Below are 72,089 nucleotides of genomic sequence, written 5' to 3' on the forward strand. Positions count from 1 at the left end.
TTTATTTAAAGTAAGTTCAACAGGATAAATTTCTTTAGTATACATACTGAAGTCGTCATTATTGAGAGTCAAAATATCATCCAAATATCTAAATGTTTTATTTAATTTGTGTATCAGATGTTGTTTCGATGGGTCTTTGCTGATTTTTGTCATAAATTGTAACTCATAGCAATACAAAAAAAAGGTCCGCAATAAGTGGTGCACAGTTAGTCCCCATTGGAATTCCGATAACCTGACGATATACGGAATCTCCAAAGCGAACAAAAATGTTATCTAGTAAAAATTCAAGGGCATATATAGTATCAAAGCATGTCCAATTGACATAGTTTTTTGTTTATTGCTACTAAAAAATGACCTAAAAGAGTTTGAACATATATATTCACATTCTGACTTTTTAAATGCCCATTTAATTAGGTGTGTGAATTTTTTCTTAATGAGAATGTGAGGCAATGTGGTATATAGGGTAGAAAAATCAAAACTTTGAACAGATTCAAAATCACCAATATATGCATGCAATTTATCAAGTACTTCCAACGAGTTCTTGACACTCCAAAAGTAATTAATTCCACTATTTTCGAAGGCCTTATTTGAACAATTTCTTATCAGGTTTTTGATTGTACCAAGTGTACTGGTAAGAAGAATAGACAATTTAGTAGTGGAATAATGGCTTGAAGAAGAAATGAATCTATATTTGTAAGGTGTTTTGTGTAGCTTAGGAGGCCAAAACATAGTTGGGACTTTCATTGTATTTGGTTCTGCTTGTAGAGCGGTAGCTAAAAGTTTATGTTTGTTACAGATGTCGTTTTCTGAAAATGGAGTCAGTTGGAATGTTGGTGAATTGGTGATTTCTTTTTTCAGAACCTCAATGTAAAATTTACGTCAAACAATAATAATACTATTAGCAGCTTTATCGGCCGGGACAAAAACAAAAGGACTACTAGCTGTTACTGACATGCCAGCTCCAAACCTCAATTAAACTGATTGAAAGATAATGTCTTCATCATATGAAAATCAAGTACAATCCCTTACTTTAGGGGTTTAGTTTCATACCATCATAAAATATATGAGAAGAACATAACCCGTATAATGCCAACAACTGGTTTTAGAATAAATGTGTTTATTTCCGATGCAAAGTCCCTATGAGTGAATCAATATTAATACCAAAATATGCAATCCTTAATGACTTGACAACAATATCGTAACTATATCCTTTCCGAATAAGTCTGTTTAAAGGTTTGGTTAGTTTTTGAGGTGAATGTCGACATTTTTGTGCTTTGTAAAGAATATTACAATAAAATATTGGATGTGAAATTCCTGAACGTGTATGATATCTGCATGTTGATTTATATTTACGAATGATGTCCTTGTATCGATGATCAAATTTATTAAATGTTTTGACTAGTTTGTGATATCGAAAACCCTGGTTTAATAATTTTTCAGTAATACAGAGATTTCTTTCGTTGAAATCAAATACGTTGTTACATACACGAGCGAATCGAACAAGTTGAGATATATAAACACCATAAGATGGCGACAAGGGAACGTCACCATCTAAAAATGGATAATTCACAATAGGAAATGAAAAATCATCTCTTTTATTATAAATTTTGGTATTAAGTTTCCTGTTAAAGATAAAGATATCAAGATCCAGGAAAGGGCAGTGTTCATTGTTAGTATTAGCTTTATGTAAAGTCAGTTCGGCCGGATAAATCTCTTTAGTCGACATACAGAAGTCGTCAGTATTGAGAGCCAATATATCATCTAAATATCTAAAAGTGTTATTACATTTTTGAATCAGATGTTGTTTCGGTGGGTCTTTTCTGATTTTAGTCATAATTTGTAATTTATAACAATACAGAAACAGGTCCGCAATAAGTGGTGCACAGTTAGTCCCCATGGAAATTCCGATAACCTGACGATATACGGAATCTCCATAGCGAACAAAAATGTTATCTAGTAAAAATTGAAGGGCATTTATAGAATCAAAGAAGATCCAATTGACATAGTTCTTTTGTTTGTTGTTACTAAAAAATGACCTAAAAAAGTTTGAACATATATATTCGCATTCCGACTTTTTAAATGCCCATTCAATCAGGTGTGCGAATTTTTTCTTAATACGATTATGAGGCAACTTGGTATATAGAGTAGAAAAAACTTTGAACAGATTCAAAATCACCAATATAAGCATGTAATTTATCAAGTACTTCCAACGAATTTTTGACACTCCAAAAGTAGTTAATTCCACTCTTTTGAAAGGCCTTATTTGAACAATGTATTACCAGGTTTTTGATTGTACCAAGTGTACTTGTAAGTAGAATAGATAGTTTGGTAGTTGAACAATGGCTTGAAGACGAAATAAATCTTTATTTGTAAGGTGTTTTATGCAGCTTCGGAAGCCAGTACATTGTTGGAACTTTCATTGTATTTGGTTCTGCTTGTAGAGAGGTAGCTAAAAGTTTATGTTTATTACAGATGTCATTTTCCGAAAATGGAGTCAGTTGGACTCCACTTTATTTGGACTCTCAGAGATAGTTGTCGCATTGGCAATCATACCACATCTTCTCATTTTATATTACTTTGGAATCATTTTTCTTCACGATGATGTCATGTTTCAACGACCCTTGTCATAGAAAACAATCTTTCCTTTGTGTTATGCTGAACACAGATGAACACGGATATGTTACAATTGACATTAACCAAGTAACACAGGTAACACTGTCTTTTTATCTCGTTTTTGTACTTCACTGAATGTATACTTACCATGAGTAGCAATACAAGTAACATTATTGGAGAGATCTTTGCTCACCCTTTAGAAGCACCTAAAATCACCACCAGTGTTTTTATGGGGTTTGTATTGCACAGTCTTTGGTTATCTATGTAGTAGTTTGTGTACTTGTTTGTCTTTTCGTAGTCTTACTTTTTTGCCATGGTGTTCTTAGTATTTCTCGACTTCTGAGTTTTGATTGTTCTTTAGGTATCCTCCGCTTCTTTTGAGTTACAATACAAAGTTAGGTTTGTTCCATTTTTGAGAAATAATATAATGAAGTGATGTAAGTAATCATTGTTTTTTTCTGGTTCCCATTTCATATATATATACATATACATATATAACATGGTTAATATATACTGCCGAGAACATCGGATAAGCCTTATTTTGTTATTCTTGTTTTAAATCTTAATTTAAAAAAAAAAAAACGAATTGGTGATAAAATAGAGGCAGCAGAAGTTTATCGATGTTCATATTTCATAAAAAATCAAGTCAGAAAATACAAATCAAGGTACGACATGCAACTGAAAGAATCACATGAACTCCCAGAAGATCAAGTCCGGTTGCGTCAACAGGGTATACGTCTTCTAACATGCATGAACCCCCTTCCATGGAAATACACAATCAGCCAAAATGTCAGAATAGATAATAGGACACAATCCATAAATTTACAGACTAGACGATCAGTTTTGTATCAAAAGATTTATGACCGCGAAAACATGTAGCTATTGAGTGGAGAGGCAAACACATCGTATCGGTCAACAATTAATGTTTGTGATCTTCCAATTATTGAGTGTCAATTTGAATCGGTATGTATCTCTGTTGGATCATATAACTTTTTATATTCATGGGCGTAATGTATCAATTAACATATGTTTACGTTACGACATACAATAGGCCATTAGCTTTGTTTCTGTTGAGAAATGGGAAGTTAACAATTGAAAAGCTATCACGGTTGTCACATATTCTAGTTTTGAATGGTCCATGTGACGAGTGTACATATCAATAAAAACCTCAATATACAAACCAGATCTTCTTGTTTCAACGGTGTCCATCAGTTTTAGTTCACTGAGATATATGAGATGCAAACAGTTACAAAAATAACTTTAATAAGACTGCTTTCACTGGGCTGGTGATACAATCGGGGATTAACATTCAATGTGCAACGAGGTTATAACATAAACAGCGCAAATTGTACTGAATCAGATTCCCATTTCGATAACTAATGTCTTTTCAGTAAACCAGAGGCATTCTTTTCTTCGCGGTAAATGTTAAAAAGCGAAAATAAAACTTCCCCGAATATGTCAATGAAAACCAATTCAAAGAATGAATACCATACAGGATCGTATACCAATATGATGTATAACAGACGACCGATCTATATCAGATATATAATATTGTTATGAGATTGTAATTATTATGATTATTTGTCTTGTCCTAACTTGTTTTGTGTGGCCTTATAAGATGTTTACATAATTGGATTGTGGCCTATGTATAGTTGTTTACAAAATAATGTTAAGCAATCACTGGAACAAATATAGATACTGGTGGAATTATTAGAACTTTCTATTTGACTTGCATAATAATTCCAGAATAATCATAATCCACGATGCGTAATTTAACTTCTATAGTGTTCTCGAAGTTTCCCTTTTACAGTTTTCTAGAAGGTTCATTTTTACAGTGTTCTAGAAGTTGCTCATGGTGACTATATATACAGATACCAAAATTTGTCTGATTCAGAAATATGCAAGTATTCTGATAGAATCTCTCGACTTGTCTTTTGATAAATTATACAACATCATACAAGTTTGTGAACTTATTGGACATAATATTCCGTTTGGATTCCGCAACAGTTAAGAGAAGAATTCCGGATAAAAAAAAGACTAGGATCGGACATTCAGATATTTTAACAGTTAAGTTGACATTTCAATTTGTATAATATTTCTTATAAAAATGTATAATAAATCTTGTTGAATCTATTATTGATTTTTGCCTTTTTTTGGCTACAATTAAAAGGTAATTTCTGGCCGTAACAATATTTATTTCTAGATGAAAGGCAGTATTAGAAATATAAAAAATGGGCTCATAACAGTCGAATTAAAATGATAAAAATCTCAAACAAACGGAAGTTATTGATATTGTTGTACAAACAACACTAGTGACAGGTGGGGAAAATAAGACCTGTCAAAATTTTCAAATATTAACCTCAATGAATCTGTTACACAGATTATTATTATCAAAGATTGATTAATTAACCGTTGTCTTCGCAGCTTCTTGTTCGTAAGTATTATGCAACTTTTCTCTGTTCTTTGTTTCTGTGTTTTAACAAGCAAACATTAATGTAGCGGATTAAATCAATAGGAAATGAATTTTAGTCATAAATAATGAACGACGAATTGATTGGTGTAAAGAAAGCAACCGTGCTAGTTTTAAAGCTATATCCGTTGGAAGTTTAATCTTTAGCGGAAAAATTTTTAAAAATCCGCGATATTGTTGATGTTTACATTGACGTCGCCGTGCACTACAATGTATATATAACACTACAAACCAGTAAAAGTTTGAAATGGCCTATATCTGTACTCGACTGTACTGATTTTTACTCGATCAATCTGAATTGGTCTGAAATTTACTTGATTTTACTCGACTGTAGTCTGAACCATAATTAACAGTCTGAACCTATACTCAACCTTTACTCGACCAGTACTTAACCTACGTATACTTCGCCGTAATATAAGTAAAACAACTTTGAATCTATATGTGTATTAATGAACTGACGATAACTCCCGGGGGGGGGGGGGGGGGGGGGGGGAGGATAATTTCTATATTTTTAGTGGTTCGAGTGTGCCGCAAAACAGGGTTGCTTTTTCATGCCCTGCTGATTGGAACAGGGTCCCTTTTTCATGTCCTGCTGGTTAGAACAGGGTCGTTTTTTCATGCCCTGCTGGTGAGAATAGGATCTTTTCTTAAACAAAGTATTTGTCTAGAACAGGATCGCTTATTTAACTGTTTAAGATACAGTCTAGAACCCGGGTCTAGAACAGCATCTATTTTATACGCTCTAGAACATGATCATTCCCGGTGCATATTTTAGCAACTGTCATCTTTAACAGTTTAACAATATGCCAAACTATCGTATTTCTTTTTTGTTTTAACTTGTACCAGGGAAATTCTATACTAACGTTAGTATAGACTGTCCCTGCTTGAACTGGTCGGGACCAGCAGCCATGCCGATTCAGATTGTTCCAATCGGAACTTCTCGGTCTTTCTGGTTGCACGAAAAATAAGTTATTGTACTGCGTAGCGAGAATGGCCGAATAGTTACGATTGATCGTCTGTCATATCAATATTACAATTAAAGACGAAGGTAATCTCCAGTTGTGCCCAAATGAACATAATGAAATTATGCGACTCATATCACGGAATATTTCTCATACTAAGAAAAGGAGGACTCCCGATGAAGATAGTCTCACTTCTGTTAACACCAATGATCATGATGATCATGATGAAATTAAAACAGTAGTTAGACCATCTCCGTCAGACGATGGTATCAGAAGATCACAACGTGTAAGAACTGTTAAATGGTTTTTATATCTTGAAACAGGCTGAACTGGATCGATGAATAATTTTTCAATTGATATTTTCCAGTTTTTAAATTTGTTTATACATTTGTCTTATTATACCCCAGCGTTATAAGGATTATCCTGTTGTTTATATATCTGTCCGTCAGTCCGGCCGTCTATTCAATAAATAGTTCGTTGCTTTTTTCTCATTGACTACATAACAAGGCTTCTGAAAAGTGGTATAAAGGTTTAAATGAGTAAGCTAATTTTTACGGTTTACAGTATTAGGGATATTGGTCAACTAGTTTTTAACGTTAACGTATATTTACACATCCATGTCTTTCAAATGTTTAAGTTTGAGGGATCTGGATGAAAGTAAATCCAGTAAAGCGTATCTTACGCACGACATTTATAAAGTGTTTTTTTTTTCAATAAAGAACACACACAACCAAAAACAACCAAAAGTAAAACCGAACCCGAACAAGGAATCAGAGTTTTCCATGAGGTCGATACATTCCTTAAGTAAAAGTCATTTCGAAAATGTTATGAAAAAAATGAAAACGACACGTTATACCCACGAGTATTTCCGGTACCAATTGTACTGCCTCATATTCATACAATTCATGTTTCTTTGGTAATCCTCGGAATAAAAAACTTATAATCCTCAAACATAATACAAACGGCTGACAAATTAAAAAAAAGAACAAAACGTAACGCAAACCATGAATTCAGAGCTATATATGAGAGAGAGATACATTCCTTAATTTAAAATGAATCCAAAATTTCATCAAAGCAAACTTCGATAAAACAAAATTTTAAAGTGTGTAGGCTATTTGGTAACATGACATTTGATTAATAAATAATATTATATGACAGAGAAATTCTTTCCACTATACCCCAGAAATCCGCCAATGTTTTTGATAAGCCATCTTCGATGTATTTGTTGTAGCAATGGGTGTGGATCTTCACACAGTAAGATTTTTTCTTTAACTTAAGCAAGGTGTGAACATCTACGATCCTCCTTTTTGTAGAAAAACACTGTTTAATAAAAAGATGTAGTCGATCTTTTAATTTAGGATGGGTAATACTAGTGCAGAGCGTAGAAATTTGTCCATACTATAGCAACATTTAAGTGATTGTGATTGGAAATTTTTGGAATAGATCAATGTAATGTGATCCGCATCTGATTATCCCGCTGATTGAATATACCACAATCAGAATATTTTGAAGCAAGAACGATAGTAAATCTTTTAGAAGGATGCTTAGTCGAGCCGTCCGTACATAGTGTTCTTCATGAGGATTTTTGTGAAGTTAAGGTATCCTTGTTTTGGGACGAAAGAAAATTTTTAATAGGTTTTCTTGCTACTTCAATTTCTTTTTTATTTGTTTCTTAATCTATCATGCATTACACACATATTTTGTTTTTCATATGACATGATTATATTCAAAATCGTCTTTTTATCATTATTTGTCTCATTAAGTTTAAAATGTTAGCTAGTCTTGTAAGTTTAATTAAAAAAATGTGAGCGGTTGGAACTGATGTACATATCGTCTTGTTATATGAAAACACAGTTTGTAAGCAACTTTATTACACTGTGAATCTGTATATTTATGTTATGAGATTCAACAGCAGAATAAAATTGAGAATGGAAATGGGGAATGTGTCAAAGAGACAACTACCCGACCATAGAGCAGACAACAGCCGAAGGCCACCAATGGGTCTTCAATGCAGCGAGAAACTCCCGCACCTGGAGGCGTCCTTCAGCTGGCCCCTAAACAAATATGTATACTAGTTCAGTGAAAATGGACGTCATACTAAACTCCAAATTATACACAAAAAACTAAAATTAAAAATGATACAAGACTAACAAAGGCCAGAGGCTCCTGACTTGGGACAGGCGCAAAAATGCGGCGGGGTTAAACATGTTTTTTGAGATCTCAACCCTCCCCCTATACCTCTAGCCAATGTAGAAAAAAACAAACGTACAACAGTACGCACAGTAAAACTTAGTTTAAGAGAAGTCCGAGTCCGATGTCAGAATAGGAAACAAAAGAAAATAAACAAAATGACAATAATACATAAATAACAACAGACTACTAGCAGTTACTGACATGCCAGCTCCAGACCTCAATTAAACTGATTGAAAGATTATGTCTTCATCATATGATATCACAATCCTTCCTGTTAGGGGTTTAGTATTATACCATCATAAAATATACGAGAAGAACATAACCCGTGTCATGCCAACAACTGGTTTTAGAATAAATATGTTCAATTCCGAAGCATTATTTTTAGTTCGTTGGTATCATGCAGATCGAGTCCTTCCAAATGCAAGTAACTGATTGCATTTTGCCGACGATTTTAGTACTAGGTCATGTTGGAATTTCAACATGACTTCAAAACATCAATAAGATCGATTTCGAAAGAAAAAAAAACATATTTCTACTGTATATAGCTCGTATATTCCTTTTCCCAATTTAATTTCATTGACAACAATCGGTGTGTTTGCGAAATATTCAAAAATCAAATGATCCATATTTGCAAATGGTGGTATTTTGCAACTGTAAAAGCTTCCAGAGAAAATTGTTTTTGTAACAGAATACAATGATAGCAGTTTAAAATGATAAAACAAATTTCTTTACTTATAAAAGCTAGACATAATATTATTTTTTTGTATTTAGATGTTGATCCGGTGTATGTTTGGAACAATGAAGCGCAATGATCTATAAGTTTTGCGCGGTTAACATCTTAATTTGCATTTGAATAAAAATTAATGTTTTCTTCTCTATAAGATTTATATTTTTTTTTAGTAAAAGAATATCATGCAAGAAGCATTTGAAAGGGTATTTTGTTTAATTCTAGCAAACTTAAGACCTGCTCATACCTTACCTTTGATCTTGAACGACAATTGCACCGTTTGAATGATGTACAACCGGGCAAAACAGGAAGTTCAGATAATAACCTATCGAATGATATAAACTATAGCTGTGTCTTAGGTGGGTGCATAGTAGCTAGCAAATAGTAGTTTTGAAAATGTCGTGAGTAAGTTTATTCTCCATTGATTTTTTCTTTTAATTAAAGCTAGCATTTTCATTCCATACATTTTATGCTATGAAGATCAGGTCAATGTGGATTCATACAACAATCTATATTCATTAAACTTCCATTCTTTTGAGAATTTTCATACCACCAATAGTCAAAATATTTTACGTAATACTTGCGAGAAACACAATAAAATAAGGTGTAATAACATAAACGATACAAATTTTACTGCACCAGCTGCGCATTTCGACAATAAAAGTCTCTTCGGTGATCCTCGAGGCCAAAATAATAGAAAATCCAAACCTTCTTCAAAAATGAAGAGGTAATAAAAGCCACCAAAAAACGACAAAAAGTAGAGCTAAAGCCGGGCAATGAGATATATTCCTTAATTTGAAATAATTTCCTAAATTTTATAACAGTAAATTGAGAATATTCAGCGAACGCATACAGACGCATTTGCTGATTCTTTAGTTATAGCTCACAGTTTAACTGGTGTGTTTTCAAATAAATGCCTATAGTATTACAGAATTATAATAGATTCATTGCAAACAAAACTGTGAAACACAAAACTTGTTCAACTCACTAGCGAAATGTTTTCGCTGTCTAACATATTTAGAACCCAGAAATGTCGTTGATCTGTAAATATACACATTGTGACATTTTGACTGATTGTGGATTCCCATGGCAGTTAATGTACGATTACTGTGTCAACAAACCCGATCTCGAGCCTTTTAGTGTTTACACGATTTCCACAGAATTATTTATTTTGACCATCATTTGTATCTTCATATATACCTTTTGTTTTTTATATGGTGTCGACCGTGCTCTTAATAGAGAAATCAGTTTATGACTTATCTCACATACTAAAATGCATTTGTTTTATTTTAATTTTTATCAAATGTATGTTTTGGTTTAGAAGGATTTTTTACAAGTAAAATGAAATAATCCAATTTGAACTATTTCAGAAATCGCCAATAACAATCGTGTTGTTTATGTATGAAAATTGTCATTTCTGCTGAAGACTGAATAAGAAGAAAAAACACATTTTATGTATAATATATAATATATGATATAATGTTTAATACTGTATGGAACGAAAAATGTCCTTCTTCTTACATAAAATTGGGTAAAAAGGGTATTGATTAAGGCTTATTATATCATGTATATATAAATTGAATATATCAATAATTACTTTTTCCATCAGTGGTTTTGTTAATATGTCGTACCTCGGCACCGTAGCACAATTATAATATTTGAATGGAATAAATTCAACCAAACTGAATTTTGACACATCAAAATCGACGAGGTTTTGACATACAATGTAGACATATGGTAAGATCAAACTACTTTTGAGAGCAATCAATCTTTTATAACAGTCAAGTAGCAACAGCTTCATAATATGAACGTGAAATAAAAACAAGACAGAAATCGGATGTTATCCTTTTGTTTCCTTTTTAAATCGTCCCACATCAGACTAATTATTTTTCGCTATAAAAGTAACTCGAGATATTTAATTTCAATATTAATAATAATAAACGAGCCTTCGATGAGTTTATCATTATTATTTAATTTAGATAACGAGAGTTGATATCAAGCGTTATCCAATTCTTGAAAATTTCTCTTATGGTCAACACTCTTATTGTGTTAAATAAAAAAAATCCGCGAAACATATGTTTTGTATACTATTGAAGAAATCACATATGCCCGTTGTCATGGACGAAATATACATCGCCTTAACCTTTGAAAGTTATAAGTAACCTAACGAATAGCCAATGGAAATTTCGTAATATCATCTCATGATACTGGATAAACCAAATCAAATTAACGAAGTTTTCGAAACACTTTTTCGTGTCATACTCCACGTAGTGTGATACGAGAAATATCTATTCATGCAAAAAATAGAAAAAACCACAACCATAAGATAATGTATATTAATATATAAGGTTTCTTGGCTTATGTTTGCTATTTCATGTCCTCAATTGCATATGCTTTCAACAGAAAAAGAATCAGATTATGGATTTTGTTTTGTTATGATCAAATCCATGAACTTCCACATTCGTCTTGAACACAACACCAAGGCCAGAGCTCAGATTTATAAATCTATGTTATAGCTTTCGCTGATTTTGCCTCAAAATCTTTAGTTTTAAATTCGTTACTAGTATTTGAAGGAAGAAATACATTGAACATTTTGAATCGTAAGAAATACGGATAATGTTATATTATCTTATCTTAAACAGACATGTCAACAATGTACAACTTTACACACCATTCACTTTACGCTTATATTGAAGCTATCTTATTGACAAACTAGACGTTATTACCTAAGAAGAACAATATCTTATTGACAAACTATACGTTATTACCTAAGAAGAACAATATCTTATTGACAAACTATACGTTATTACCTAAGAAGAACAATATCTTATTGACAAACTAGACGTTATTACCTGAGAAGAACAGTAATGATGGGTAAGTTATTTGACAACATCCTGTTACAATATCAGACTGGTCGTTTCTGGTTTACATATTCTATTTCTGTTATTTTCAGATTGTAATACAAATTATGGCCTTTGTATGAGGTCGATACAATGATATATTGACCTGAAAGAAGTATATTGACTGAGGACGAAGTCTCGATATATCCTTTATTGACCTCATACAAAGGCTATAATTGTTATATAATAAATTTCTTACCATAATTGTATCAAAATCGTCAGTGCATTATATTCTCTTTTTTCGATCATTTAATTTTGTTTGAATTTTATAGATATCAGATTGTCTCTTTGACAATAACAACACATTAGTTGTTATTTCAATTATTTTTATGTTTTTTTGTGTACATCTTATGTATTTGAAGATTTTTTTCCCAAATAATCGATCATAACTATACACTTTTTAACAATATCATGAAATTCATTTGATGACGTCATTAGTATATCGGTTTTTTAGATATTCTAAAAATAACCGTGCAATATCACTTACTATCCGCCGTTTTCGACCGACCTTTGAAAATATAGTTTAACATGTGACTATTCCTAAACGAATGAAATAAGTCAAAATATATAATAATATTACAAATTATGGTTTAGTTCAAAAAATATTAAGCTGTTTCATTGGCAATCATACTTCATCTCCTTATGTTATATTATACTTTGTGTAAGAACTTTGTTTTTATATCTAACATTCCTTTTTTTTTATATTTAACATTCTTTGTTGCGGTTATTAAATACAGTTAGGGAAATACAAGAAAAGCGTCTCGATTATTGTTTAAGGTCCTTAAGTCGTCAATTATCGTCTTATTTAAAAAAAAAATACTGACTGTTAAACACGTCCATGTATAAATATAGCTTCAGTGAAGATAAAACTGAAAGGAATTTGTTTACATCTAAATTTTTCAAGCCTTTATGTTGTAAACAAAATATTATTTTGGTATTACTGAAGTATTGTGGTAAATTAAAAGAAAAATCATAATTTTCTACATTATTTTTCCTTCTTTGATATTTCAATGAAAGTTTCTTTTTTCGTAAGCTCAAAGTGACTTAGAAATTGAATGTAACTCAGTAACTGTAGTTTAATTTTATAAAATTTTGTACCCGAATTGTCATATTTATATATGCAAACGTATTGATATGCATCATGTATTGTTGCAGAAAATCATCTATCCCGATGTCTTTGTTTATTTGGAATGATAATACTGCAGTCAATGCTTTCCGATGAGTTTTCAGGAATCAATAATAAATAAGTGTGTTTATAAACTTATCTTATCATTAACTTATCTCAATCAGTATTACCATTGCAGTATGTTGTTCAAGAGAGATGGAATATACCATACAAATATTCACAAGCCATTCTTTTTTTTTTATATCAAACTGCGACATAATATACATGCAGAAGTTCTCTTAAAATATATCTCGACCATTTCTAATATGACATTCATCAAACGCTTTGAGTTCACCTCCGTGGTAAAATACAACTATATTTATACGTCAGCTGATCGGCAACGTCATGATTTGTTTGAGCTCTTCCAGTTTTACTCCCACGTCGTAATGCTTTCTATGAATGAGTAACGTAAACCGAAGTCAGACGGTGTAAATGACGTCACTGAACGAAAACAATTCCGTGAATCGTTGATCTAGTCTTTTGCACCTACCAGTATTATGTCATATGTCATGTTCCGGTGTAACGTTAACATCAGACAAAACAAATATTGTTGTGTATATTATTGTAGAAATCACATATTCCGTTACCATGGACGAAATGTACATCGTCTTAACCTTTGAAAACATCAATGATCTAACGAATAGCCAATGGAAATGTCGTTATATCGTCTCATGATACTGAATAAGCCAATCAAATTAACTCAGTTTTCGTATCACTGTTTCACACTCCGTGAAGTGTGATACGAGAAATGTCTCTTCACGTCAATATTAAAAGTGTGTTCAACAGACAATATTTCCTTCACATATAGCGCTTCGATCCAAAAGAATTGGCGTCTTTATCCTATTAGATAGGAAATATTTCAGTGGGCTTTAATCTATATTGACTTTACCATGGATTGACCTATCGCTGTCACTCGAAGTAAACTGTTTCGAATAAAAAGCAATTCCGTGGCAAAATCAATATTAATTCAAGGCCCATGAATTCTTTCTCAAATACACGATTAGACAAAGATGTATTGCAAAAAACAATGAAACTTAGTCTTAAAAAAACACAAGAACACCCGTTTTCAAATACAATTAAAATAAGTTTCTTTTAACAAAACACCATTACTTTCACTTGAACATGATTTTTTCACGTACATTTATAATGCAATTCTTGAATTTGTAGATGCAGGACAACAGTGTTTATCGTGTAGTAATATAGAAACTGTACAGGATTGCCAACATTACATCTTGTGTGACGATACTGAGGTATAAACGTAACTGAATGGTTTACAAAATATTCAGTTTAAAGCTTGTTTTCTGTTTTATAGTTATGTTAAACGCGTCAAAATCATAATTAAAAGAATGTTAAAATAGTGATGTCAGCAAAATATACTTACCAAAATATGTAGATTAAAAATCTACTAACCACAACTGACGAAGAAAAATCAATTTTATCAATGACTGGTCAACTGTAAGAACATTTAAAATGTAAATGAATTGAGCCTACGTGAAAAATAAAATTAGATTTGATATGTTTTTGTATATCTTTTTTAATAAGTTAGTTTTATACACAACTAGAATTCTGTAAAATCTTAATGTGAATAGCTGATGATTACCCATAGATCTTAACTTGTTTGCAGGTGTGTTACAAACAAAAATTTGCCACTGAATCTGGAGGGACAAGTTATGATTTTGGATGTTCACAGCCAAAGGTTATTTCATTGTAAAATCAAGTAAATATTGGGATAACCGTCACTGAGAAAGACAACCAACTCCAAACAAAAAATTTACAAAAAAACAAAAAAACAAAAAAACAAAAAAACAAAAAAAAAACAAATAACATGTGATATTTAGAGATAGATTAATAGTATTCAACTATAGACATTTTTGTAAAGCACACGAACAGAGATCTGCGATCAACAAAACAAAACGTTTTTTAAGGATAAAACAAAATAATTTCGTTCGTTACCTTTATTAGGAATATGTAAAAAATTTGCTATTAAGTTCAGGGTAATACTATTGCTCCATTTAAGTTATTGATTATTGATCATCCAGTAGCATATATTTCATAAATAGGTCATGAATAAATAGGCAATGCATCTAATAAGTACGTTCATGCTAAATCGATGGGAGATAAATACCGGCGAGAACTTTTGATTTTCACAGCTGAATACTGAGGATGTATTAGTGGCACTTACATACATCTAAATAGTTGTTGAAATGGTTCCTGGACGTGCATAGGAGAGCAAAAAATCTCCTAATACGAGGCATAAGAATTTCGACTAGACTTGACTGCGTATTTATAAATTCCTCACCATAACATTTGCCTCATTAACGCATCCGTGTATCTTAATGTCGAATGAGGGAAGTCATCTTTTTATATATCTCAAGTAAATTGCATTTGTTTTGAAGAACATTGAGACAATACAAAGAGAACTTTACTCTATAAATTCACTTTGGACCTACATTCTGATAAAATGTTCTAATACATATTGTCGATAGCATTGGATATATAATAATCAGCTTTCTCAACGACTAAAAATTGAATTGTTTATAAATGAAATAAAAACATATAAGACGTATCATATGTTACAACGGTTTCTAACTTTCAAGACCTTTAAATTTAAACCGACAATTTTTCAGACATGTAATCATCTGATTGGATCTATTTTTGGAAAAAGGTCAGAAGGTCATCACATTACATGCTCTGGCTGCTGTAATAATACTAGATTGTGCAATCAGGATATTTCTTGTTCAAATGTAAAACCAAATAGTAAGTATGCTGTTTCATATTTAAATAATTCGACTGTAATGTTTTGTAAAGTCTTTAGAGACCTTGCTTCTGATTTAAAAAGCAAACAAGTTGCGTGCACTAATATCGTACAGATTGTGTAGTTTTTAATAGCTTTCGAACTTAAACCCTGTTGCATGACTTCTTAGTTTTCATTTAGCAAACAGGCAAATTGTCAAATATCTTAGCACGGTTATTATGGTGATATGCTACAACACCCTCCCCTCCTCCCGAAACAAACAAATAAAAATTAATGAAATTGGGAGTTTGAAAATGATCTAAATAAAAAGTTCAAAAAGTGAAATAGTTTTATTTATTTTCGAAACCATTAATTGTCCATATGGAAATGACAATGAAAACAAATTATGCATTTACATTAATATGCTTTTTATATCCGATTGAAATTTTTAATGAAACTAATGATGAGATAAATCTGTATATTCTAATTTGTAAGCAATAACAAAATGATGTTGTATCGACAGCAGAGTGTTTGTCTTCTAAAACTTCCTATGCCGTTATCCATATACCCGTAGTGTAATGCTTTCAACTGAGGCTTTACGTATACTCATGTTTTCAAATTAACCTGTAGTAACCAAAATTAATACATAACATTCACACAGAATGCATGATTAACCTGTAATTTTAGAATTGACTTAAATCTCTGCTCGTACGCATGTCAAATAGCATGGTGCTCTAACATGGTGTTGAGATATTCACGTGCTAAGGGTTTTGGCTCTGTATTTTGTTTTCGAGTTATCCGCAATATCTCGTAATTATGCACTGAATATAATAAATGCTATGTTAATATGTCCATTTAATCGGTAAGATATTTCATACTTTTTATTTAATGCATGTTTAACTCGATATTTACAATTGTTATGGTAGAATCCGAAAATTTGTAAGGAATTTGCGCACTGCACACCAGACTCAAGCTATGATATTGATGGAACATCAATGGATATGTAGAATAGCACCAGTACTGGAAATTTTGTTCTTTACGTGTGCTTCAACAATTGCATGAAGGTTTTAATCAATCGATGTTAGTTTTAGTTAACAATTTCCAGTGATGCTGAATAGAAAGTTAAGCTCCTCTTGCAACTATTTATAGTTTGAATATATAAATAAAGTTTGTCATTTTTCAACAAATCCTTGATGAGTGATTTTAGTTTTAAATTACACTATGTAATTTTATTTTGGAATCAATATCTCCGTTACAGACACCAGAGTTCCAAAGGAGTGTTCAGACATAAACATTAAAAACCAAACAGATGGTATATATACTATTTATCCTGACGGTCAACGGGCGACTCCTGTATATTGTGATATGACTACTAAAAATTTAAGTTGGACAGTGAGTATCATTCGTTTGTTGCATGTCTCTATTTGTCATGCTCTATATTGTCTCACTTCTCAAATCAATCTTTAGTTTGTGATTAAATTTAAGAAAATGAAGAAAAACTATCGTAAAGATCGAGCATTTAAGTATACACCATATTTCCACAGTAGATATTCTTACTATGGGTAAAACATTACTCACTATTATAAAACCATGTACTGCAGCAAATCCGGGTCCCCGTAATTTTTAAATCAGAAACAAGCTGTTTAAAATCTACTTTGATTTATAAGTCGAAAGAACGAAAAATATCAATTGCAATAAATTATCTGGACTTTAATATATTAATGTTACATAAATATCATCGAGTACTTAATAACATACTAACAAATTTTTCCGTTTAACAAAAAGAAAAAAACTAAAATCTAATTGAATAAAAAAGATGAATAATATACAAAATTTCCTACTTTTGTGTATAGTTGTTTCATTGGCAATCATACAACATCTCCTTATATTTACAAGTACAATCGAACTGAGTCGAATAAAACAGACAATACATTGTATGTAGGCAAAAAGAGTAATAAGGAAAACACAACCAGCCAAATAAACACTACACTGAAAAATACAGATTTAAAACCACATACAAACCGGATTGCAACTCTGATTCTCACAAAGGGCCGACGGTAACTGTTCTACGTGTGACATCCGCCGTTTTGAAAATAGCATTTATTGATATTTTGTGGTAAACATTACATTGCAACAATAATTATGAACCTACATTTCAATGTCCCTTAAAAATAGGTTATACAGAAAAGAATTAACGGCTTTGTTGATTTCTACCGTGGATGGACAGCTTACAAAGAAGGTTTTGGTAATGTTAGCGGTGAATATTGGTTAGGTAGGTATTACTAATACCACAGGGCAACATTTATGCTAGTGTGATATCAAGCACACATGCTAAGAATCTCACCCATCTACATTAAATTTATTGGTATTATAATAACATAAAGGGTACCAATTTTACTGCACCAGATGCGAATTTCGACAATTAATGTCTCTTCAGTGATGCTCGAGGCCTATATATTTGAAAATCTAGAACATAGTACAAACGTTCGAGAGCTGATCAAAACAAAACAATTACCTAAAATATAGCCCAATCCGGCCAAGGAATCAGTGCTTTCAAAAAATATCACTTGCTCATGCAATAAAATAAGAATTTTCAAAATAAAGGTCAAGAATATTCTTTTGTAGGAAACGATAATATCCATGAGATAACTTCCCATGGCAACCATGATCTTCGAATCGAATTACAAGATTTTGATGGAAACAAAACCTATGCAGAATATTCCATTTTTAATGTTGCTGATGAAGGGAACGGCTATCGTTTGCTTGTGTATAATTACTCTGGAAATGCTGGTATGTTGTAAATTATGTGGAATCGTCGTTTTTATTTTTGGTCAAACTGTTGTCTGTTTTTATTTGGCTTATGTTTTCTCTCTCTCATTCAAAACAACTATTGTACGTGAACCCAGCCATGTATTTCAACAATTCTATATGTACATTTGTATCTATAACAACATGGCTATACAGAACACTGAGGGAAAAAACGACTGTTCTTTTTCAGAAGGGATATAGTAACGATACTGTTGTCAGGTCATTGAAGATGGCATATTTTGGAATTAATATTGATTCACTCATAGGAACTTTGCATTGGAAATAAACACATAAAACCAGTTGTTTACATGATACGGGTTATGTTATTCTTATATATTTTATGAGGGTATAATACTAAATCCCTTATGGGAGGGTATGTACTTGATTTTCATATGATGAAGATATAATCTTTCAATCAGTTTAATTGAGGTCTGGAGCTGGCATGTCAGTAACTGCTAGTAGTCATTTCATATTTAATTAAAAAAGGAAAGTATGCTAGATACACTTACCGGCAATGTGAAGATATGATTAAAGCTTTAAATTTTCTCCTGGACAACATATATGTACGTTTCGGCAATAAAGTGTAACTGTTAGTAGGTATTTTTATGGGCACTAATTGCGCCCCTTTAATAGCAGATTTATTCCTATATTGCTATTAATCACAGTTTATGACCAAAATCAATAAAGACACGTCATTGTTACATTTAGTTGACACATTCAACAATACCTACCGTTATCTTGATGATATTTTTTTTCATTAGATAATCCAGAATTCTCTAAATATACTACCGAAATTTACTCAAAGGAACTAACTATACATAAATCTAACATAAACAGCAGTAGTTGTCCTTTTCTAGATTTAACATTTCAATTTCTAAAGGGAAACTCCATACAAAAATTTACAACAAAAGAGACGATTTTTTATTCCCTATTGTTAATTTTCCTTTTTTAGACGGCGATGTTCCTTTGGCTCCATCATACGGTGTTTATATGTCCCAACTCGTTCGTAATGCCCGTGTGTGTAGTGATGTCATAGATTTTAACGAACGTAATCAATGTATCACTGGTAAATTATTAAGTCAGGGATTTCGTTACCATATATTACTTAAAACATTTACAAAATTCTTTCATAGATACAAAGATTTGATTGGTAAATTTGGCTGTACCTGTAGAAAACTTATTAAAAATGGTATTTCACATCCTAAATTTTACGGTAATATTGTACTAAACGCGCGGAAATCACTCTGATCCGTGTAAATTTATCGAACCTTTTAAACAAACTTATAAATAAAGGTTATCTTATAAATGTTGAAATAAGATCTTTGAATATTGTTTTCTTTGGCCCTAACATCGATTTTGTCATCAACAAATTAAAACATAACTAAATTTGTAATCTTATCAAATGATTTGTTTGGGATGTATATATACACATTTACGTTTATTTTCTATTTAGAAATTGTTTTATCTATACATAGCATCATACATATTCATTGTAAGGTTAAATTCTAACTATCCTACTGCCTGTCGTTACTTTTATTTTGGCATTGCACAAGTCATGTCTTCTTTGACTGTCCATGGCGTAAATACACTAAATCCCTGCTTGGGATGTGTTTTAATTGATTTTACTTTCTGATGCATGATTTTTATTCACTATTTATTGTTTTTGGCTTTAAACTAGCTTTCAGTAACTGCGAGTACTCTCAAATCGTACTGTTAATTTGACCTGTTGACACAATTTGTAATGCATTTCTATTATTCAATGTTTACTTATTTTGTGTTATATCTCGTCTTACTATTTTTTATGTACCACCTTTGATAAGTATTTATTATAACGAAAAAATTTTCACTTCTGTACTCGTACTATGAATAACACATTTATTTTGTAAAAAATGTTTCTGTACTCCTAACAACAAAATTATTGTAGTTAAATTTACCTGTGTACGTTACTTTATTTAACGCCATTTTGTCCTAGGTTAAAGTTGTTTTTTTGACATTGAAACATCTTTTTTATTTATATTATGTCATAGATCAAACTTATTCGTTCAGTGTATATTTACTTGTTTTTATGTATTGTCTTTTTGATTGCGTTTAGCCATTTCAATTGATATTTTATTGTGTGTCTTTTTATGTTATAATGTTATACCACTGTTCTAGGTAAGGATGAAGGTTGACGCCTGTTACAACGCTTAAACCCGCTGCATTTTCATACACCTGTCCTAAGTTAGCCTGTTGTTGAGTGGTTGTCGTTTGTTGGTGTGGTTCATAAGTGTTTCTCGTTTCTCGTTTTTTATATAGATTAGAGCCCCCAAGGGTGACTGGGGAATAGAAGTATGGTCACCATTGGTCTTCCTCCGACCGGCAGTAAAACCCTTGCTAAAGTGGAGCGTCCGTTTGGCTGTGCGGGATGTACAAATTTGCAGCCACGGCCGGTCAGAATTGGGACGTTAAATCCGATGCCTTGTGTATAGAGAGTACCACGCTCTTTGCACGTTAAGAACCCTTGCAACAACTCTTTGAGGGGTCCGTAGGTGACCTTTTGCAAGGCTAAATTTCTGTCCCTATCCAATATACCCTCATTTCCCGTGGCAGTCTAAATTTCTCCTACCTTAATCCCGGACGCCCCTATTACAGAACCTACCTATTGTATTTATTGTTAATGTGTTCTCGTCCTGAATATGCATGAAATATTTGCCACTGGACGTTAAGCAATCAACAATCAATCAATCAATATATAGATTAGACCGTTGGTTTTCCTGTTTGAATTATTTTACACTTGTCTTTTTGGGGCCCTTTATAGCCTGGTAAAACGTTTAAACCTGCTGCATTTTTATACACCTGTCCTAAGTCAGGAGCCTGTTGTTCAGTGGTTGTCGTTTGCTGGTGTGGTTCATAAGTGTTTCTCGTTTTTTATATAGATTAGACCGTTGGTTTTCCTGTTTGAATTGTTTTACACTAGTCTTTTTGAAGCCATTTATAGTCTGCTGTTCGGTGTGAGCCAAGGCTTCGTGTTGAAGGCCGTACTTTGACCTATAATTGTTTACTTTTAAACCGTGTGACTTGAATAGATAGTTGTCTCATTGGCACTCATACCACATCTTCTTATTTATCTTTGTATCATACTCGGACTTCTTTTTAACTGATTTTCACTGTGCGTATTGATGTGTGTTTGTTCATTCTACATTGGCTAGAGGTATGAGGGGAGGGTTGAGATCTCGAAAAACATGTTTAACCCCGACGCATTTTTGAGCCTGTATCAAGTCAGGAGCCTCTGGCCTTAGTTAGTCTTGTATGTTTTTTTTTTTAATCTTAGTTCATTTATATGTTTCGGGGTTTAGTGTGACGTCCATTTTCACTGAACTAGTACACACTTTTATTTACGGGGCCAACTGAAGCCCGCCTCCAGGTGCGGGATTTTATCGCTGTGTTGAAGACCTATTGGTGGCCTTGGACTGTTTTCTGCTCTTTGGTCGGGTTGTTGTCTCTTTGACACATTCCCGATTTCCATTCTCAATTTTATCATGTATTTGGACGGCAATCCTAAGATTGTGTAACATAAACCCATGGACACCGGTGGTCCAAAAGGGTTTATGTATTGTTCAGGAAACAGCTGCGAATGTTAATCAATGTGTGACTTAGAGATTGAGAACATCAATAAAAGCGCTGTTACTTTGCTTTATGTGCTTATTGCTGTTCATGTACTTTGTGTCATGGATATCCAATATCCTTTCTTTTCTATTTTGTTTCCATTTTCACTTTTTGTTTAAGGGGCCAACTGAAGCCCGCCTCCAGGTGCGGGATTTCCTCGCTGTGTTGAAGACCTATTGGTGGCCTTGGACTGTTTACTGCTCTTTGGTCGGGTTGTTGTCTCTTTGACACATTCCCCATTTCCATTCTCAATTGTGTCATGTATTTGGACGGCAAACCTAAGATTGAGGCACATAAACCCATGGACACCGGTGGTCCAAAAGGGTTTATAAATAAAGGCAACAGTAGTATACCGCTATTCGAAATTCATAAATCGATTAAGAAACAAACAAATCCGGATTACAAACTAAAACTGAGGGAAAAACATCAAATATAAGAAGAGAACAACGACACAACAGAAACACAACACTAAAATGCAACATACACAGAAACGAACTATTATATAACAATGGCCATTTTCCTGACTTGGTACAGGACATTATTTTAAGAAAAAATGGTAGGTTGAACCTGGTTTTGTGGCTAGCCAAACCTCCCGCATTTATGGCAATGTTAAATAATTATAAAATTAAAGTGACAAGATTACATGACAGGACTACAATACAAATAAATGGGAAAACATACAGGACAGAGACACACACAAATAATAGCTATCAAAAGGTACCAGGCTTATAATTTAATACGCCAGACGCGCGTTTCGTGTACATAAGACCCATCAGTGACGCTCAGATAAAAAAAAGTTCGAAAGCCAAAACAAGTAAAAGGTTGAAGAGCATTGAGGACCAAAAGTTCCAAAACGTTGTGCCAAATACGGCTAAGGTTATATGCCTGGGATAAGAAAATCCTTAGTATTTAGAATAATTCATATTTTTGCAAACAGTAAATATAAAAATGACTATATAATAGATGTACATATTAACATCGAAGTGGTGACTAACTACAGAATAAAAACGAATACGTGAAACAACCTAAATCAGCGCATAAAAAAGGCACAGCCGAACAACGTATTATATGTTAGTTGAAGAGATCGACGCACAATGTGACGTCACATAAATTTCTATAAATTTCAAAACAATAGGATAGAGTTCAAGATTTGGTTTGTAATACTGATATAACATGTATTAATTACAATGAAAATTACAATACTTATTAATATACAATTGTGGTAGTAATTAGATAATTAATTTTATTATCAAGCTATGTCGGTATTTCTTCTAAATCAAACTGTAAACCAAATACATCGTATAAATTTAGTTGACCCAAACTAAAATCTTATAAATGAACTGGGAGATTAATTATCTTTACCGTAACACACGAATAGAACAGAAAAAACTTAGATTTACAACTACAAACGTATTGTTTTGTTCAGGAAATAGCTGCGAATGTTCAGGAAATAGCTGCGAATGTTAATCAATGTGTGAATTAGAGATTGAGAACAGTAATAAAGGCGCTGTTATTTTGCTTTATGTGCTTTTTGCTATTCATGTACTTTGTGTCATGGATGAATATCCAATATCCTTTCTTTTCTATTTTGTTTCTTTATAATGACTATTCATTCTCAAAGTTTTTACATATACAAAGTATTTTGTTAATGATATTGCTTCAAAGCAACTAATCAAGGATATATTTAACACATGATTCTAAAGAAAACTATTAATTTTGAGATTGCTTTACTATACATATAACATATAAAAATACTAACTTATAATGTACGTGTTAACAAACTTATAGAAAATTAATTTACTTGTATTTATTTTAAATTCGTACATTTGCTCCGTCTTGACACCATTAAAAAAACACATGCATATATATAGCAACATAATGAACATACAGTTAACAGCATCACAATAAATAAATATGCTTCTTTACAAAATATATATTTTGGAGATGTCATCTCTTTAACTCATCAAAATCAGTTCTGGATTTACGCTTATTTGAAATGAGTTTCATTATTTTTACTCAGGTGACTCCTTAACTCATCATAATGGTATGAAGTTTTCTACATTTGATAAAGACAATGACCAATCCGGATCAAACTGTGCAGTTAGTTTCAAAGGAGCATGGTGGTACAGAGATTGTCATTTTTCAAATTTAAATGGTAAATATCTGGCAGGATATCACCTATCAAGTGCTGACGGTATTAATTGGTTTCACTGGAGAGGTCATCACTATTCACTCAAGTCAACCAAGATGATGATTCGAAAATATTGATAATAAAGAATTAGTTCCTAAGTTTATTCATACTAAGCTTATATTGCAAACTCCATTTTTCACGATCATGACAAGTTTCAACAACCCTTACGATGTTATAGAATTCAAAGTAACTCAATGTCATATACATAAAGTTATTTTATATTGAAGCTTATGCTAAGCATGCTGAATAGAGGAGCAATCAAGTTTTTGTCTTACAATTTAAGTCCAATTGAGAAGAAAAATTAAAATTGTATGAGAAACTTTTTACTACAGAAGGAAGCATAGGAATGCGACAGAAAGCATTTAAAACATTTAAATTAATCGTTGGGTGAAGAAGAAGTACTTGTGAGAGTGGTATTTCATTTGAAGGACTCACTAAAGCAGTGAAAATATTAAAACCAGGAGGAGATCATATAGTTAGCAATTTTTTTCCAAATTTACTGGTATCTAATTGGGAAGAATTTTGTCTCAGTGAATAAAGAAATTTTAGATCAAAATTTACTATGTGATTCACAGTACAGGGGAATCATAAATTATTGTTTAAATCAGGGGAAAGAGAAGATATGAAAAAAAAAGACCAATCACTCCTCTGAATACAGATTACACAATTGTATCTAAAGTATTGGCAGAAAGGCTTAAATTTGTATTATCGCATATTATCAATACAGATCAAAAAGTGTTTGTTAAGGGGAGTAATTCATTTCAAGGAATAGATTAATTGAAGACATTATGGATTTTACGGAATTGGAGGATGCGGAAGGGGCAATTACTTTTCTTGGTCAACAAAAAGCATTTGACAGGGCGGAATGGGAGTAGATTGACCTGTGTTTTGAAAAATACATTAAGAGGGTGGGTTCAAATGTTATTCAAGAATGCCAAAACTTGTATTTAAACAAACGGTTTGACTCCCAAGTTTGTGCGTATAACTCGCTCAATCCGTCAAGGGTACCCAATCGCTCCAATACTGTACATTGTGCAAGCGGAGCTTTTTGCGGCATCTATAAGAGGTAACAAAAACATGGAATCAGACTTCCATGCAGAACTGTTTCTTCTTTGGAAGCTAAGTTAAACAGGTTTACAAATGATACACAATCAATACCTTAATAAAGATGAGGATTCTATTGAAGAAACTTTTAAATTTTTTTAATTTATTTTGTTTATCTTTTCAAGCCAAATTTGGTCTAAATTGACCCCAAATCCACGTTGAACACCAAGTGCCTTAGTCGGTTGTTAATTCCATCTAATGTTATTGAACCGGGGTTTTTTTGTGACGCCATTTGCCAAGAAACATACCAACGGGCTTTTTCATGTTCGTTTCTCCTCCTGAAGCTTTCTTGTGTCTATCATTTTGACGAAAATTGTTTGTAAACATTAAATATATATCTGCGATTAATTTAATGATAGTATTTAGTATGCTGATAGATACTAATAAATGGTAAATAAAAAAATGCATTTATTTTCGAAAAAATGTAATTTTTCTATTATATGCATGTATTAAATTGTGATCGATACACAGATATCTGACATTTGCTTTATAACAGACAGTTATAATATAGAGGTGATTAAATAGTAAAACGAAGTTGGACTGTATGAAATCCTCAGCTTTCCTAAATCATCGATGTCCACTTTTACGCAAAAATGAGTTGCTTTTATCCATAAAACGGATAACATAACGTGAATGTAAACTGGTCTAATTTTTTTTTACCTTACAGACTGATATTCAGTTGAAATTAAACAAAAGCAATGGAAATCTTTTTAGAGAAGGTTAAAATGGCCAAGTTGGTAAATTTGAATTGTTAACACCTGTTTCTATATGTGTTAAATTACAGTTTGGTGCTTCGAGATATTTGTAAACTTTTACATTTAAGACATTTTTCACAAAACAGTCGATTATGGTAGGTAGAAATTAATCTTTTTTGTTCATAAGCATAAATTACACCGAAAAAAAATCCACAGAAAGATAAAAGATTTATCTTCTTAAAGCATATTTTTGCATCTTTGCCCCCGGCAACAGCTTTTGGGAAAACAACCTAATAATGGGCATTAATTCAAAAGAGAAAATCGAGTAATCCTTTTTATATTTAGTCGTGTATGAGTTGACTATTTTGTCTTAAAAACTATTTAATAGATCGTATCGCTTCGGATTCTATTATTCTTATATGTTAGGGCTACAGGTTGATAACATTTCATTAAAAATTCACAGTACCAAAAAAAAATATATATGGGTCAAGTGAAATACCTTTCTTATGAGTCTAAATAACACAGTAGGTGTGTTTGAATAACAATTGTTTGCTAAAAGCACTTGGCGACAGGCGTTACTTGTCGATCTTTTTTGTCCAAAACTTCGAAAAAATAAAATTTTTTGTGTTGTGTTTTTTACCTAGGGTAATTAGTCTCAACCTCTGAAAATTTTAAGTGTGCCCTTCAACACAATATTTAATTAGAACTTTTCTAGTGATTTTTGGAAAATTCGAAAATTCCCCCTGACAACCAATCAGCCAATAGTTTTAAGTTAACCAAAGGCAAACAAGTACATTAAACAATGTTTCATAGCTATTAGATACATTTATCTTTTATAATACTACTGTCATATATAAGGATCGTAATGATGGTATGTGGATTTCAATATCAAAATTGACAGCGCGTCATCCTTACAAGGCTATCGTTTTTAAGATAGAAAAAAGGTGGTGTAATGGGGAGATATTTTTGACGAATTGAATCCTGATTGCTTAATAAGGGTAGAAGTTAATCTATAAGTTCCACAGAAGCAAATTTATTACGCAAGCATGACTTTTAGTATTTCACGAAGGTGAATTATTATTAAAGTTTTTGCACATTTTCATTATGGGATTTGCCTTTCTTTAACGAGAAAAAAAATTGAAAAGGTATCCTCGTCTCATGGGTTTTCGTGCTATTTAGAATGTATTGTGACGTCGCAATTTCCATTGTAAACGCATGCATAGAACGAATTCATATAACATACGAAAACATATGATCTGACCATACTCTAAGGTCGGAAGTCTGCACAGTGCAAAATCAGTCATATCATGTTGCACCATGTCCATTCTATGAAATAAAATAAATAAAAAAAAATAGGAATAGTATATTATTTATAAGTTTTTCATCAAAACTACATTGTAGTTATCGTTTCAACGCTCTTTTTGTCTTAAGACTGAAGTACCAAACAAAATGCAACAATAAAAGTAACTCATTTAACACTGAAATATCTTACTTGACTTTTGTATTTTCACATGTATTGAACCATTGTGTTTTTTTTTTTTTTTTTTTTATTTTCCAGTGTCACAGAATTTTGAAAACAACAATTGCAGAAACGACGTTTGAAAAAGAAAACCCTTATTTTTTATTATCTAGTATATTCCTCTTCTAATAGATTATCAGACAATCTGGTCTCTCCTTCTCGCTTTGTCCTAAGGTAAAATCAGCTGCCCTTGAATTATGTTTACAGACACTTTTTCTCCATAAAAATACTAAAACACACAATTGAGAACAATTAATCCACGATCAACGCAAACTTGTGAACGAAAATATACGAGCACGAGTGTATGTGAAACATTCTAATAAACGAAATTAAATTTATAAATTCATAAGTTTTCTTTATAAACGCAGTAAAAATGGTATTGGTCCACTTGTAGAACTATGTGCATATCCGTCCTTTCGACGAAATGTGCTTCTTACTGTTTCCGGATTTATTTTCAACTTAATAAACTATTTCTGGTTGCGGTTTTGGTAGCGGTAGCGGTTTTGGTATCGTCTTATAAAGAAGATGTCTATTGATATTAAACGTGCTCTTGAGAAATGTCATGTTGTGAAAACAATCCGTGTGTCAGTTTGAAAGTTTAAAAAGAAATATAAATTTACATTCAGATCAATCTATATTTGATAACTTTATGACAACATATTTCAAGCACAGTAAAATCAGAAGAATGCTTGTAGTTGGATTGAGTAGACCAGATTTGGTGAAATGCAAAAAATACAAAGATAACAAGAATTGTTGCATACCCGTTGATAGTTTGTAGAGGCAGTGGTTGTGAGCATGTTTTTAAACATGATCTTATAATTCAGGTTATTTATTTTAATCAACATAAGCCCTATCGCCAAATATTATCAATTTGTCGTTGCTTAAAAATTGTGGAATGCGGATATTTCATTTATACTGTAATTGTGATTCATTAGTACTGTAAATATCTGGTTACTATTTATGTTGTGTGTTAATCATGGATTGTAAGACTTTAGTGATTTGATGTGCTAAAGAAACGTTTTCCATGATATATTCAGAAAGAAAGAAGTTAAGCACCTAAAGTGTTTTTAAAATGACAAATGTTACGATTAGTGTCATGAGATTACGGACCAAATGATCGCAGAAATACAAGTGCAGAATGTAAGGACATTACATTAGCTTTCAGAAAACACAGCATACACCAGCGGATATGATAATTTAATAAATAGATTATCACAAAATCACAAGCAAGGTTATTACACTAAAGCATGTCCATTTTAAGTATTGACCTTCTAAGTTCAAAATGCCCGATAACATTGCCATTTCACTTGGTACACATCAATTGTGAGTCACTTAATGACATCTTTGGTTCAAAGTTTAATATCAAGAGAAACCATCACGTGCTTGAATGACAGCCTCAAACCTGCGTCTCGTCCCTTCAGTCAGTCGTCGGATTTCCTGATGTAGTAGCTGTTGCCATTTACGGTTCAGTGCTGCTTCAAAATGACGTAATTTTGTAGATGAGGTACGACTGCCTGTAGACGAAGGTCTAACATGTCCCAAACATGCTCTATCGATTTCAAAACCGAGCTCGTGGCTGGTCGTGGAAGAGAAATCACGGCTTCAGCTAGCTTGAATGTTGGCGGTTACGACCCTTGATGATGTTGCCTGGCGTTGCCATGCATAAACACAGGTCTTGCACAGGTGGATGCTTCTTAAAAGGGGACAACAACTTGCTGAACAACTTTTCTGATGTATTGGTCACATGTTAGTTTTCCTCGTTTGATCCCCAAATCCAACTTGCAATCATGAGAGATGAACCCCGTACCATTACAGAGCTTCCATCGTCAAGGGAATTTGATTGGGTGTTCCTTAGGGTATGTTCAATAATTTTCTGTCTCTAAACTCTCATCCGACATTCTTTTACATGCAGTAGAAACCGGCTCTCGTCTGACCAATGGATCCTGCGCTAGGTCTTCAAGTTCCAACCACATCGCGCTAAACACCATGCCAAACGTCTCCTTGACCCGAATACTGCTGATTTCAACCTTTTCCTCACTGCTCTGATTGATAGACAATTATTATGTAACCATTGCCTTTTTAGAACTGGACTAGTTGCAAATGTTATTCGTCTAATCAGACGATGCAGTGTCCTGTCTTCACACTCAATGTTACTGGTGGTCTACCGTTTCTTGGCAAGTCTTGAGTTGGTTTAGATGTATTTTTCTCAAAACCCGGCTGATTACAGTATAATGATAGCCCATCTGACGTACAAGATCTTTAAAGGACATCCTTGTTGACCGCATGAAGATGATTTGCCACCTTTTAACCTCTAATATTCTTCTTCTTACCATGTTCACAGATAATTAATGAATAAATGTTTTACAAAGCCGGACTTAAATTTAAGACTTAAGAATTTCAAATGTTACGTCACTTTGTGCGTTGAGGCTTTGGCAAACTCGGCTGTGTATTTTTATGTGTTGGATTAAGTTGTTTTATGTAATGTATCCGTTTTTATTCTGTAGTTAGTCCCCACTTCGGTTTTATCATGTATATCTATTATATAGTCATTTTATAAAATTTACTGTTTGCAAAATTATAAATTATTCTAAATAATAAGGATGTTCTTGTCCCAGGCAGAAAACCCTGGCCGTGTTAGGCGCAATTTTTTGGAAGTTTTGGTCCTCGGTGCTCTTCAGCTTTGTACTTGTTTTGGCTTTCAAACTTTTTTCATCTGAATGTCACTGGTTGGTCTTGTGTGGACGAGACGCACGTCTGGCGTATTGAATTTTAAGCCTAGTACCTTTTGTTAGCTATTATTCGTGTGTTTCTTTGTCCTATATGTTCTCCCATTTATTTGTATTGTGGTCCTGTAATGTGATGTTGTCGTTTTGGTGTTGTGTTTGACGTTGCCATAAAAGCGGGAGGTTTGGCATGCCACAAAACCAAGTTCAACCCACCATTTTGTTCTTAAAATGTCCTGTACCAAGTCAGGAAAATGGCCATTGTTATATTATAGTTCGTTTCTGTGTGTGTTACATTTTAATGTTGTGTTTTTGAAATTTTCGTATGGGTCAATGTTTTGAGTAAAAAGAGAACATGCTGGCACTCTAAATTAATGCGGACAAAATTTTGTAGTCTTTGTGTTCCAATATTGCTGTCAGTTGTATCATACAATCCATCCTGACATGAAAAAAAATCAAATTACTGATTTATCATGTGGCTATATACATTTAAATAAAAAAGTGCAAATATGGTCAGTTTTGGTTGATGCGGTCAAAACATTTTGTTAAACAAGTCAGCCTAAGGTATCAAAACTACTGAATGTTTGTTACAATGCAATATTTTGAATAAAAAGAGGACATGCTGGCACCCTTATTTGATGTGGACAACATTTTGTAGTCTTTGTGTTCCAATATTGCTGTCATTTGTATTGTACAATCAATCCTGACATAAACAAAATTACTGATTTATTATTCGGCCATATAAATTTAAATAATAAAGTTCAAATATGGTCAGTTTTGGTTGATGCGTTCAAATAATGTTGTTATACGAGCCAGCCTGAGGTATCAAAACTACTGAATTTCTTTAACGAGTCATTATTTTGAATAAAAAGAGGACATGCAGGCACTCCAAATTAATGCGGACAAATTTTGTAGTTATTGTGTTCAAATATTGCTGTTATTTATATTATACAATCCCTCCTGACATAAACAAAATAACAGATTTATTATGCGCCCATACAAATTTACATACGTATGTGCAAATATGGTCAGTTTTGGTTGATGCGGTCAAATATTTTTGATATACGAGCCAGCCTCAGGTATCAAAACTACTGACTTTTTGGTATGAGTCAATATTTTGAGTAAAAAGAGAACATGGTGGGACTCTAATTTGATACTGACAAAAAATTGTACTCATTGTTTTCCAATGTTTCTGTCATTTGTATCTTACAATCCATCCTGACATTAAAAAAATAAAATTGCTGATTTATCATGCCGCTATAAAACTAAGTTTTACGATTAAATATGCTTCATTTTAAAACAGATCAGAACGTAAACATTCTATATAGAACACATGTATATACGACTTAAAGAATTTGATATTTATTAAAATATATGTTCAATGCACGTTAGCAGTGTAACCAATATCGTTTTCAATTGATAAAAAGGCCGATCATGGAGAAATTTGTATAATAAGCAAAGTTTTGTGAGTATTTTATTTACAAATGTATTTAATCTGTATTGTTAATATCAAGAAACAAAGACATTTAAAAATATTTTGTAAATCGATGTAGAGCGGTCCTGGTTACAAGTTAACTTACTGTTGAGCAGACCAGCCAAAAGTTAACATGAGATCAGGTCTGGTTCGATCGGAATGTCAAAATTAAAGTTAACTTATTGCAGGAATGGTTTCGAAGTTAACTTAAAAAAGTAGCGGACCTGTTTCAAAGTTAACTTTTTCGGCAGTCATAAAAACATTCCTAGGACCAAGTCCACTTTTCAAGTTAACTTGATTGTCGTCCTAGGACTGGTCAGAGTAGTCCTAAATCCTGTCGCAGGTTTACTTTGACCAGTCAAAATGTCTGGTTAGCAAGTTAACTTGCTGTTTAGGTTAGTACTGCACCCTTCTGTAACCAACACGTGACAAAAGCTCATTAATTCATTCATAAATGCAGTTTTACAAATGGGGTTGATGGAATATTAACAAAATAAAAACCTCAAATGCATTAAATCATTAAATAAACATTATCAGACATAAAAACTAATCAAAGTTTCTAGGGTCATAATATGGTACGCCAGACACCCTTTGTGTCTACAGAAGACTCATCAGAGGCGCTCGAATCAAAACAGATGGAAAGCCAAATCAATACAAAAGTTGTAAGCATTATTCATTGAAAATTCTAAAAAAAGTTGTTTCAAATACGGCTTATGCAATCTATACGTGGGGTAGAAACACCTAACTGCTTTTAAATATTTCAACATTTTATATTCAGTAAATTTATAGAAAGTGAGTACATTAATTATCGTTCATGTCAGCACAAAAGTGCGGACTACTGGGATAAGGATTACTCACAAATAATTAAAGAAGGAATTCCTCACGATACAGTATAAATGCTTATGCAACTACTAGAAAAAAAGGATATGGGGTGTCCATAACACAAAATCAGTACGTGCACAGCAAAACATAAAAAAAGCAAGGGAACAGCACTTTTATTGCTGTTTGTCATCTCAAAATGACAGTTAAGCCTTCAAAATTGAGCAAAAATACTCACCTCACTGCAAGTTTAAGACGGTCCCTATCACCGGTTTAAGCTGATTATTGTGCAAACAGGCGATCACGCCTCAACTGTGAAATAGATTTTGTTAGATGTAACACCACTCGGGCCATTCAAAAAGAATATACAACACCATATTGATAACAGTATTATGCTTCCTGAGAGAAATTTATAATTAATTGAGAAACTAATGTTCAATCATCATGGAAAGTTGACCTTCGATAGATATTCATTTAAAGTCCCTTTTGAACATTTTGTTCCTAATATATGCAAGTGCTAATAAATCAATAGCTTTCACGTTTTGGGGTTTGGGCGTTCCTAATGAGTACACAATGCAAATCAAGAAAAGCACTTTGGAATTGATAAAGTGTTTTTTGATCATCTGATAACAGTACATAGATTGAATACTGATAAGTCAAATATGACTTACTGTGGATTCATTTATTTTCGTGGATTGAGGAAAACTTGCTTTTTCGTGGATATTTGATTTCGTGGTTTAGTCAATCTCTGCATACAAAGCATATAGAAAATTTTTAATTCGTTGAACATTTGAATTCGTGGTTAACCTGTATCCACGAAACCCACGAAAATTGGTATCCAACGAATAAAAATGAATCCACAGTATAGCTATTATATTATTAACTGTAAATCATTTTGATGGATGTAAACTTTGACAAGAAGGAAATTCGAAGGAATATGAAAACGTTCCTAATAACTTTCAAATACATTGACGGATATGCAATTTGAAGGTAGATGATTTTGAGAGAGAAAAAACAAGCGAAAAGGCAGTTTCATTTTTTTTTTCTTTCATGAAGAATCAAGTCAGTAGATATTTTACTTTTCATGACACCTGTGGAGTGAACTTTAATTAATGACTTTTAAAGATTTCACTATTTTCTTAAGGTTAATCATGAAAAGCTCTTCGGACGCGCCAATTCAAAAAGCGTTAATTTATTTGTTAATAACTAATCACCTCTTTTCGGGACTCGTTGTAACACATTGTTTACTAAAATTTTATGACATGGGTGTTGCATTCGTCAAAATACATATTATAAATAACATTGAAACTTCGATTGTCTTCATTGAATCATCCTGATATGCATATTTTAATGCATCTTGCTTAGCTTTAATAAATATATAAATAACTTGTACAATAGAACATATATACAATAGAAGCATAGAACCAAGAGTTTTCCACCAATGAAGTTTTAAATAATTTTACAGCCGAAAAACGTTTTTGTGATGTTGTGATACGTAAATTCTAATCAAAAACTGGTGAATATTTATTTTTAAGATTGGTCTGTGACAAGGCATGACACTTTTTGAAGTAAAATGAAGATACAATAAGCTGGAAAATATCTTGTCACAATCTGTATTGTGGGGTTTGCGCGAAAAATCCTGATGGGATAAATAATCCCAGCTTCCCATTTTTTCAAAAAGAACTGAGTTGGTACTTGATACAAGAAATCATTCAAAATCTTTGGAAGATGCACATAATTGCGACATGTCAACAGCAGTCTAGTGTAATGAAGTTAATAATTTAATGTTTAATTTGATTCGTAGCAAACCGGGAAACCTCTATTAGGTGATGTTTATGACTATATTTAAAACACTTGCCTCACCAAATACAATGTTTTGTAATGGGTCCATATATTGTTCAGTAGCTGTAGCAGTAACTGTTGCTTTAGCTATAGCACTGATAATCGAACAGATTCTTCATTACTTACCGGGTTTACAGATACTACGCGCCAAAAAAAGTATATCATTCGGTTGTGCAATACCATCAAGTGAAAAGTGCAAAACTAGAAACACAATGTTTAGGAAATTACTTCTTATTTTAGGATATTATAAATTCCAGTCATGGCAATGATCTTCCATTTGAGGAAAGACACTGAGTTATTGTCATATGAAGTAAAGGATGCTCTTAACAATGACTCAGCCATTATCAAGCAAACATATTGTCCGAAGTAAGATCGACTCACTAAGTTATTCTTTCTAATTTATTTAATCAAATTTATACTTCATATTTGAAGCTCAAATTTCCAGAATAAAAAATCTTCAGTTTTCAAAGAACATTTGAAGAGATGTCATGAATTCTTTAAGTTTGAAAATGTGGAGATGTCAATATAACAATGATTCATTAAGACCAAATCACAAGATGCGATCAATTACAGGTAACCTTATGACCTTTAAGAATAAACACAATATTTCTAAGTAAACGAACCAAAAATGAGACTGGTGAAGCAATCCAAAAGCTAAAAAAAAAAGAGTTCACCTCTTTGAAGAGATCTGTTAATGTAGCACCCAAATTTGGTAATGGATACATTGGAAAACAAATGCGGTGTATTCTCTTCAACGTGACTTGAGATGGGTTGTTCTACACTAGTGTCTATTTAGTTAGAACTGTGCTGAACCACCTTAATTGTGTACTTCCTCCAATATTACTTCTATTCTATTTTATTATTGACCTGTTGCGCATGTTTTATACCACTCTTAAAGTATCTGGTAAACAGGAATTGAACAACTTATGGGTTGAAAAAACGCATTACAATAGAGATCTCCAAATTTCAGTGATATCTGATTCATGAATTCTTTCATTCGTCTCACAGAAGGACGTCAACAATTTCATACTTGTTCAATGTATATTATACTACATAGATATTCGGCATACAAGAAGTTGATGAGTGATGACATTGATAATACATCATATGAATCATCATGTTCACATAAAGCAACCTAACAAACTCCAGGTAGCTCTGATTTGCAGTTTCTGATAAAAATATGACTTACATTTCATGAGACAGATAGACGACAGTACATACGATAGTACAAATATGTAGGAACAAACAGAGATGAACCCTGATATCTTTTCCCATGGAGTATGTTCAAGGATATATCAGTTCAGTTGCCATGATTATTGTGTGCTAATTGGTGTTATGCTTTTGAAATATGTAATAAGATTATTATTTACTATTATTCTTGGATACATGACATTTCTTTTTAAATATTTCAGGTGTAGGTTAAATGTTTAGCATACTTTAAGAATACTGTTTATTAATCATTTTCGTTAGAAACCAATTTTTGAAGATTTCATGGGTATAAAGGAACCACGAATTCAAACGTTCAACGAAGTACACATTTTCGATAGGATAGTATGCAGATTTTGTGAAACCATGAAAACAAATATCAAGAAAAATACTCTGTTTCCAAAAACTACGAAAATTGGTATCCACGAAAATAAATAAATCACAGTAGTCTGCTTCTGTACTATAGGCACTGACTTGACAACTTTATTGTGGAAAGCTGCAGAGGATTTCCGGTATATGATAATATTGTTCAGGTTTCAGTTTTGTGCATTAACTACTTATTATTCGAAAGCTGACGCATTAAAACCATGTTCTATGAGTAAGTAAATGTTGTCAATGTCTTCTATAAGCAACTATCATACAATAGGGAGCTTTAGCTACTTATAAAACCAGGGGTAACCCATTATTTTCTTTAGAAAATGCCTATACCAAGCCAGAAATATGAAACTTATTTTATATACGTTCGTTTGGTTGATATAGTGGAGCGGTTAATGTTGTCAGGTTCAATGGCCTTCCCCATTTTTCATGTTACCTTAGAAATTGGTATTTTTGATAAATTTTCTGTAGGCTTCACTAAAAGTGTTGAAGTATTTCATCAGGAATAACTGATGATCGTACATGTACGATTGAACATTTCATTATCCACATATGTAGCTATCAGTGTGAATGTCCTAAATTAAATATTAAGATAACTGTACTCATAAAGTAAAGCAATATTTATTGTAGTTTGCATGTAAGTCTAATAAGAGCTTGTTTTAAGAAAAATACATTTACAGCAAGTCAGATAAGTTTGCTTAAGTCGACAAAAAGCAGCGAAATACGTTTAAACTTATAATAGATCAAAACAAAATATCTAAAAAATATACTATACAATTAGATAATACATTATACATATTATAGTACCATTTCCATTTCTTTGGAACACGAAATTGTGTATTACCTTTAAACTTCAGCTTTTCCTTCCTTTACTTTTACAAAAAATAATATCCAAAACGTTCAGTCCTAAATCTTTGGTATTGATGACACAACGAATAAACATTCCATTTCACCCAAATCAAACAGTGAATCCTGTCACAAGCACAGAGTAAGATAACTGACACATTGATTAAAAAAAATCAGTACGAATTAGGATATCACGTATCATGCTAAAGACAGCCTTTGACAAGCCACTTCTGGACAGCACATTGTAATGTTGAAGGACAAGTTATTTTAGCCTTCATCTCTCCACCTTATTCTCTCAATCATTTGAAAAAAAAGTTATAAAGATAAAACTTCCATAAATATTAAAAATGTAAATATACAAACAATGCTTTATGCTTAAAACTATAATTCCGATAAAACAAACTAGGTACAAGGGACAATGAAAGAGACACAAATAAATACTACTTTTTACACAGTCTAACAATATCTTTCAGTAACTGAAAGCGAATCAAAATAAATGTTTTCAATATTCTAGTATTGAAAGCGTGTCGTCAAACGCTCTATTCGGAAATAGATTGCCTACAGCAACGTCATGAACAGTGTAGAAAATGGCATACTTTTTCGCACACTAAATTATAAATTTGCGTTTGAAAATCCATTTGAATGTACATCAGAATTAAAGATCAATTTTGGTTTTATTTGCAAAGCTCGTTTCAAGTCTTTGCCCTCCACTTTGATTATATTCAGTAGATATGATGCTATTTTTTCTTTCTCTTGTGATCTCAATGTACTGATGACTCTCTGGGCGATCTTGGAATACCGTTTGGTAAACGTGTTCATATCCATCTCCAACGTTGCCTACCATAACATTATTTGATATTTCACTATCAGAGTTATAACTTCCTTGACTCGTTTGGTCACTTGATGTTTCTTTGTCCATGCTTGGTATGACCGGGGAAGGTATCCGCGATAAATTTTTCTTAGAAAGATTCGTATCATGCGAAGAAATAGACAGTTGTTGCTCTTGCACTTTTGTAACCTCACGTTGTGATAAACCATTACCTATAAAGTCTGCATTCAATTTAGTTGCATTATCATCGGCTGATTGCAGATTGGCATCAGTTGAGATACCAACTGCTCGTAGTTGTGTTGGAATCTGGTCTGGATTATCGTTAGTATTTGAGGAATGTTAGTTGCTGGCAGCAAGGTACGTTATTGACCCAATTTCATCGTAAATATGATAATCAGTGCACATGATCACGTCTTGGAACCCTATCCCTTATATGATTTATACAGAAGCCGACAATCACAATTATGACCAAACTTAATAGAACCGGACCTAAGTGTTACAAGATGCGTGCTCTCTCTTTGATTTGTTACACAGTCATCTAAAATGGATATATTTATAACATTATTATTGTATACCTATTAAGTTTTAACATTTCATATGTAAATTATAAGACCAAATGGAAAAATGCAGCGGATCAAAGTAATATTTTTCTTGTTTATATTTTCAGACAATGACATTATCGTTTGTTTGAAGGTATTTTTATGATGTTGTTGTTTCATTTTATAAAACCATAGATCGTCCTCTTTCCTAGCAATCAATTAAGATAACAAGTATTCGAGTAATGAACGTTTTGATTACAATTACTGATATCATTGTAATTTCATGTCTGATATAGTTTTCTTATTAATGCGTACTAAGACGAAATGTTCATTAGAATAGAATATCATCAAAGGGGTTGTTCATACAATTCTATTACTAAAACACAACTTGTTTGACTGTAGTATTGAAAACTGAATATACTATCTATGGATTATTTTGTAGCATTATCAAATGTATTGTCATATAAAAATTACAATGAGCATGGTAAAATGGAAATAGTAAGACGTTCTGTTCAAACTGTGACAAAACGAAGGTAACCAATTCCTGATTTCGTTTCGTTTCCAATATGCCATGATACAGTCGTATTCGACATAGAAATCTTATTGAGAACGTAGAAGATGGTACTGCTGTCGACATGGTTAAATTTGTGTGACAGATATTCCGTATAGTTCTTCATTGTAGTTACTAAAATTCTTACGTTCTACGAATCAGATGGACATTAAGTAAACAATTGTATTTTATCTACTCAATTGTTATAACAAACACAATATCAGTAACTCATATGATTTCTACATTTTTTGTACCTACCTTTCTTTATAATTTCAAAATTAAATTCGCTTGCGCCAAAACGATTCTTTATCGTAATACAATAGGCTTGAAAATCATCTATGTCTACTTCCTCACTTTCAATCAAAATATCATAACCTTGAATTCTAACTGTGTTGTCAAGTTCACTGTATAGCAAGATAGCTTTCAAAGTGTAATTTGTTATTTTCATTTTTTTTGTCATGCATCTGTCCTATTTTTTCAAGGAATATTTCTTCAACACCTGGGTAGCTGTAGACTTGAAATGACAGCGTCATTGATGACTGACCCTGTTTTCCAACCTTAACATATCTATTTTCTTTTGCAAAAACAGGTGGACCTTATAAGAGAATATGTTAACATTTGTAATCCATATATATATATTATTTGTGCAAATCATTAAACTTAAATATTTGTTCCTGTTTGTGCTGTATCATCGAATTAAAACTATCCGAGAGCAATCAAATTTGGTTGGATGTTACAATTGACTTCATTTTAATATAACGGCATCCTGTAGGAATATAAATTTCTATGCAAAGAATAGATGAATGAATGTCAATGAGAAAAAACTTACAGTCGAACTCGTGTAATCCAAATATAATAACTTTCAATTTCTTTGTGAACAACTCAAGACCAGAATGATTCTCCCGAAACAAGTTATTGAATATTGTTTGTCTGTTATTATGGGTTTTAAATATTATATTTATTAATAGTCGTGACTAAATTATAATCTTTTTACCTATGTGCACTCAAATCAAAAAGGATAACCTTTTTTTACAGTCATAATTAATCTGTTTGTATTAAATGCGCTTCTTCTATGTTAGGAATTTGTTAATATCAAGGATAATGTGAACTCATGTTACAGTTTTCGATGAAAATAGAAGTTATTGAGCCATGGATTCGTAAAAAAAATAGCCAGAAATATTGATATTTGTATGTTTTTCCAGGTTCGTAAGTTTCACAAACGCATCATACATGTACATAAGTGAGTAACATTATAAGTTAGATGACCAAAAAAACCCAGTCATTTTTGTTAAATTCAAAACATCGCTATTTGATGCAGTATATGTTATACATTGACCTATTTTCGTAATTTGTTACACATAATTTGGATAAATCATTCCAAAAGTTTACCATTTATCTAAAAATTAATTAACGTTTTCAAGAGTTAAAATAGGTCATTTTTCTCAAACTGCACCTGAAGTTGTTATGTGTTTAGTACATTGGCTAATCTTTACTCAAAATCAACCTTTCTACTTTGACCTGTTTTTGAAATTCTCTATGAACAGGAATTTCCGATAGTTTGTGCAGTGTAAAAGTGACAACACATAAAAAATGATATTTGTATCTCTTACGCTAACATGCCAAAATTCAACATATCTAAATTATGTGATCTTTAATATATAGCGGTGAATATAACCTGTATGTATGAAATTTGATCATGTAGATGTTGTTTATTCCAAAATTACTTAAATTACCGTTAGATTATCTCTAAATTGTCTCTAGAAAAGTAAGAAAAATACTGAGATATCTGCCATCAACATGAAATGTTTACTAGACAAACTAAATGAACAATAACTTCCAAGGCCACTGAAGTCATTGTTTGTCCTTTGAGAGACACACAGACTTCAGCAGAATGACACTGTAGTCGTTAGAATACATTTAAAAAGTTCATTTTTTACCTCAATTAGTTAGAGAATAAACCTATTAACGCAAACAAACAAACAAACAATACCGGACAAAACACTTCTGGCTATTTCTATGATGTGTTATTTTAGTGGATTTAAAATGTTTGTTGTCAGTATTTAACCCTCAGACCCGAAATTAAAAAATTAACACATGCCAGTTGTTGCTAGTGATACAAGAACTGTTCAACCTTTTAGAAGAACAAAAGTTTCTTAAAGTTATGTATCAGTAGTTAATGTTTATCAATAATTTCTCCTTTGTCATGTTTAACGGACTGTTGTTATCATTTTATATTTGTTCTTATTGCCATTGTGTTTTCTGTCTGTCTTCTAATTAATTAAAACTAATTATTGAACTTACGTTCATATGGATCGCTTGAATACATACAGTTGAAGAAAAGAATGTATTATAGCTTTAAATTAGTTAAGGAGCTATATGATCCCTGATATCAACTTTACCTATTTTAAAGGAATTGGTCGACAATAAACTTGACCATTGATATACTAAAACACACAGGAATCACTAACGTGTGTTACTATTTTAAACTGCATTGATTAATTAACCAATAAAAGTGTCGTATATGACGAATCGCCATCGATACATCAAATCATCAAAAGCAGCATTTAATTAATCAACGGAGAATATAAGAAAGGTATGCTTTAAACTATGTCTGTACCAAAGCACGAATCTAATATATTAGAAAAAGAAAATATATACGTATCTAAGATCAACTTGGCTGTAATTTTTTTATAATTTCTAAATCTGTCAACGATAAATTGTAGAATAGTAGTGGTAATAAATCATATCAGTACCGAATGGAATAAAGAATGGAAACGGGGAATGTGTCAAAGAGACAACAGTCCGACTTAAGAGCAGATAACAGCACAAAGTCACCAAATGGTCTTCAACGCGTCGAGAAAATCCAGCACTCGGAGAAGGACATCAGCTGGCCCCTTAACAATAATATATACTAGTTAAGAGAAATAAACACCACACTAAACTCAGAAACTCAGAAACATACAAATGAACCAAAATAAAAAAAAACACACACACGCGATTAACAAAGTCTAGAGGTTCCTGACTTGAGACAGATGCATAAATATGGCGTGATTAAACATGTTTTGTCAGATCTCAACCCTCCCTCTATTCCTCTAGCCAATGTGGAATAAAAACAGACACAGCAAAACGCACAGGTAGGTTTAGATATCCCAGGCCGCATTTGGAACTTTCGGAATGTTAGGTTTTTCAATGCTTTCCAACTCCGTATTTGATTCGGCCTTCTAACGTATTTGAATCGAGCGACACTGGTTTGTCTTATGTTATCAAACTGCGCGTCTATTCTATCATATTATGAGCTTGATTTCTTTGTTCATGTGTCATTTTAATTAAAAGAATCACATATCATTTAGAACTGTCATGTTATATTGATACTAGTGATTGGCAATATCATCCGTCAGTTTATCGGTTGAAAAATTGAAATATCGGTAACAATAATGTGCATTCTGAGTTAACTTTTCTGGAATATTTCAAGTGTTTAATTTTGAATATTTTGCATATCAGTCCTAATCCCGATTGTGACATTTTTTATTAAGTGTGAATTCCCATGGCGGGTTATGCATGCATATCTGGAGACGCTTACACTGTCGACCAAACCAGGCTCGCTCATTTTTGGGTTCATAATGTTTCTCTCAGTTTTTGTTTATTTCCTTATTTGTCCCTCCCTATACGACACTTTTATTGGTTGATTAATGAATGGAATTTAAAATAGGAACACACGTTAGTGATTCCTGTGTGTTGTCCATTTAAATTTATCAATGATCAAGGTTTATGTCGACCAATGCCTTAAAAAATACCAATATCTTAAAATGAATATGCTAATCATGCCTGTTTTAAGACATTTTGGGGTTTCAACTAACTGCTTCACCGTATACTTTTTTAAACTACAGCGTAATAACACTAATATTGTTTTTAGTTTCACATTTTTTTGTATGCTTTAATAGTATGCCGATTTTATCTTTGATTTTTTAAGATAACAGACAAAACAAATAACAAGAATATACTAAGGGAATCGAAATAAAAACAAGTTCTAGCACTTGGTCGATTGCTTTTATCATTACCTAAGTGCTTTGGTACAGACATAGTTTAAAGCATACCTTTCTTATATTCTCCGTTGATTAATTAAATGCTGCTTTTGATGATTTGATGTATCGATGGCGATTCGTCATATACGACACTTATATTAGAACAGACGCGAGTTTTGCAGACTATATGGACCTCATTAGAAGGTTTCCTTACACAATCGATGTTATTGTCCCGAATATGCTTGTACAATTTGCCGTTATGATTAAATTAAATTATATTGCAATCGGCATAGCGTTTGAGCAGAAAACAGCACAAGTTCACCAATGGGTCTTCAACGCAGCGGGCAAACCCCGCACCCGGAGAAGGGCTTCAGTTGGCCCCTAAACAATAATATATACTAGTTCAGCGAAATGGACAATACACTAAACTCAGAAACATATAAATGAAACCCAAAAAAATACAAAAAAAAACAAAACAAATAACACAAGATTAACAAAGTCGAATATGTATTTATACATCCTTGGCTTTCAAATGGTTGTGTTTTAGCATTCCTGATGAAGTTCAATTGCTATGAACGCACACAATGTATACAGTGTAATTGATTCATTTTATACCTTCATACTTTACATTTCTTGACCAGGTCTGTAGTACATTTCCATAAGTATCTGGTATACAATTACTAACAACGCATCTACATCTTCCATTTTTTTGGTATGGAAAAGGATCCGTGTAGAATGTGAATGTTTCATTATCCAAATTAAGTGAACGGACAAGTTCCCCATGCTTAGATATTTAATCTAACCGGTACACACTATAAAATTGCTGGATTTCTATCGCAATCACATTCAATCGTTCCATTCGTGTAACGAACTCTACCTGCAGGGGGATCTGTAATTCAGATTAGAAGTTTATTAGGAACAAAATTAGTTTCTTCTTTTCCTGAATTATATATATAATAAGCTTCAACAAAATATCCATTAATAACCAATGCAATGCTGTCAGAACAGAGATTTGAGAAATACTTGTTTCGAAACGTACAAGTATATCATATATCTTGCATTTACAGAAGACCGATTGTGTCCTATTCCCGATTTAGAAATTTTGACTCTAATATGGATTTCCATGTCGGATGGTGCATGCAAAGTCGGAATCGCTTACCCTGTCGATGCATCCGGTTTGTATACTTGATTTGTACCCCCTCAATAGATTTATCGAATTTGAACATCGATAAACAACTGCTGCTTTTAATCTAAGTTCTGGTGAAACCGACTTTGTTCTGTTATGTGAGGACGTGAATTCCATACCGAGCAGCATCAAAAAGGAGGGAATAATTTTGACAATTGATTGTATTATGCCAAGCATATGACATTGACAAGTAAGAGTAACGAGTGGCTACGAAAAGTGCACAATTTGTATCCACTGGAAAGCCGACTGTCTGTTGAAATTTCAATCCATCCAATCCAAGGCAAAAGCTATCGATGAACAAAATCAGCATTTTTATAATATCATCCTAAGTGTATTTATTTATTTTTTTAAAATCAGATCGATCCTTTTAAAAGTAAGTTTTTTCATGACCTGAAACAAGAAATTTATATTTACGATTCCAGTTTTTTTAGAAAAACAAGCTCTGTTTAATGAGACGATGCATGCAATCTGTCAACTGACACGATTGAGGATGGGGAATAGTAGTGTACACTCTGATTATAATACAGATCCTGTGTTCTTGCTTTACTTACAGAGATCTGATAACCCTCCGTTTTACTTTCTCTTTTGGTCATTTTTACATCAGCCAATGAAATTTCTACCTTTTTAAAGTGTTTCAATATCACAAAACTCGATGATCCAAAAAGGTCTTTTAAACATTAAGTAAAATAAAGCGTCGCCAGATACTTGTACTTTTAGCACACATGATATGTATTCCAATCAAATTGAGTATAGTGTAAAGAGTAGAAAAATCAACATTTTGATATTATTGCAAAATTGTAAAGATTGTAATTGACTATTTTGCAGTAAATCTTTGCAATGTTTAAGAATCCATATCTGCTTACATCGCTGGTTGAATATGTAAATACCATCATGAGAAGGACTCAAAAAACGCCTATGGTGTATTAACCACGAAAAAAACATTTTTCTTGGTTATTTTACTGATAAGTAAAGATATGAATTAGTCATTATCGTACATACTTACACCTTATTGTTAATTTAACTGCAATCATTATTGCTGAGTGTGTACTGTCCATACATTCATATTGTGACAGGTGATCTGTGCGGTCGGGAATAAAAGAATAGTTCGTAGTTTGATTAGCACCAATAGCTTTAATTATTCCATTTGATTCTAACTTCAAAGCAGTAATGTGCTGTGCTGTGTCAGAGGAACAACTGATGTCCATTTTTGTACCTACCTAATTATTGTATTTTCATGTGATTGGTTTATGAACCACAATTCTGTAATTATAGACATTGTTTCATGCAGCTAACATCTAGTTAAAAATTGCCAGACGTACTATGTATGTATTGTCCTTTTGTCTACTTTCTATATGTTTTTTTTTGTCCTAAAGAGATGATTTCAGCTTTCCAATTGTGAACGTCTCGCTTCTATGTAGCAACATTCAAGCAGAACCTGCTTATGGAGTATATATTCCCAGTTGATACGACATACGGCTTGCGTTTCTTATCAAGATTTCATTAATAGAGCGTTGCTGCTCACAAGGAAGTTTTTAAACCAAGAGTTTCAAGTGGTAAACTTGAAATCATCCCTCCAAAAGTTTACAGAGTTGGTTAACCCTTTGGTATCCTTTGTGCCTCTCTTCTAATTTCTATATATTTATGTTTATGTTGCCCTAACATCTAATAAAACATTGTTGTACTTACTATGTTTATGGTGTTTTTATATAAACTATACATCACTTGGAAAGAGAGTCGAGAGATACTAAAGGGATAATCAAACAGTTAAGTCGAAAACGAACTGACAATGCAAACTCGTTCACAATTTATTTACGCAACGACAATTCAGAAAATACTTAGCAGTATTTAAGGTGATAAGTCGAAAGATTGAAATGTCATTTGCAGCAGAAAATGCCAGACGAAAACTCAAGGTACCCTAGATAAAAGCTAGGAATCACGAATTGCACTTGAAAACTTATAAGGTTCAAAGGGTAACAACATACGGCTTCATTACTACATTTATTTTGCTACTTATGCCATGCAATAAACATATGAAAAACTTACTTTTAATTTCCGATTTAGTCCTTTATAAAAGGAGCAAATAAAATAACTGATGTCAAGCAATAAAACATGTATAAGGAGAGACGATACTATCAGATGACCTGATCCTAAAAGGGTAAGCAGTTTCGTCCTCTTAAATGCCGAAAAATGCTATAAGCCGTCCTGTGAGTATCAGACACAACATAGGTCGATGACATGTTTCAGAGTAAGACAAAGAGAACGATCGGCCATTTGTAAGTACGGATATTCCAAAAAAAGCAAGGAACAAATTGATAACGTTTTTATAACTTTTGATGAGATTCGTTTAGGCATATTTTTGTGAACAAACTGAGTAAAGTAACCATTTTCCTACATTCATTTTGAGAAATTTCAACTTTTGCCCTTTGGCGTGGCATTTCTGCACAGACAAAAATTCAAAAAATAAATTAAAAAAAGTGGAGAGAGAGCACTTTGTTTTGTATATGAGGACTTCTCTAGCTTATATCTGCATTTACTAGAAAAAGCTAAGATGCCTTCTCCAAAAGTCAGAAGAATGAGGACGATGGCAATTAAAACTTTTTAAATTGTTAATAATCTATAACCTGTATGTTCACAAGACTTATTTAAGGTAAAAAAAATCGAAATACTTCTTCAGATATAACAATATATTGGATACTCCACATGTAAATTCTACTACTTACGGTAAGCAAAGTTTCATATTTGCTGCTGTTACATTGTTGAACAGTCTTCCGGACCATTTCCGGACGCAGAACAATTTTTCTCAGTTCAAGAGTTTTATGTAGCCCTGGAAATGTTCGGAATGTCGCTGTTCTGCTTTCATTATATTTCACTGTGCTTACTTTACATTACTTTGCTTTATTATAATTATGCTAACATTCATAATTTACTTTGAAAGAAAACCAAAGCATATGGGGTATCCATCCACAAAATCAGTACATGTACAGCAAAAAAAACACATGAAAACTTGGACATGCTTTTGTTGTGCTTTCTTTTATGTATGTTTCTCTATTTTTAGTTTGCTTCATTTTTATGCTTTTGATATGATCATGATTATATAAGTTTGTATTTATTTTTTCGTCAATATAGGGCTTATGTTTTGTAGGTTGTAACTATACCGAATATAAATGAAGCTTTTGTATATTCGTATTTTTTCTATTATTTTTTTAAACACTGCTTCAGCAATAGAGTTTTCAACAGTAACCCTTCCTCATCCCTAATCAAAGAGGTAAAAGAAAATGAAAATCCCCAGGTTCCTTAAAATTATATCGGATATTTGAAATAACATGACTGAACAGACCATGTGGCGTCGTCCGTTTGGCAGTGAATATAGATGTGGATAGGCAAAAACGTCCTGTTGACGACGAAGTTAAGTCTAACGCCTCTCGTAGGAAGAGTATCATGCTGTTCTTCACTCTTAAGAAATGTAAAAAAAAAAACGTATTTTTTAAGAACAAAGCTGATTCGAAGACTAATGCAGTAAAGGCAATATAATAAAACTGCAGTTTTTTGTCAAAAATCAGTCTGATTTCTAATGAGTACTGGATGTGGTCTCTGTTTCTCTTATTTTGACATCGATATGAGACAAATTTTACAAAACCTTCAAACGACATCACGAAAAGTAGTTTATCAAGATCCTAATTTTCAAATGCAGATGGATTAATGACATACAGTCTTTCAATAACCCTCATTTAATCGTGTGCTTGAACCCATGTATCCAAATATATACATCTGCAACTAGAATATGTGCTTCATATCTTGACACGAAATATGTTTCTAACGTAAGTGTTTTGACAATCTGTTACAACAATAAGGTAAGTCCTTCTTCAATGATTCAAATTTTTCCTTGAGTGAATATCCGTAATGAATTTCCGAAGTTTTTTTTATAGCTAGACTACTGGTGTCTTTTCTAAGATACAAATTAACGAAACAGCTAGAAAAGATGGACATTTGGTTACCATTGCAATCCAGAATGAGTATAAATACAATGTCCTAGAAAATAAACTAAATATGTAACCAGTAGAAAATTGAAAAATATATTTTATTGTCATGCAAAGTATTTAAGATCCATCAGTAAAACTCAACATATTTGTTTCAGCAAAGTAAGGTTTCTATCTTTCTGGCATAGAATATTTGCATTTAAATCGATCATTCTTTTAGATAAAACTAAATTTAGCACATTATCTTATCAGATTCAAAACATTTAATTTTTCTGAAAATAATAGTCTAATTCACATCGTTATAAAACAAACGTATTCTACGAAATAGTAATGGCAACTACAATTGTATGTATGATTTTACCTTCAGATAGACATATACTTACTTTCTACTTTCAGCTTAACTCTACCAAATAATGCATCCAAATAACACTTGAAAAAGCCTTGGTCTTCAAGGGTAACATTGTAAAGTTGAAGATGTACATCTATTGTAGAATTTCGGACTTTTTTAGAGTTGCCTATACTGTAAGAGTCTTCATCAACTGTGCTATAATAAACAGACGTGTCGATCATAAATGTTAGTTTTGGTGACGACCCCTCAGTTGCACAGACACTTTTAATTGAACGATATGAACAGGACATATCTATAATTGGAAATAAGAATATACTTGTTTATGCACAATATTTATTTCGGTGCTGCAAACACATCCACACGTATCTAATTATTCTGCTATCATTCTTCCAAGTAAAACTGGGGGATGAACACATACTGGGAATAGAATTTCTTTAAAAAATGTAAATAATACTTTACTTTGTTATTTGGTTATTCCATTTCTAAATATTTGCATCGTATATTAAAAACACTTACTACTTGAAGAACCTATGTCACATTTTCGATTTAGTATTCAAAAGTATTGCAAATGTACATGTACGATACATTTAATATTCTGTAATAGATTTTAATGGTTCAGTATTTCACTTATGTGATGTGGGTGTAAATAGTGGTATCCATAATAACCACTCGAAAGTTGTCTAAACAATATAATATCTCTAATAATTTCCTTGAGAATTACTGAGTCATCTCGTTCTATATATGAATCATTTAGAAAAGAATTTCATACATTCGTAACTTTTTCAGGCTTCATACTATGTCTATTTCAATATTTGCATTGTCAGCTGATACAGTTAGTGATTATCTCATAACGTTTAAAATAAATTCTTGAACTTTTTTGCACAAAAGTACTGTTCTGTGTCGTTTGTCTCTGCTTTTGTCGTGTCAATTATTTTTCCCGAAAATCCGATACATCCCTTGAATAGGCATACGTCATACATATAACGAGTTCGTATAAAGAGCAGCAATTATCATTGAATTCCGAAACAAGTACAAAAACCGATACCACCAAATTAACGAGAAGCTCCTAAAAATAGTTTTCTATGAAGTAAGCAGTCGGTTCGTTATTTAAGAATTGAATGCTTTTTTTTTGTAAGTTTATTGGGGTGTAAAAGCGTTGACCGAAGTACATTTGTATGAAGCATGGAAGCGCTTCATTCTTAAAATGTGCGCACGCTCAACGCTTTTACAACCCTATGAAATTACTAAAAGAAGCATTCAATACTTATTATTACATTTTTTTGCTAGGATCATGAAAACACGATTTCTATCAAGTTTTTCTTTTATTTACCTGTGAACTTTATTGTGAAAGCTCGTGTCATCATGAATGTTACATTTCATTTTGAAATGAATGTTTATTTCAGAATGACACGAGATTGCTGTTAGCCAATCAAAATAACGTATTAAAATGAAACATACATATTATGTAATTATTCATTATTATATGTCTAATACAAACACAACTGCAAGCAACTGGTTTGATATTCCAATTGTCCTTGTCAAAATCCATAAGCATACGTTTATATCATAGGATTTTACAAATGATATTAATTTTAAAACATTATAGATTGATTAATACATATACACGTTTTATGATTTACTTACATAATCGACTTTATGTTTTTCTAAGATACAAACCCTTACAAGAAAAATATTTTACTTCTCCGAAGAACTTTAAAACATATGTAATTAAAAACTACTACTAAACATGACAATTGTAGAAATGCGTAAATTTAGGTGGATCCTCACAGTATATTTCCTCAGATAGATTTTTTTTATATTTTGCCGAAATGGAGATTTTTTCATGCTTTTTAAAAAAAATATTTATATAAAAGTATGGGTCACCGTGTTGTTTATCAAGCTACAGGTCGTCCAAAATTGCCCAATTTTGCAAAGACCATTCATGAAAAAACACTTAATTTATTTTGGATAAAAAGAAATCGTTGAGATAGAATATTGAAATAAGATATGAGAAGTTAGGATTTGTAAAATGAATAAAGAAAATTAAAAGAAAAAAAAACTGTCACCGAACTTGTGTTCTAGCTGCAAGTAAAAAGTAAAACTTTCCCTATCAATCCAGTATACAAATTTTACTTATAAGAGTTATCTCCCCTTATATGGCTATGTTGAAAAATTGAATCGAACAGTCTAAATAATAACAAAAGAGGGACGAAAGATACCAGAGGGACAGTCAAACTCATAGATCGAAAACAAACTGACAACGCCATGGCCAAAAATAAAAAGAAAAACAGACAAATAATAGTACAGATGACATAACATAGAAAACTAAAGACTAAGCAACACGAACCCCACCAAAACCTGGGGGTGATCTCAGGTGCTCCGGAAGGGTAAGCAGATCCTGCACCACATGTGGCACCCGTCGTGTTGCTTATGTTATTACAAATCCGGTAAATAGTCTAATTCGGTAGGTCACATTCGTAAAAAGGGAAGGGTATTGTAGTTACGACATAACTTAGCATAGATTTAAGCAAAGAACTAGACCGGTTGTGAACTGCTATTTTAAAATCCAAGCTTGCGATATACAGTTAACTTACTTTAAACAAAATGACATTTTTGGACAGATATTCGAATTTATTCTCTGCGCGTGGATATATTTACATTCAAACACATTTATTTGTCCTATGATATGTCAAAATAAGAATAACTGTTCAAGTCTTGCAAAGTTGTGGTAACTTTGTTGATAATGATCAGTTTACTACAACATTTACAATATAAACACTGCAGCGTAGACATTTCACGCGTGATGTTTTTAGTTTGTCATATACATGCCGAAACTGACATATTGGTGCCTACGCATTCTTTCGGACAAAATATATATGGGCCAAACCTTTAAGATATTAACATTTGAAAAATAAATTTTGTAGCAACATATCTTTTATATTAAAAAAACTGTGATATCTAAAAATTGAAGAAAAGACCTCAAAAAGAGGCTATTTTTGCAGTTTTTACATTTTTTGCACAAAATGCAAGCATTCTGAAGCGCCCTAACTCAAATATGGAACACAAAATTCGAAGATATAAATAATAATGAATAACAAACTGTCTCACATGGCTTACAATTAATCAATTTAAATTTTTATTTAATTTTTTACTATGTACTATTTGTCAATGATGATTATCAAATGATATTTTTGAACCCATCAGATAACAATAATGTACGTAATGATAACATACTATTTATTTTAAGCTCTGATACAGCTATTAGATTCCCATAATTCAACCAGTAAACTCCTTCGTCACTTGCTGTTACATTTATAATCGGAAATACTAAACTATTCGCACGTAATATCGTGTCGTATTTTTTTGGTTTCACCCTCCAAGGATTTATTTGATATGATAAACATATTTTCTGGAAAACCAAACCTCTCTCTAGAATAATGACTTTAAATGTGAGATTTACCGTTGACCCTTCTGAAGTATAAACTGTGGTCATTGAATCTGCAAGTATGGAGTAGGCTAAAATAATTTGAAAAATGTTTTAAAATGAAAATTATGATTTAATATCCCTTTTGTTGTTATAATAGGCATTTCATAGGCAAAACCGGTATGTCTTTTTTTTTTTCTCATTGTGAAATGTCGTGCGGTGTCCAATTATTGTTTACACCCACTTCATTTTATCTCTGGTGGATAGTTGTTTCATTGGTTATCATAACACGTCTCTTTGTTTTATATGGTAGTAATCTACACAATTATTTATTAATTGCCACGATGGCCTCCTTGTTGACCTAGAGTATGATTATTCTTGAATTTTAATTAGAAATAAAAAGATGTGGTATGAGTGCCAATAAGACAACTCTCCATCCATGTCACAATGTGTAAAAAGTAAACAATTATAGATCAAAGTACGTCCTTCAACACGGAGCCTTGGCTTACACCGAACAGCAAGCTATAAAGGGTCTCGAAATGACTAGTGTAAAACAATGCAAACAGGAAAACCAACGGTCTAATCTATATAAAAAACGAGAAACGAAAAACACGTTTGAGCCACATTAACAAACGACAACCACTGAACAACAGGTTCCTGACTTAGAACAGGTGCAAACAAATGCAACGGGTTTAAACGTTTTAACGGGCGCCAACCCTCACCCTAACCTGACGTAGTAGTGTAAAATTACAACATAGAAAGACACACTATAAAATATCAATTGAAATGGCTTAATTCAATCAAATAAACATATTAACAAAAACAAAACATACACTGAACGAATAAATTTGATCTATGACTCAATATAAATACAATATTAATAATTAGGGCCAGATTACATCTGTCTTTCAGCAATGGTTTGATTATTAGTATTTAGAAAAGAGCTGGTACGACTGGGGTTAATAAAATATTGATGTTTAATGAATTAAGGCGACTGTAGCCTGATGAATAAGACGTGACCTCCCGATGAATATATCTGTTAATACTAGAACGTTAGAAATCCGGTTAAAACAAATAGCGGTTAAAATCATAGCCTTTGTTATGAATGTGCATTTCATAGCTGCTACTTAACGTACGGCAGCTATTCATTGATATGTTATCCATCCAATGCTATTGTTAAAGTGGCCGTACGATGACCTATAGTTGCTTACATCCACGTCATTTGAACTCAGGTGGATAGATGTCGAATTAGCAATCATACCACATCTTCTGAATTTTTATAGAACATAGTTTTGAATGTTATACAAGTACGTAACGAATACAAAGTAAACATCAATGTAACGACCGGTCATAATCAGAGATTAATAATTTAAAATATTTTCAAATTTAAATATGGATGACTGTAAGTATTATCATGCAGGGTGAATTCATTTTTGTCTCGAATATGACCCTTACTAAAGGGGAAATAAACAGGGATTGTGCCTGATATTCATATGATGAAGACATAATCTTTCAATCTGTTTTTTCTACATTGGCTAGAGGTATAGGGGGAGGGTTGAGATCTCAAAAAACATGTTTAACCCCGCCGCATTTTTGCGCCTGTCCCAAGTCAGGAGCCTCTGGCCTTTGTTAGTCCTGTATCATTTTTAATTTTGGTTTCCTGTGTATAATTTGGAGTTTAGTATGACGTCCATTATCACTATAACTAGTATACATATTTGTTTAGGGGCCAGCTGAAGGACGCCTCCGGGTGCGGGAATTTCTCGCTGCATTGAAGACCCATTGGTGGCCTTCGGCTGTTGTCTGCTCTATGGTCGGGTTGTTGTCTCTTTGACACATTCCCCATTTCCATTCTCAATTTTATTAACTTGCAATATTGGCTCACTGAAAAAATAAGATCAGGGTCTACAATTTGTTGAAAGTTTGTTTGCACAGGTTTAGTTTACGCCTATTTTATTTGCTTAATCTAACCACTCAACCTCATGTTGCGATTGCATGCGAGATCTCAATGACATAACTTTATATTTCAATCTTCATATGGTTATCGTATCATACAATCGTATCTGTGATCATCTCCAGCAAACTCATACGGTATACAATTGAAAAACTTTATACTATCCATCCAAACAAAACGTTCCGCATTTGAAGTGTATTTTTGCAATCAAGCGTACAGCTTAAAGGCACATAAATGTTATTTCGATTTCATTAAACACAAATCTCGAGGTTTCCTAAGTCGACTATGATATATCTCTTCAATGTTTATCACCAAATACAAATTGGTTCACATGATCTTTCGTCTTTCAGTTGCATTTCTCACAGCTGTGCTTATTTAATATACATGCCTATGTCTTTGAGAAAGCGATATGTTTCTTGAATTTATACTACATTACAACAAATGTTTAACATATATAATGCAATGTAGCAGATCTCATATTTTAAAGCAACATCTGCTTACCATTGTGAATGACCGAAGATGACTGCTGGTTTTCGATTGGATTCGTGTTGTGCAATAGTGTTATGTAGTTTTTATTGTTTAATTAGTTTTTTTCTTGCTTTTTTTTAACATGGCGTTGTCAGTTATTGAAAAGATTATGAGGTTAAAATGTCCGCTTAGACTTTCCCGCTTCTACTTTATATATACATTTGTAAACATTTTTCAACATCTTTAAGAGGATCTTACCTTGTGAAAACAACCCAATCAGACACAGTGTCTCCAATACCTAAAACAAAATGCTTTGTTAACATAACTAGAGTGTAAGGAACGAAACTCATCAAAACATATAACAATACTAGGCTACATAGTGATCCAGACGCACGTTTCGTAAACTTAAGACTCATCAGTGACGCTCTAGTTTAAAAAACAACATAATTCAGATTCGAAGTCGCAGAATATTGTAAAACAAAAATCCAAAACGTTGTGTCAAATCTAAATAAACAATCTATATCTAACGGTTGAAAATTCTTACTGTTTCGACTGATTTTAACATTTAAAAAATGTACTGACAAGAAGGTTTTTAAGTTATGCATTGTTGATGACTAGAATGTCTGAAGTTATTTTCTGATACAATTGCCTGTAATTGTTTACATTTACTTCATTTGCACTCTGATGGATAGTTGTATAATTTTCAATCATACCACGTCTCCTTATTTTTATATATAGATTCTACCACTGCATCGAGTGTGATACGATATTTATCCACTCGAGACAGTTAAATTTTCAAATTTAAAACGCGAGGCTCGCCGAGCGTTTTAAATATTTAAAATTTAACTGTCGAGAGTGGATAAATATCGTATTACACGAGATTTGGTGGTGGAATCTGTTTCTCTAATGATTTTCAAACAATATGCAGGCAAACTTGTTCCTTCTTTTTGAATGATCTGCAAAAAGATGTGTTCTTTCTATGTGACGTCATCAGGCATGGTCGCCTTTTTTCATGCCGTCACAATAGGAAATTCAGAGGAAAGCAAGAAAATTCGACGTCATAATCGGATTTTAACCAATGAAGAACTGAGATCAAACGAACCACACGTTGATTAAATTTTTTTTATACAATGGGTGCAGAAAGGGATAAATTGACGAAGAATTAGAGAAATTAAGTTATATATCATGAAAGAGACACAAATACAAGCCATGGAATTTTAAAGCAGCACCAGCTAAAAAGCTTTTATTAATTTTAAACTTTTTGTGTTGTAAGTATTTCCTTTGATTACTTGAAGACAAAAAGGCTTTCCTATAAAACTGTTGTGTATAGGCGTATATTGTTACTTTTAATTTTGGCAATCAATCCCCGAGTGTGCTTTTAAACAAAGTAGTATACATATAGCTGAGATTGTGAGCAGACTTTATTGCATTTATTTCAAACTTGGTTAATTTAACACCAGACATATTTGCTGAAATCTTTGCATAACTATACTTCTACTCCAGCCAATCAGTAATCAGTACTAGAACTATCATATACAATGAAAAAAGATCCTATGCTGACCATAAGTATATTGTTTTGTTTGTCGATTTGTCACTGTTTTATAATAACAGAACCACATATTATTTCAAACATAAACTAATGTCAACGAAAACGATATGAACTCACGAATACATAAACTGCATAGACCATGTACACCAATGAGTCTTTTGTAAGGGAATACAACTGATATATGAAGAACAAAGGTTGTTTTATCACCATTCATTTTACTCTTGAGAATGTTCCAATCTATTCTCTGTCATTACGAAATCTGCAATTTTATCATTTGCCATGAACACGTCAAGGGCTAGTTGGGTTTGCAAACAGAATATACCGACATGTCAAACCATTGAGAAGCAAACTGTACGAAGGGATAAATGAAATTAGGAGGCAATAATTAGGAAATATTTTGAACATAAAAAGATAAAAAAACGATAGAAAATATTAACCTACCATTTTGTTTATACTAAGTAATATTTCCTTTTTTTACATTCTATTACATGAAAGGTGACAGTCGTCTCGTGTTTCCGTTATTTCGTATACGAGATTCTGTGCATAAGTGCTCGAAATAATAAGAAATAACAATAATATACTTGACAAAAAGTTAATCATAAATTTAATTTTAAATAATTGTATTACATTTAAACAAAGGGCGACACGCGTTTCTCTAGCAATACGACATCTGATGAATGGTACGTCAATATCATATAAACAAACTTAGATCATAGATATCAGGCTAAACATGTGTGCGCGTATTGTCTACAAAAGATTCATCAGTAACGCATGAATAAAAAAATGTATAAGCCAAATAAAGTACTTAATTGAAATGCATTAAAGACCCAAAATTCCAAAAAGTTTGGCAATTTACAGGTAAGCTGATATATTCCTAGGGTAGAAAATCCTTATTATTTCTCGCAATAATCCGTAAATGACTCGTAACAATTTGTTGTCACGGTTTGTTACGGTAAGTTTACGAATTATTACTAGTGCATACGTGTTTGCGATTTTATTCAGGTCGTGTTCTGTACGGATTGTTGCGTGTTGTACCAAGCACTGTACGTGTACTTTCGAGTATTTTACGAATAGACACGTATACTTTTACGTATTGTTTACGATTTGGAGAAGGTATAAACGGTCCAAAATCGTAAGGACTCATCAATACTCGTAACTAACTCATACATATTTGTATAAACACGTCAAAACGTCTAAACTAACACGTAAAAGCTTCGATGCCTGTAAAAAGTGAAAAAAAAATATCGAATTCCAAGGAAAATTCAAAACGGAAAGTCCCATATCAAATGCCAAAATCAAAAGCTCAAACACATCAAACGAATAGAAAACAACTGTCCTATTCCTGAATTGGTGTAGGCATTTCCTTATGTACAAATGATGGATTGAACCTGGTTTTATAGCTAGCTAAACCTCTCACTTGTATGGCAGTCGCATAAAATCTCATTATATTGACAACAATGTGTGACCAAAACAAACTAACATAATAGGTAAAAATGTCAATAATTGGGATACAGCAGTCAATATTGTGTTATTATTTTAATCCCTATAAAAACAATTAACTATGTCAAAATAGAAAAACGAAATGGCATATAGCATATAGACAAAGCACGTATCATTCAGCAAATATGAAAGACAAGAATACAAAAATGGCCATATTACAATAACACAATGGCGGGATCTATAAATACCGAGCCACACCAAAAGGAAATTACCAAAAATGGAGAAACAGTAATAACTCGTTTAAATCCGTAATAAACCGTAAATAACTAGTAGTGACTCATTGAACTTGTAAATATGATTTGACTCTTAATGACCGGATATGGATAAATTTTACCCCTAACAAAGCACATTTCTTTTTCAGGAACAATTTGCCTTAACTCATATAGCGCATTAGCCAACAAGAGAACAAACACAAAAACAAACTTCCTTGGATAACAGTTTTTTTAACCCTACACTATGAAGTCAGATGATGTTGGGGTAAGATAGGATCGTTCTAGGGGCAACCGCGTTGACAATCCGGTTAAGTATTATATGAATCTATTAAAAAAGATGTCACATATAAAGGAATTTCGACGTAAAATACAATACCTGTATAATGACGGGTCATTGATCCGTTATAATGGACATATACTGAATGACTTCAAAAACATCAATTATCAAATCATTATTGAAAGAAGGCGGAAATTATCAGAGGGATATTCAAATTCATTAGTTTAAGACAGATTGACTACGCCTTTGGAAAAACCCAAAACGACGAAACGAAACAATAGACTACAAAACACAACAGAGAAACTAAAGAAGCAGCATGAACCCCAAAAGTCCTTCGGTGATCACGAGTGCTCTGGAAGGATAAGCAGATCCTGTTCCCTATGTGTCACCCGGCGTGTTGCGCATATGAGTACACATTTAGTGATATGTCGCATTTGGTGATGTCACATTCAAAGAAAAGGACGGAATTCTAGTTACTACAATTGGAACATATTCATCTATAAAAAATATATCACGTAACGGACAACAATCTCTTCATGGCGTCCGTAAATGTGAAGATGTGATTTGGAATTATTGACTTCGTAATTTTTAATCTGGTCACTAGAATGTTCAAATCAGGAATAAGTCAACGTGTTGTTGAGGGCAAGGGCAAGTCAGAAATATATCTTCCAGTACTTACACCAGCGATTAAGGCAGTCGGAATTAGTAAATGACCACTCTTGACCAGGTCAACCTGTATAAAACAACGCCAAGGCAATCAAATGTTATAACGCAAAGTCATTTGCTACAGAAATATACGACCAAGACGTACATTGCTAAACAACATGCCAAACAGATTTACGTATACTAAATATAAGCATGTTCAGTGCATGTTCACTGGTGTTTATATGTCCTTTGATTGAGTTAAGCTATTTTAGTTGATATTTTATAGTGTGTCTTTCTATGTTGTGATGTAACACTGTTGTTTCGGAAAAAGGGTGAAGGTTTGGTACCATTAAAACGTTTAAACCCGCTGCATTTGTTTGCACCTGTCCTAAGTCAGGAATCTGATGTTCAGTAGTTATCGTTCGTTGATGTGGTACATAAGTGTTTCACGTTTCCCGTTTTTTATATAGATTAGACCGTTGGTTTTCCCGTTGGAATGGTTTTACACTATTATTTTTTGGGGCCCTTTATAGCTTATTGTTCGGTGTGAGCCAAGGCTCCGTGTTGAAGACCGTACTTTGACCTATAATGGTTTACTTTTATAAATTTTTACTTGGATGGAGAGTTGTCTCATTGGCACTCATACCACATCTTCTTATATCTATATACATGTATGACTCATAAACAGATTTTATTAACCACTGTGGTGTATAAAAAACGGAAATTGACACTTTGCGACAACAATTTTGTATTAATAGATGTTTTAATTAAACGGGTTCGAAAAATACCCAGATGATTACTGTTAATTCTTTTTTGTCAGTTTTGATGTTCATATCTAGTCACCAGTTTTTGTTGTCTGTTTATACACTAAATCCAAAATTACATTTTGAATACGTCGCAAAAAGTTCTTTAACGTTTGCATCAATCATTCAGTCAACATTAAACATATTAAACCCAATGAAAAACCATGTAAAATTAAATAACTATAAAGCAGAAATTTGTAAGTGCCTGTCCTTATTCTGGAACCTAGTCTTTGGTTATCGTGTGTCATATCTGAATGGATATTTGTTGTTGCTATAATTATTTTAAGTATTTAGTGTTGATGACAAATCTATGAACAATGTATATATTTCCATACTCATTCGATTTGTCTGTCTGTGAAGTGATGTTTTAGATTTCAATGAAAGTAATCTTTGTATAACTGGTAAGTTATTTTAAAGTCGAGGATATCGTAGCATTGTATTACTTTAAATGTTTACTGAATTCTTTCATAGATTCAAGGATTCTATATAGTATCACATCCTAAGTTCTACTGTGATAATATTTTGAGAGCCTCTTAAATGTTATTTACAGCATTACTTTATCTTTAGATATTGTGTTATCAGTATCAACTCTGTTTTTCTTATTCTGATAAATCAAAACATAACTTAATATGTATTAATGAATAGCTATGAAAACGTATTCTGTACATCCTGTCGATACTATGGGGTTATATGATGATATCGTTTCAATTTTTACTTTAAAATATATTAAGACCATTCCTCAAAACTGTTTTTATGCCCCCGCCTTGGCAGAGAGGGCATGCGTTCGTACGTCTGAAACGAAGTTTGAATTTGGGTTGCATCACTTTTACCGTTCTTGGGTTATGCCCCTTTATAACGTTATCATTTGTGTCCTATGGACACATTCTTCATTTCTTTTCTTCTTCTTCTCCTTCTGAAGTGTACATAGTAGTTCGCATCATATAATATCTATAGGAATTAAGTTTTGTGTGCTTATCTCCATTGCGACGTTCGCAAACATAATTACACTTAACATTCATATACATATACTAGTTTTCTACATCTATGATGATTTTCTAGATAAAGGGTTACTTGAAGCTATTGGATCGGGAGTTTCAAATGGACAGGTGGAAGTCATCCCTTCAACAGCATTCGACGCCATTACAATTAGTTTACCACTCTGGAATGTCTGTGTCACTTTTCGGAAACCAATCCCCTCCACTTTTGCTTCAATTATGAAATTACCGGACGTGACTGATTACCGGATTTATATATCGATAATAAATCCTGATCATGTCCCTTCCCTGTCAACGCATCCGGTATCGGTCCTTCCGGAATTCATGCGATTTCTTCAGTTTTGATTTTTCTTTGATTTTTATGTTCGTAATTGATTTATAATACTTGGATATCGGAATTTTGCTGTTGCATTTAAACGCAGAGGCAGATCCAGGGGTGGGAGTATCACCGGGTGCACGTGACCTCCCTCCTCCCAGGTTGGCAAAAATTATGCACCATATGAAGTATAATTTAAACTTTGATTAATGTCACGTGTTTACCGGATAAGCAGCAAATACGTTTTTTCAAGTCTTTTGTTTGACCCCGCCGAATTTGAACCACTAACTTTCCGCACTCGAGGCAAACACGCTACCTCAAGAACACCTAGACAGGTCTAAGGAAAAGGAAATTAAAATCAATTTTATAAACCACAACTTTGTGGTACCATTTGTTGTGTTACTACCGTAATGACCCTAATATGAATTAAAAAAAAAATGAATATTTTGAAAGTTCGTTTTGGTGACATCCCGCCCCCAACCTGAAACATTTCTGGATCTGCTCCTGTAAATGAGGAAAATGACGGGTACAACAAATTGAGCAGGAACCGCTTACCCTTTACACCACCTAAGTTAATTCTAATCTTCGGTCGGATTTGTACTGCTCAATATTTAGTCATGTTTTATTATTGTTTGACATTTTGTCTGTTTTGTATTTGACTTATGATTGGTGATTGCCCCCTGCGTATATTCTCTTTTTTCATGTTTTGATCCAAGAGAATTCAAGTTTGTTTGTAATATATTAATATAAAAATAATATCGCAAAAGAGATGACTTTCCATCGGAGACAAATAAGCGAGCCTGTAAAAGTACGGCCTTACGATGTCATCAAAAATCATATCGAAAATTAAACGATAGAAAAACTACAGCATGAGAAAATGTCAAAAAAAAAAGTTATGCTTAAAACAATTTACGGAAGAAAGATATGGCAAAAAACAACCAACAACAACAACTAAAGTACAGACTCCTTACTTTAGAATATCTTTCGTTAGTCACTGTATATACTAATAATTGCCATAAAAACATTATTATTTGAGTTCTGTATTATAGTACAATGTATGTTTTGTGTATAGAGAAAACCCTAGAGTTATATGTATTTTAGGGATATACACTTACTCTGCAATCTACATTTACTTAGACTGCATGTCAGACCATTAAATATGAAATTGTTAACAGGATGATAACAGGTATATATCAAATGAGTATACCTTGCCTTGTGCAAAACGGATGAGATATGTCCAATGTTCACGTGCAATCTCACAAAATACCATCCCGATTGAAAGCATGATCCCTGTTCTTGCAAATGTTTGTTTTTTTTGTTTAGATAGAAACCAGGCTTGGGGTATTATAGACAGATAAAAGTTAAAGCACTGTGGTTCAAAGTTCGAACCGATAACCCTCTCCATCTCTTTTCCGAAATCACACTGAAACTGACATGACAGAGATTATTAAGTTGGATTTGGTTATGAGATAATATAGTGGTTTTGATATGGATAAAATACCATTAACGATTGAGGACCGAAAGTTACACTAAGAATGCTCTCTTATCTTATCTTTAACAGTCTTGTTAAAGATTGGCCTTACAATATGCACACCCTTCACTTATACTGATCATATTGAAACAGTGTAATGTAAGCATTAGAAATAGTTTTTTGAAAACATTTTTGAAATGACGGGTAAGTTAGTTGACGACTACATTATATCATATTATCATACTTGTTGTTTACCAGCATATTTCATACTTGTATGATGCTTTGAACGTATTATGCACTATGTTTTAGTTCAGGCAGTATAAATGCTTAAGGAATTGATTTTCCGTCAAGTAACTATGACAAGTAATATATTTATAAATGTACATCTCAGTGACGAGATGTCTTCGTGTTGATGTGCTTGAACACGCCAGTTTTTGCCAGTCATTCTAGCAACAAATATATAACGAGTTTTGAAAAATGGCACTTTTCAGTTTAAAAGTGTACTTATAGAGATAAAACAATTGAAGTAGTAGTTAATTTTCATGACCAATATAATAGTCTACTAGTCTGCGTAAAAAAGTTAGATTTAATGCAACAGTAGCTCAACGACCTAACCAAAACTTTAGAGGTTAGCATACATTCCCCTGCAAGTGTCTATACAATAAATCACTCTCTAAACTCTTGAAAATATGGTGAATTAATTTGAATCTATACAGGGCCAGACATCGAATCAACATTCTTCAAAGTAAACATAAAGAAGACAAAAGACAATTGAATTGGTTTTTGCATTGACAGATGCACATGAAAATGTAGCTGGGTGGGTGGGTGTTGGTTAACGCTTGTGTTAACATACTTCTGTCTTGTACTGAAAGTCGAAACGGAAAATTGTATCTTTTTTCAATACTTGGGCCTTTTTAGTAATCCAACTTATTTGTTTGATTGTATTAGTTCAGCGGTGAATGAAACAACATGCAATGCATAGTATTTGCCGAAAATGCTAAAATAATGATATGTATTGTTTTGCAGAAATGTACAAGGACGTATACGTACACGTATGCCTATTTGTTGTGGTAATATTACTGCAGTCGACGATTTCCAGTAAGTAATCAGAATAACGAATACATATTTATATACTATGTATGTTTAGATTACTTCATATCTCCATCTGCAAGCCTGTTTAAGTAAGACACTCAAACAACTTCCACTTAACAACACTCTTTGTAATGAAAAAAGACTGATTGTTTCTCTTTGATCAACATAATGTGACGGGCCAATTTTTGCTGCGTTTGATTTCCACATTTTCGATGAAATCTTTCTATAAATCAATCATTACCAGACTTATCTACGAAAGGCGATAGAGTGTGTGAAAATAACAAGCCGTGAAGCATTTATAAAAGTCATTATGGAGAACGAAATTCTAAATTTATTATTATTCTATTTTCTTAAATAAAAGATAACTGCATACTGTTTTGGACTAGTCCTTTATAAACTCATTGTAGATAATAGGCTTAAAATTGTGTACGCCAGACGCGTGTTTCGTCTACAAAAGACTCACCAGGGACGCTCCAATAAAAAAAGTTAAAAAGGCCAAATAAAGTACGAAGTTGAAGAGCATTGAGAACCCAAATTTCGAAAAAAAAATTGCCAAATGCAGCTAAAGTTATCTATTCTAGGGTAAGAACATCTTAAGAATTTCGAAAAACAGTTTTGTAAACAGTTAATTTGTAACTATGACCATATAAATGATAATTCATGTCAACACATAAGTGCTTACAACTATATCTTACTTGATCTAAATGCAAACGCTTCACTTCAATTAAAAAAAATATGATAAGGTTTAACAAACAAAATAACGAATACCAAATGTTACGTTAGATGGCTATCGAATACCTGAAAAACTATTGATGAAATAAGGTTTATACAATGATTATAACTGGCTTAAATAAAATGTACCAAAACTGGTGAATTTATCTATCACTGCAGATATCATTTATATTACCCCAACAATGACAATATTGAAAAACGGGACCAAATCAGTGTATTTATTAAACTTTAAGATGCCAGCAATGTTATGTTACTTCTGAATCTCGCAGTAAATAAACTTGCAATAAACATGAATAACTTGCTGTTTCTGATCTGACGTATAACTTTGTTTCTTTTATATTCATAATCTGCAAGGAAGGAAACCTCCAAACCATGCCTGGCACAGGACGTTGAGTAAGCAAGCAACAATAAATTAATCCATCCGAACCATATTGCTGAAATCATCTTCTAATAGTCCGGGAATTAGTCTTTAAAAAGCATATTATATAGATCATTAATATTCGCATTTTTTTATACGAATTATGCATAATTATGATAATTTCGAAAAATGTAACTACTGGCCTTCAGCACATTCGTATTTCTATATATAGGTGTCTGATAAATCGAGTAAGCTTTAGTTAACTAAACATATCACCTTCACTGTAACTTAAACAGGCTCTTTTTCTAATTACAAGTTTAATTTGTTTTAGGTGCCGGACAGCAGTGTTTGTCATGTAGTAATGTAGAATCTGCACAAAGTTGTCAACACCACATATTTTGTGGCAATACCGAGGTACAACACAAATGTATTAGTTTGTCACAATCAGATTCAGAATATTGTTTCAGTTCTTTTATTTAAAGTATAGTTAGCCTCTTTAATTTAGTTCTTAACTAACGACATTGATAATTAAAGAACGGAGTGTAAAAGTAATACAAGAAATGCGTAAAATTTGGTATGCATTTTTCTCAATTGAATTAATAATTAAGACTTTTCTATTAGCTACTGGTTTTGTTATTGACGCCGTGTGAAGTTCATCATACAACTACTTTTCCTCAGTGGCTTTGACTGAAATAGAATGTTTTGTTTATTTTGCAAGGGACCCTCAATACTAGTATTATACATATGAAAAAAAACATACAACTATATTCTAAATCATGAAAAAGGAGCCCATATGCTCTCATTCAACGGCATTATTTGATATAAAAAAAAAACACATTCGAAGCCTTCAAATAAATTCTGGTTAGTATAAGGTAATAGAAATTATTAAACCAATGCATACATACATACTAAATTAAGTCTCCTGTGCACGTTGTTTATATTTATAATGAATATTTAACATATAATCGACAAAAGAAGTTTCATTCAGTAAGTGTTGATCGAAAACTTTGGCCGTTAATTATCTTTCGGATTTTGATGACAAAGTTTGCCGATCTTGACCTTTATAAACAATCAACACAATCATGGAGCACATGTATAATAAGTGAGATGATGTATATTGGTTTTTTGGGGAATATTTACCTTACGTTTCTATTTGTTAGTTAAACTTTGTCATAATAGTTGTTACACGATTTGGCGTAATACTGTTTTCTTTTAAAATTTTACTTTTTCTTCCATCACAGTTTTGGTTTTTCTTCCTGCGCTGTGCCGCTGTGTATCGAATTGATATCGAGAACTATTATGGTTAAGGTCATGCATTCGGAAAAGCGGTCGGCGAATTTCTGAAGATTTGGATGAAAAAAAGGACCTTTTTTTAAGACTAAGACAATATTTGTTGCTGGGCCTTAACTCTTTGACCACATCGTTTTAAGGATGTACGTAGGTGAAATTAAAAAAATCTATAATTCAAAATTGATACTGTAAGTCGTTATTGAGCTCCTTATGATATATCTAATTTTTTTTAAATGGCGGGAAAAAGTTGACTCGAACTTTTACCTTACATTTGCATTGGTATTATTTGGGTATCAAATCGAAAAAAAAAGAAACTAGAACTCGCTTAAATTTCGGTAAATGACCTTTTATGAGCTATTGAAGTCTTATATGAAAAGAAAAATGGGTGTTATGGGGCAAAATATTTTACCCTGTATCGTAGGAAAAAAACCAATGGTTCCGAACATCTGACAAGAATTCCTTAACCTGACTTAAGTACATCCTTAAGAATGAACGTCGAATCGTTAGGGGAATCTATATTTTACATCGTGCAAACAATTCCACAAATTTTGAATTAATTACGATCCTTAAATATATATTATAACAAGTATTCATGCATCAATTAGTACAAATGTGTAATTATTCTTAGGCTTATCTGTAAATTTTTCCTTGTCATTGTCTTACGAGGGATATGTCCAAAGTGCGGTTAAATGGTTAAGAAAGCGACAATCAACCAATCAACTAATTTATTTCAGACAGCATTACAATATGAACATTTAATTATTTTAAAACTCCACGAAACTGTGTACTCTTTTTTGGAATTTTAATAGTAAGACATCAAATATAAGCTTTCGTAGTTGAAAATAAATACCACCCGTCGAAGAAGCATAGATAAAACCATGATCAAAAGTTATGGATGATCAAACAAACAGCAATCTATAAAATACAAATTAGAAAACAAAAGACTAAACAACACGAAAAAGGTACCTTTTCAACTTGACGACTCCTTGTGATAGGAGAGACATGCATTGTGGACATAGTTAATATTTCTTTTCCAGTTTTTTCTTGCTAAAACTACCGTTTCAGTAAACGCTCTTTTCCAAAAAACAAATCGTTTCTTTTCTTGAAACTATCTTAATATTGTTTTTTGGGTGTTTTTTTTTTTGTTTGGTTTTCTTTTTTGGAAATTCCAATTTATTGTGAGGGTTCGTCAAATGTGAAGAAGGCTAGCTGATAGATGACAACCGCACATAAATTTTATGTTCTGCAGGTTTGTTACAAACACAAATATATCACGGAGTCTGGAGGAATAAGTTATGATTTTGGGTGTGCACAGCCAGAGGTATGTCTGTTATTTACAAAAAAGCTTTTGATGTACGTTAGCCGAAACTATAAAATTTGAAAATAAAAAAAGGGTGGTATTTTAGAATATGTGTTCCATTTAGCTTGCCGATATGTCGAACTCTTAATCGGTTAGACAAATGAATCGCACACTTCAGTTGAGTTATATATCACGGTAGGTATAGTGTCAGGCTGTGATCGTATTTTTTTGAGTGAATCGATCAACTTTTTTTTTAGTGTAGATCAGTGATATTAAATGCCATCAAATCGATTTACTGCTATTTCGTATTTCGTATTAAGCATAATACCGGTAGTTTAATTCATGACTGTTCGTCTTATTCTGAATACAATACATATTTTGAGAACAAACTACTAACAATTTCCTTGAATCACTTAAAATTCAGCGTTTTTATTGCATTGTCCGTGTTTTTTTCGAGGGCAACATTTAAACCGTCAAGGGTTTTTAAATAAATGTGAAATAAGAAAGAATACATTTTTGGCATTTAAAACCGATTTCATTGTGCCGCAACTCCTCTGAAACCATACAAAGTCGGAAATATTTGTGATATGACGTATAAATGTAGTGTTATGTACTTCCTAAATTTGTCTTTGAAACAATCTTTTTTCCACAGAAAAATGCCATTTTTTTTAGAAAAAATCCAAATTCGGAGACTGTTGTCGATGTTAGTCTTATACGCTTTCGCGCATGCTCAGTCGACGTACTGCCCGCGAAATCCAAGTGAAAGTTAGAAGAAAGGATAGAAAATAGGACAGTTAGGCACATAAGGATCCTGTATTGTATAGTAAGTGCCTCATTTTGCTAAATTAAACGATATCCACCCTTTTTACTCAGGTGCAGAAATGTCCAAAAAATGAAATGGGCGTTGAACATGTCGAAGTGATCCTCCCCCTTTTTATGTGTAAACACAGGCACCCGACGTCCGGAACCCTCCCCTTTTTTTTTGTGTTAACCCCCCCCTACCAAAAGTTTTGACTAAAAGATGAAATTATTTAAACTTACGAATTTATTAGCAAAAAAACGATTGGCCCGTCGATTACAAACAAACAGAGAACGACACATTCCACTTTTACATAAGAGAAACTGCCAAAGCTTAGTTGTGTTTTATAAGGGTACATAGTCACGTTGCCACACTTTTCTTAGGTATTTAATATTTTTATTTTCCAACCAAGATGAATTGGGTCCTTTGCATTATGTTCCTCATTTTCATCTCTTTAAAGAAATAGAATTAAATGCATTAACCGTGTCCAAATCCTTACTGTGTCCACCTTATTACTGTGTCCACACTCTTCGTCTCAACACTTTCCCAATTGTACCGCGATTTCGCGGGCATTTTCTAGTATAACTATAATTTAGTTAAGAAGTATATACTATATTCCCAATTAGTCATAAAAGCATATTACAATGTTTATCAAATTTAACCACTTTCGATCTAACGCTAATTTTCTGTACTAAAAACATTCTACAATATCCTTGAGGTATTACGATAAATCAGAAATCACTGGGTCCTTTTAAAGCGGTCTTTTAGAACAGAGAAAGGGGACTCATAACCTTTTCAATTTCATATCATGCTACCTTTGTTTTACAATCATTAATATTTTATGATTGATATATATTACAGTGGCGAAAAAATATAGGAGCAAGAAAACTAAGGGATAGTAGTAAACAATCAGAAAATTTTCTACTAAAAGAGGCCTCCCCCCAAAAGAACATTTTTTATAACAAAAAAACAACAAACGAAACACTCACACTTAATCCACCCATGTACTATTTCCCATTGACAATGACATCTAAGTTGAATGGAATATCTTTTAAAAAATGAAAACAACACTTTATAAATTTCAAATGTCCAAAGTGCTTTCCTGGATTTAACTCACCCGGAACGCTCAAAGCCGAATATTTGAAAGCCAACAATGTATAAGAACAGAAACATTCGAAGAGCTATATGTATATGACCAAAAGGACCTAAATAAAATAGCCAAATTCATCTAAAGTCAGCTTTGCCTGAAGGAGTTGAAACCTTAATTTCTTTATAATTTCTAAAAATTTTCAAACTACATTTTCAAATGTTGGATTGATAGTTGCTTAACGTCCAGCGGCAAATAGTTCATGCATGTTCAGGACGAGAACAAATTAATAATAAATTCAATAGGTAGGTCCTACAACAGGGGAGGTTCGGGATGAAAATCGGAAACAGACTACCAATGAAACATGAGGGTATATTGGATAGGGACAGAAATTTTGTCTTGCAAACGGTCACCTACAGACCCCTCAAAGAGTTGTTGCAAAATAACAAAAATACCAAAGTCCCTTATCAAATGACAAAATCAAAGGCTCAAACACATCAAACGAATGGAAAACAACTCTCATATTCCTGACTTGGTACAGGCATTTCCTTATTTAGAAAATGGTGGATTAAACCTGGTTTTACAGCTAGCTAAACCTCTCACTTGTATGGATTGCAAGGGTTCTTAACGTGCAGTGAGCGTGGTACTTTCTCTACATGTACTATTCTGACCGGACGTGACTACGTACTTGTACATCCCGCACAGCCAAACGGACGCCCCACTTTGGCAAGGTTTTTTTTATTGCCGGTCTGAAGAGGACCTATGTGACCACATTTTGAATTCCGCAGTCCCCCTTAGAGGTAAACAATTGCAGATTTTTATTAAATAAGCAATGAAATAAATAATCCGTAAGCTTTAATACGATCCTTTTTAAATAATAAAAAAAAACGAAATGTGTAAGTTATATGTGTACACCTCACATTTTTCATTTTTTTTTTAAATTTCTAATGGAAAGGAAGCTATGATGGTGCTTTATTTCTATGAAACCAAGCATGACATACGCTTGATCAGACTACTCTTCACAGTAGGAGCATATGAACATTGTTTTTGTTTTCCATTTTTTAGAACGATAAAACATATTACCATCAAGACAAATAGTAAATGAAACATTTAGGATGTGTTTTCTGTTAAAATCACACATGTACCCTCTTTACACACTATGTGAATGTACGTCTCCATTCAACAGGTCTGAGCTCAAATAAAAATTGTTTACATCACGAAATATTTTCTGTATGAAATCCATATTGGTACACTAAAATGATAATTTTAAAATACAAATGAACGATACCTTTTCATGAAAGGTACGTATTAATTCAGCATTATCAAACTAGTTTAATGAATTGTTTCGTGCTTTGAAAAGTAATGTATTTGAACCTACTCATTGTCTTTTTTAACGCAAATGCACTGTGATATTACATTTTAATCCATAGGAATATTTTTCCCTCCATAAAACAAGGACGCTCTCTAAAAAATTCGGACATATAAAAATGAATTTACTCTCCAAATGTCCATATCAATGCAAAAACAAGACTTTTTGTAAAATGTCTGAATATCTAAGCATATATATATAGATTCCATGAAAGCATTTCCGTTGATATTGGCATTAATATGTGTATACAAATGGCTTTAAGGCTTTAATCTATATTTGGAATAAGGCATTATAAGGCTAAACCTTTTTTAGACAAAACAATGTAGGGTTGATAATATCTTTTTAGGGAGCAACCATTGAACTTCAAAAAGGGGGGGGGGGGTATGTTTTTTTGTCTGAGTCATAATTTGTTTTTTTTTCGACGCTATCAATCGAATTATTGTTTTCAAAATTTAACACTATAAGGTATGGGGGAAATCTGGATTCAGAATTTTTTTTTTTCATCAAATTGGGGATCAGAATATTTTTTTAGGAAAAAACTATAACCCCAAGATATTATCATTTGTATTTCTTTGAATGATTCTATTAGTAAAAATTGAATGTTCATTGAGAATCATGAAAAAAACCTTTGTACTTGATTAAATACAAATATTCACTCTACAGAGCAAGTATGCCTATCTGTCAAAACGTTACACGCGTCCGTTGTTCCTGCCTTCTTAAGATAATAATGAGACTGACATTAAAGCCCGTTTTCATATGACCGGGCATTATTTGGTTACCTCGGTGAAAATCCCCGGCCTATTTATAGATATCGGAAAAACCCATTTACAAATATTTATTCAACTACAGCTAAAAAAGGTTAAGCTGTATACTTTAATTTTGAAATAGCAATGTGCTCTCGACGAATGAAATTGTAGGATTTGGTGTTTCTTAATTGTGAAGAATGAATGAAATCATGTTCTTAGTAAGGGATTATCCTACAGTTCAAAGCAAAAAGTTTCTATAACGAGTTACAAATGCCCCGAAGCACATTTATCAGCTTAAAAGAATCTGTGATTAAAACTGACTAAAAGTTGAATATTAAAACAAACAAAAAAATCAAAATAAGAAGTTTACAGGTGCAGTAACATTGGTACCGTTAACGTTATTATGAGAATATTAATAACTTCAAATTACTAAAATAAATATAATACCAAAGCAATCAAAAAAAAAACAAAAAAAAAGTTTTAGAATTAAATAAAACCTAATTCTTTAGCTTATACTCTTTCAAAAACTCAGATTACTGGATGCGCGGTTGGTGAGAATAGTAGTTTACAATATTCTGATAAAATTTTAAAAAAAAAAGGAATTTAGTTTAACTTTTGAATATATTTTAAACTTTTAAAGGCCATGTATTTGAACATTTCCCTGACATTTTCCCTGACATAATGAAGTAGTATTTGATGTAAAGGACTGAACTAAAATATTGGCTGTAAAATAAAATTTAGTTGTAACTCAAATTTTGAATTTATTGATTTGAACTGGAAATAAACAAAAAGATAATTCCTCGCTAAAATATTACCTGATTTACATTCATACTCACAATCAGGAAACATTTCTTACCATTTCATTGCCACTTGTGTCATCTAATGTCTAACACATCTATACTACTAAAGGAAGAGACCGCAACTCCTCTGAAACCATACAAAGTCGGAAATATTTATGATATGACGTATAAATGTAGTGTTTTGTACTTCCTAAATTTGTCTTTGAAACAATTTTTTTCCCACAGAAAACGCCAATTTTTTTAGAAAATATCCAAATTAGGAGACCGTTATCGATCCTAGTCTTATACGCTTTCGCGCATGCTCAGTCGACGTACTTCCCGCGAAATCCAAGTGAAAGGATAGAAAATGGGACAGGTAGGCATATAAGGATCCTGTATTGTATTGTAAGTGCATCATTTTGCTAAATTAAACGACATCCACCCTTTTTACTCAGGTGCA

At 32.5% G+C, this 72,089-nt stretch overlaps 1 protein-coding gene across 1 annotated transcript; it reads left to right on the forward strand.

Moving 5' to 3' along the window:
• The first annotated feature begins 11,835 nt into the window (after positions 1 to 11,835).
• Positions 11,836 to 24,485, forward strand: LOC127721077 (ficolin-2-like). Its single transcript, XM_052227760.1, has 5 exons — positions 11,836 to 11,839; positions 14,198 to 14,280; positions 17,940 to 18,036; positions 18,390 to 18,554; positions 24,238 to 24,485. Exons 1-5 carry the CDS (start codon positions 11,836 to 11,838, stop codon positions 24,483 to 24,485), a joined length of 597 nt encoding a protein of 198 aa, XP_052083720.1.
• The last annotated feature ends 47,604 nt before the right edge of the window (positions 24,486 to 72,089 follow it).

The sequence above is a fragment of the Mytilus californianus genome, unplaced genomic scaffold (assembly GCF_021869535.1).
Source record: "Mytilus californianus isolate M0D057914Y unplaced genomic scaffold, xbMytCali1.0.p SCAF_12, whole genome shotgun sequence".
In the NCBI taxonomy this organism is placed as follows: Eukaryota; Metazoa; Mollusca; class Bivalvia; order Mytilida; family Mytilidae; genus Mytilus; species Mytilus californianus.

Bases quoted from the DNA above. Each gene is read 5' to 3' on its own strand.
- LOC127721077 (XM_052227760.1), top strand. The intron at 14,281-17,939 runs GTATAAACGTAA...CCTTAAAAATAG, and splicing joins TCTTGTGTGACGATACTGAG to GTTATACAGAAAAGAATTAA. The intron at 18,037-18,389 runs GTAGGTATTACT...ATTCTTTTGTAG, and splicing joins TAGCGGTGAATATTGGTTAG to GAAACGATAATATCCATGAG.